This window comes from Triticum aestivum, chromosome 4B, assembly GCF_018294505.1.
Source record: "Triticum aestivum cultivar Chinese Spring chromosome 4B, IWGSC CS RefSeq v2.1, whole genome shotgun sequence".
Classification (NCBI taxonomy): domain Eukaryota; kingdom Viridiplantae; phylum Streptophyta; class Magnoliopsida; order Poales; family Poaceae; genus Triticum; species Triticum aestivum.
This window is the reverse complement of record NC_057804.1, coordinates 418,797,263-418,869,351: the sequence shown is the minus strand read 5'-3', so window position 1 is coordinate 418,869,351 and position 72,089 is coordinate 418,797,263.

Below are 72,089 nucleotides of genomic sequence, written 5' to 3'. Positions count from 1 at the left end.
CCAACAAAGGCATCCACTCTTGCAAATTTGAAACTCTCATGAACATGGGGGAAATAATATTCATTTGCACCAATGTATTTCCAATCCACCCACTTAATGTCACCAACAATATGCTTCTTATCAAGCAAGACAGACTCATAGAAATCCTATTGTTCTCAAGTGTGAAAGCGGTAATCACAAGCGGTCCTCCTTCTGACAGAATAGGGGTCAATCTTCCTCCACTCACGCAGACCCTTATCCTTCCTGAGCATCATGTTTTCAGCTACAGGATGAGTATTATCATGATCTGGGATCTTGGGCTTGAGCTTCCTAAGCACTAGTGGCTCATCATCAACCTCAACTTTTGGCACTGCGGCCTTGTTCTTCTCAGCAGCATAGATATTTCGTGTAAACCTCCTAGGAGCAGCAACTTTGGGCTTGGACTTAGGCTTGGAGGGATCAACTATCTTCATAACATTTGACAACAGTTTCTGTGTCTCTGATGGGGGTGCTTCAGCTTCTAGTTCTTCCACCTCCTCCTCATAATGACCATATTCCCTCATGGAAGCTTTGCCAATGACTACAACAGTAGTCTTTCTAGACCTCTTCTTCTTCTTGCTGACATCAGCCTCTTCATCACTTGGATCCTCAAGTGTGAATGTCATTGTCTCCTTTGGAGCCAAGGCTTTGCTTGCCCTTGACAATGGCACTTTCCTGACAATAGTCCTTTCCTTGGCACTTGGCCCAGTACTAGTAGAAGTACCATATTCCTTCCGCGGAACTGCCTTCTTCTTTGATGTGGCCTCACTAGCCACAAAGTCTTCATCCTCATGACCTGAGGTTCTCTTCTTCTTAGTTCTTGTGGTATCCTTTGGCAAATCTGGAGAACTCCTAATGCCCTCATAGTAGCTTTCATTGGGACTAAAACCCTCACTGAGATCAACATTCTGCTCTGACTGATTCTGACTGTCACTTGCACTTGGAATCTTGCAAACAAACCCTGTGAATAAATTGGTATGGGCAGAATAGATGAGTTTTTCAAAAATTTGAATTCAAACTTTAGCTCTAGGTTTTCACATAATGCATTTCGGAGCTACCGAGTTGGTCATTTTGGTGACACCGAAGCATTCACAGAACCAAAACACTCCATTTCGGTTGGACCAAGATGTGGTTTGATGGCTCTGAGTTGCTCAGGTTCACTCAAACTTTACTTTCGATCTCATTGATTATTACATTTTGGTGGAACCGAGTTGTACTTGTGCAATGGCCATGGCCAAATCAGTGGGACCAAAAATTCCTATTCGGAGGATCCAAGATGCATTTGGCGGAAACCTAAAACTAATTTTTTTTTGCTCAAATCTATTCTAAGGAACTAATCTGGTGGATAGAGGCATTGCAATCGTGGCAAGATACATGGCAAAATCCTTGTGCATTGAATCGGAGAAAAGAAACACAAGGAGATCAAATCTTACCCTAACTCGATGGGGATCCTCTATGGTGGCAACGAAGGGGCAGATTACATTGACGACAGTGGATTCCTGCAGCGAAGGCACATAGGAGACGATGGCGATGATCCGGAGACCAAGGGGGAGGCAGCAACGGGGCGCGGGTTCATGATGTTTGAAGTAATTTTCAACCGTACGGTCTGCTAGATATATATATACCCGTGTGCTATCGGTGGCACGGAACAAATCGGTGGCACCGAGATATGCAACTGCATGTAGTTACAGCAAATCGGTGGGACCGAGTTGGTCTAATCGGTAGCACCGAGATGAAAACCTTGATCAGTCTTTATGATTTCAGTTCGACCGAGTTTGAGTGTGTTGGTCTGACCGAAATGAAGGAATACAGTTTTGGAGGTCAGCCCTTGACAGATCGGTGGCTCCGAGTGCTCCTCACCCGGAGGGTCCAAAAAAGACTTGTTCAATTTTTTGTGATATTGTATGAAAAGAATTTGAGATAAGAAGAGCATTGATATCTAGAGGAGGTTCTTAGGCATTCTTGTACATCCACATGGACAATAAAACCAAGAGAATAAAAGCAACAAATGGATGTCCTCGAATGGAGAAAATATGCAACCAACATGCTCACACAATAAAATAGCAAATTAAATATATGTCATAGCATACACAACCAGTTCTAGCATCTATCAAGCAACTGGCGATGACTAGGTCATCTATATATGAGTATATTGACTTAGGAGTCAAATGAGAACATTTGATCATTGGTCATACTCATCATCTAAGCACAAGTGGGGTTACCACTTTTACATAAAGCATTAATATGTTCACACCATTAGAGTTGCTTTAGCTCATTTTTTAGTGCAAAGCTCCCCTAGATGTGATATCCCCCCAAAGAGGGATGAACTAACCTTGGGTTTTGTCGATGATGACTTCATGTAGATAGTGAAGATGTGGATGCTCATTGTTGATGTAGATCATTTGGAGCAATCCTTTGGAGTGTTGCACTTTCAATACCTACATGTGTTAGTCCCACAAGGAACCAACAAGGCTATCCATAGACATAGAGTGAATTGCACATATGATGATGTCCATGAAAGCATTAGGTTACCTTGTCCCTTGTCTTACAAACAAGAGGGTTTGTGACTCCATGAACTAGTGCAAGATAGGGAAGTTGATTGCACAAGTCCTTAACAAAGTGAATATGAGTGAAGTATGTTGGCGGAGTCACCCTCAAGAACACTCTAGTTCTTCTTTGGGACCCACATCAACTTTATGGGAATCCTTGGAGTTGAAGTTGAACTTGATGAACTAGAGCTTGACATAGTCTTGGGAACCCACTTGACCATGGCCTCAGGAGCTTCTTCAAATGAGTCAATCTCTTCTTGAAGCTTGTCCTTGCCTTTTAGCTTGTAGTCTTGTGGTGGAAGATCATGTTGAGCTTGTGTTCCCTCAAAATAAGTGGGTTCATACTTCTCTTTTTGAGGAACAAATTTCATCTGGGGGTATTGATCTTCTTCCCATTCAACTCCATTGGCAATGAGCTTTCGTTCGAGACCAACACCTTGATTCTTCCGCTGTCTTCCTTGGTTGCGTACAATTTCCTCAAATTGCTTAATCCCGGCAAGACTCTTGTAAACACCTTTCTCTATAATTCCTTTAAATAAGCTATTTCCTTGCTAAAGTGTAACTTAGCCAAGAGAATCATTAGCGGAATCAAGAGAATTACTAGAAGCAACAATATTGGAATTAGCATGGTTATTGTTAATGCTAGAAGAAGACAACATAAACTCACGTATGAATAAACCCCATCTTGTTACCCTCAATAGCAATGATACATGCGAGTCATGTCTCTTTCTGTCACTGAGATTGAGCACCGCAAGATCGAACCCATCACAAAGCACCTCTTCCCATGGCAACAAAAATCAATCTAGTTACCCAAACCAAACCAAAATTTCGGAGAAGAAATACGAGGCTATAAAAATCATGCATAAAAGAGCTCAGCAAGGACTCAAATAATATTCATGGATATAAATGATCATAAACTCACAATTCATTGGATCACAACAAAGACACCACAAAAAAGAGTTACATCAAATAGATCTCCGAGAACATCAAGGAGAACATGGTATTGAGGATCAAAAAGAGAAAAGAAGCCATCTAACTACTAACCATGGACCCGTAGGTCTGTGGTAAACTACTCACGCATCATCGGAGGGGCAACAAGGATGATGAAGAACCACTCCGTGATCGTTGCCCCCTCCGGTAGAGTGCCAGAAAAGGCCTTTAGATTGGACCTCATGGTTTTGGAACTTGCAGCGGCGAAAACTGTATTTCCTCGACTCCCCTAGGGTTTTTGGGTTTTTAGAGTATTTATAGAGGAGGAGGTAGGCCAAGGGGATGCCTGTGGTCTCCACTACCCACCAGGGCGCGCCTAGGGTCCCTGGCATGTCATGGTGCCTACTGGGCCCCACGGTTATCCTCTCGTGTGCTCCTTTGGCTCCTAAGGTGTCTTCTGGCCAGAAAAAATTCTCCAAAACATTTCGTGGCATTTGGAGTTCGTTTGGTATTGATATACTGCAAAGTAAATAAACTAGCAAAAAACAGCAACTGGCACTGGGCACTATGTCAATAAGTTAGTCCCAAAAAATGATATGAAGTTGCTAGTAGATGTATATAAAACATCCAAGATTAATAATATAACAACATGTAACAATAAAAAATTATAGATACATTGGAGACGTACACTAGTGCAGAAAAGCCTAGCTATGGCGTGCCAAAAAGTGCCTTGCTGGCATAGGAGCCCGACGCCACCAATATGGCCCCAGTGTTAAAATATAGCGGTGGCGTTGGTTCGTACGCCAGTAGAGTTTCTGGTATCTATGGCATTGGATAAAGTGTCATGACGGTAATGTCAAATATACTTATGACGTAGGTGTTTCTCCACATGTCGTAGATATGGAGAAACATTAGAGGCGTTGCATATACTTCCAACACCATTACTTAGTTTGAAAGCATAATAGGAAAAACGCTACCACGTCAGCTGAAAAAGGTGCCTGGAAGCGTTTTTTAAGATCAATAATATTTCTAGCCATGTAACATTAATTAAAATACATCCACGATAATTATGTGTAGCACTTAAAATTAAGATAGCTAGGAAAAGTGTACATAGCTGATCGAGTAGTTTACAGAACCACAACATAGCTAGTTGTCACTATCCTATTACATCAATAAAAAGGATCATCAATGTATTTCTTCGTCGGATCGGCAAGAGACACCGGTCCGTCAGCATGGCGACCCTGCTTATTAAGACGAGTTTTTATCTCCTCCGAGCTGGTAGGTGCGCCGCTGTTGAAAACGCCGGCATGGTGGATGACATTCTTGTTGAGGATGGTAGCTAGCAAACTTGAGCCAGATGCGTCTGAACTCATCTCTAGTATCTCCCGGGCTAATTTCCTCCATTTTCTTCCCCCATGCGATGATGTCAGAGTTATTTTTAAGGTGTTGTCCCTGCCGTATGTAGTCCTCCATGTGGTGGACGATGTAGTAACCGTCTGTATAACTGTTTTCCGGCTATTGCATGCAACAAAAGTCAGTTTTGTGGGAATTTGTCGAACTTGCGATACCCACTCTGATCACTCCTCCCCGGCTAGTATAATCGACCAGTACTTCATCAGAACCTTCTTGATGCCTCTGTAGTCTTTCTTCACTTTCCTCGTCGAATCCAAGAAATAAGTTTCGACGAACTTCGGGGAAATAACGATGAGGACACAATGTTCTCTGCGTAAGAAGTAGAGAAATACCAATTATGCTTGAGTATATAGTGTTTTGACGTGGAAGCATAATGAGATTGTACGAAAGAATAGTGTGTACCGAGTACCGAATGACTTACTTCAGATAGTAGGGCACTAGAAGGCAATCTTTTTCCATGGACCCTTGAGAGCTCTGAGGTTCCGCATGCTGCATTGCCAGTTCTTCTTCAAGTTTCCTAGTTTGGTGATCGACGGAAAATTCCCCTGACTTATAATTATAATGGCACCGGCCCTTGACATAGTTATATTCGAGGGGGTCTCTGAATTGCTCGAAGTAGTTTGGGATGCCTTTGCTGCAAGTATAGAGTACTTCTTGTCCCACCCGGGCTTCTTCCCAACAAAACCACGGCTTCCGAGGGTGTGGTTACTTAATGTCTTTGGTCGCATATCCTTCCCCCATGTCGACTGGCTCTACACCATAGGGTTCTGCGTATTTTGCATCTTGAAAATTTTCCAGTCATCTGCACTAATGGTGGGCCACTTCTCCTTGATCATGGAGTAATATTTGTTAACCTATTTTCTTGCGACTAATTTCCAAGAACTCAAATTCTTTGAGAACTTATGGATTGCATGGTTGTTGATCCGATTCTTTGGGTATGATAGGTTGTCCTACTCATCAGGAAACTTAAATCTAGTGTGCACCCTTCTTATGAGGAGTTCTCGCAGATTTTGTTTGCCTGAATCCCTTATATTGGACTCATTCATGGAGCAGACTTCTCGAAGGATGACACCTAGGGCGTTGCTGTAGTGAGACACGACCTTCCGTGGACTAATGGGCTCACTAGTGGAGTTGACTCGAGTGACCACAATCCTGTCGGTACCGATAGCATTTCGGCTCCTAGGTTTCCGCTGCTTCTTGGTTTTTGGAGCATCCTCCTCCTCATCCTCAGCACAATACTCATCCATATCATCTTCATCATTATAAACGTCCTTATCAGGATTACTATCCTCACCAGGAACATCTTTGTAGCCACTGCCTTTGATGTAGCACTCATCTGGATTTATATCCCCTGACCCCTGAAGATCTTCTCCATAGTCATCATCATTTCCCTGCACGTCCGTAAATACATCTTCGCCGTTGGACGAATGTGTCGAAGAAGAAGCCACGTTGGACATCTGCAAACAAATACGACATATAATTAATTCGTATACAAAATTCAAAATTTCGGCATGACCTTTGCTAAAAATATGACATATTGGTTGCCAAAAATTCAACAAAATAGAATTTAATCATTGTTTCGACAAAACATTGGCAACCCTATGAAGTTCCTGCAAACAAATCAACTCCTACAATAAATTATTTCAACCACATTTCCTAAAAAAACGACAAATCCATGTCCATGGACAATTAAATCTTTGTGATTTCAGCCACATTTCCTCAAATCCATGTCCAATACAACTCACAATATTACAAATACAACTAATTTACACTAAAATATACACGTGTACCAATTGTAACAAATATGTCTATGAACTTCAAGAAAATGGAGAGATCTCACTTACTGGCATAATCGTGGTCTTCGCGCCTGGGCAGAGCGATATCGGACACTTTGCAACCCAAAATGATGGAGAGGCGAGGTTGAGGGGGTTGCCGCCGGCCAGGGAGGGGGCGGGGGCGAGCGAGGGATGGGGGAGGGGGCGTGGTGGCCGATCGAGCAATGGGGGAGGGGGCGAGGGCGCGCCTAGGTTGACGGGGCGTCGACGACAGATGATGCGGTGGCGGGCGACGATGAGGGCCGGTGGCGGGGAGTCCCGAGATAACTAGAGTGTTAGCTCGAAACGAAATCTGCCCCAAACGGGCTAAGGGAATGGTGAAAATAGCTATGGCGTTGGTGACATCACCAACGCCATAGATATTTAGCTATGGTATTGGCCACGTCGCCAACGCCATAGCTATGTTTCACCATTCCCTTAGCTGCTTTAAATTGGGCAAATTGATCTTCACCCGCCAAGTTCTATTTAGCGCTATATTTTGCACGTAGCTATATTTATTTTATTAAGATTGAAATACACATACAGTTGATATCCCACAAGTGTAGGGGATCACAATAGTTTTCGATAAGTAAGAGTGTCAAACCCAACGAGGAGCTAAAGGTAGAATAAATATTCCCTCAAGTTCTATCAACCACCGATACAACTCTACGCACGCTTGACGTTCTCTTTACCTAGAACAAGTATGAAACTAGAAGTACTTTATAGGTGTGATAGGATAGGTTTGCAATGTAATAAAGAACACGTAAATAAACTAGGGGCTGTTTAGATAAAGAAGCAATAAATTAAATATAGCGAGTGTGGAAAAGTGGTCGTAGGAGTTGTGAAATTATCCCTAAGAAATTAACTAAGTTACTAGACCGGTAATCACTATTGCAATTCTATTTGAGGGAGAGGCATAAGCTAACATACTTTCTCTTCTTGGATCATATGCACTTATGATTGGAACTCTAGCAAGCATCCGCAACTACTAAAGATCATTAATATAAAACCCAACCATAGCATTAAAGTATCAAGTCCCCTTTATCCCATACGCAAACAACCTACTTACTCGGGTCTGTGCTTCTGTCACTCACGCCACCCACCATAAGCAAATCATGAACATATTGCAAACCCTACAACGGGGATCCCTCACGCTTGCGCGACACGGAGAGCACCATAGGACATCACCAATAATAAAACATGCAACTCAAACCAATCATAGCAATTCATCAATCACCGATAGGACAACGAAAATCTACTCAGACATCATAGGATGGCAACACATCATTGAATAATAATATGAAGCATAAAGCACTATGTTCAAGTAGAGGGTACAGCAGGTTGCGGGAGAGTGGACCGCTGAATATAGATGGGGGAAGGTGATGGAGATGTTGGTGAAGATGATGGAGGTGTTGGTGTAGATCGCGGTGATGATGATGGCCCCCGGCAGCGCTCCGGTAACACCGGAAGCAAGGAGGAGAGAGCCCCCTTCTTCTTCTTCTTCCTTGACCTCCTCCCTAGATGGGAGAAGGGTTTCCCCTCTGGTCCGTGGCTCCCATGGCGTGGGAGGGGTGAGAGCCCCTCCGAGATTGGATCTATCTCTCTGTGTCTCTCTGTTTCTGCGTTCTGGAATTTTGCCCTGGCACCGTTTCTTTTATATCCGGAGATCCGTAACTCCGATTGGATTGAAACCTTCGCCCAGATCTTTTTCCAAAAAATTAGCTTTCTTGCGTCCAAGGAAGGGCATCAACCACCTTACGAGGGGCCCATGAGGGTGGGGGCGTGCCCACCTGGAGTGGACGTGGGACCCTATCTCGTGGCCACCTCGGGCACCGTCTCGCGTTGATTTTACTTCCCAAAAATCACAAATATTCCAAAATAATTCTCTGTCTGTTTTATCCCGTTTGGACTCCATTTGATATGGGGTTTCTGCAAAACATAAAACATGCAACAGACAGGAACTGGCACTGGGCACTGAATCAATATGTTAGTCCCAAAAATAATATAAAAAGTTGACAAAAGTGTATGAAAGTTGAATAATATTAGCATGGAACAATCAAAAATTATAGATATGTTAGAGATGTATCAACAGCCGATACATACTTAGTGCTGCTTAATAATAAAAGATACATATAAAATTAATTAAGTGCAGCGATGTCGTTTCTGAATTCTCTCGACAGAACTTTCTACACTACCCAACAGTGTGTTTCGACTTCTTTTCGTACACTTTGTTTTGAGCTGGACTTCACTTTCTTCTTGATAGATGCCATATTGTTTATCATCATTTGCTGCTCTGTTCTTTCTGTCTTTTGTACAAAAGACTTCTCACTTCCTGAACCTCTGCACGTACTTTGGTTCGTCCGGCTGATTTTTCATGTCTGACCTCTTTCTTCATGCCTCATTCTTCTGGCTTATCATCATGTATTGTCGCCCCTTCTTCAACTCCGGTATCCTCCTTGTCCTCACCAGACTTGTCCATTGTGTAACCAGGCATGAAACTATGTTTCAACAAGTGCATCTTCACACGATAGTGGAAGGGTCAATCAGAACTCCGTTTTCGCACTTCTTACGTGGACATAAATCTCTTTTTTGCCTCTGTGATTCATATCTTCGAACGCCACCTCAAACAACTCATTTATAATTCAATCCATATAAATATATATGTGCGAATATATATACCTTTTGCTAAAAAGTAAAAAACGGAAAATTGAGCATATATTACCTAGATTAGATCGATATAGATGATATCGCGGTCGAGGGCAGCAGATGGTCGGGTGAATTACGTAGGATCTGCAGAGAGAAACAAGCAGGATAATATTCACACAACAGTATGAGCTAGCTAGATACGCACAACAATCAATCTATATAGAGGGAGAGCTGCATATACCTATGGCGTGCTACCATCTAAGATGCTAGCACAATATCTATTAACTGATATTGGTCCCAATTTAAGTACTAATGGTGTGGCCACAAAGTCCCACGACACAAGTATCAGAGACAGTGCTGGTGTAGGTGTTTTCCTAGCGCCAGCAGTACTCCACGAAAGTGGAGGATGACCGGGCCCATAGACTAATGGCGTACACTTGAAATCCTACGCCAGCGCTATGCACCTACTAATGTCGTATCAAATAAGATGACGCCACTACTATTTGAAAAAAATAGTGCTGGCATTGGCTGGAAATGGCGCGCCACCAACGAGAGTTGTGGCTAGCACTTTTTCCACTAGTGATATCAATCTCCAACATATCTAGAAATTTTATTGTTCAATGCTATTATAGTATAAATCTTAGATGTTTTATATGCAATTATATACTATTTTATATCATTTTCTGGGACTAACCTATTAATCCAGTGCCTATTGCCAATTGCTATTTTTTGCCTGTTTTTGTTTTTCTAGGAAATTAGTACCAAACAGAGTCCAAATGCTACGGAACTTTTTGACGATTTTTTCTGGACAAGAGAGACCTTAAAAGCTCTTGGAGGAGATCAGAAGACAAACAAGGAGACGGCAAGGCAACAAGATGCGCCTAGGGGGTAGGCATGCCTTGATGCCTTGTGGGGCCCTTGTGTCTCCGTCTGACCTAATCCCACCTCTATAAATTCTCTAAAACCGGGAAACCAATAGAGAGCCACCCAAAATACTTTCCACCGGCGCAAGTTTCTATTCTTTCGCGATCCCATCTGGAGGCCTTTTCAGGTACTCTACCGGAGGGGGAATCGGTCACAGAGGTCTTCTGTATCATTCTTGCTGCCCAACGATGATGCATGAGTAGTTTACCATAGACCTACGGGTCCATAGCTAGTAGCTAAATGGCTTCTTCTCTCTCTTTGATCTTCAATACAGTGTTCTCCTCGATGTTCTTGGAGTGCTATCTGATATAATCTTCTTTTGCGGTTTGTTTGTTGGAATCCGATGAATTGTGGGTTTATGATAAGATTATTCATGAATATTAAATGTATGTTCTTTGAACTTTATTATGCATGATTGTTATAGCTTTGTATTTCTCTCTGATCTATCCATTCGATTTGCCAACTAGATTGATTTATCTTTAGTGGGAGAGGTGCTTTGTTATGGGTTCAATCTTGCGGTGCTCTATATCCCAGTGACAGAAATGGACTGACACGTATTTGTACTATTGTCATTAAGGGTAAATGATGGGATTATTCATATTGATTGGGTTTGCTTTGTCTACATCATGTAATCTTGCTTAAGGCATTACTCTGTTTTATATTTAATACCATAGATGCATGCTGGATAACGGTCGATTGGTGGAGTAATAGTAGTAGATGCAGGCAGGAGTCGGTCTACTTGTCTCAGACATGATGCATATATATACATGATTATTGGCTTGAATATCGTCATAGCTTTGCTCTTTTCTATCAATTGCCCAACATTAATTTGTTCACCCATTGTATGCTATGTGCTCGATAGAGAAGCCTCTAATAAAAACTATGGCCCCCGGATTTACTTTTATCATATATAAAAACACAAAAATACATTGCTGCAATTTTTTTTGCAATTTACTCTATTATGTACCACTACGAGATTTAAACGTTGCAAGTAACCGCCAAGGGGATTGACAACCCTCTTGTTTGCGTTGGGTGCAAGTATTTGCTTTTGTGTGTGCATGTGTTGTTCACAAGGCTTTGTGTGATTCTCCTACTGGATTGATAACCTTGGTTCTTAACTGAGGGAAATACTTATCTCTACTATACTGCATTATCCTCTCCTCTTCGGGTAAATCCCAACGCAGCTCACAAGTAGAAGGGACCATTGAAGTCCCGAGGCACGCATGCATCACGTAGTGTCGGCCCTAAGCAGGGAGTCCCGATAGTTCATCCAGTGGTACGTATTGTCATCTGAATTGTGGCGGGTGGGGGTTGCACCATAGCCTGAGCAGATGTTGCGCCTGCATTGGGCGCTCCTGCTACTCGCATAGCATGGCGGAATCCACAATTGCTTGTGCATCTGAGTCCGCTACATCTGGCTGATGCGGGGGAGGTTGCTCTCTCCGCTGATGTCGGCTGCTAGAGACTACTGGTGACTTAGCGTGTCGACTCCTAGTGCGGCTCGAATGGGGGAGGGGGTGGAATGAAGCCGGTGCTGGCTATGAGAGTAATTACCTGCTGCGTGATTGCAGTCTTTAGCATCTCGATATCATTCCTGGCCTCGATTTCTATCGGGCTATTTCAGGTAATTGGAATTGCAGCAATATTATGAGTCACCGCCAGCATGTTATCAACCAGGTAGGAATATGACTAGCTGCCGTTTGGAAAGGATGACGCGGATACTGGACAGACGACTATTGCTGAGCCGGCTATGGCTGGTGCTGCTAAGCCAGCGATGGTTGCTAAGCCGCTGTTACTGCTGATCCAGATGCTGCAGTTGCGTTGTGTTTGGATGTATGCTCTGAACCAATTGGGGTATGACGGGTGCTGCACCTAGCGTGCCAGTGCCTGTCTCTAGGACGAGCACATCTTGCGGCATATTGAACAGTCGTGTGGGCTCAAAACTTGCTGGCAGCCGGCTCTAATGCCTCCTCTGGTGTACGACCGATTTCTCATTTTGTCGGAAACTGAGATCAAGCGCTTCTACTTCCATTCGCATAGTTTCACTGAGGATGTGGGTTTGTGTCTCCGCTATGCGTACATTCTCTATGTTATTATCCTCTTGGATCTTGTCCATCTATTCGTGAAGCTTTGTAACCTCCGCATTGCGCTCTGCCATGTCCTCTATGGTTAATGGATCTGTCAAGAGCATGCCCATAATAGTCATCAACTCTGCCAGCGCCTGAGCCGGCGTCTTGCTTGAACCGGCTGTAGTGGAAGCCGCTGCCACGACCCTAGCTGTCGTGGGGTTTTGACCAGGTGCAGTCTCGACCAGGTTCTAATTCCCTGCCATGTAGACACCGCATGGCAGGGCAACGCACAAACCTCTGGATCGATCTCGTCATCAGAGTATCCTCCCATCATGTCGTCAAAAAGATGAAGAAATGGCTCGGTATCCCCAACCGAAGACTCTTCGTCCGAGTTGACCAGCGTATCACCGCCAGATGCACAACCGCCCGACAGGTCGACCCCATGAGTGAAACCAATGAAAGCATAAGTGTCAAAAAACCAATGAAAGCATGAATCCGGCCGGGTTCTTGCCTGGCTAGGTTTGGTGTGGCGAGCCAACTCGACAAGTTCGGAGATGGTGTCCGACTCGGGACTAGACTCACTGATTGTGCCGATGAAGACATGGATCTTGCCAAAGGAGACCTGGTACCCACACTCGATCGAGTTGGCCTCGGGACCCCAGCCTGAGTCGTCGATGTAGAGCTTACCATTGCCGATCGTGTATCCCTTGATCCCTGATAGAGCTCCCTTCAAGAACTCAACACCACCGTGCGGTGGCCCCATGGTGGGCGCTAAGTGTCTTGGTTTTGTCATGGCAAATGTCCTCATGAAAGGACTAAGTCTTGAGGTCATCACAACTAGGTGGTTGATGAACGGAGTTGATTGGGAATGAAGGACATGAGTTTACCCAGGTTTTGCCCCTCACGGTGGAGGTAAAAGCCTACTCCTGCTTGATTGATATTGAAGATGATCTCGATTACAAGGTTGGGGATTAGCTAAACTAGCTTTCGAGAGATTGCAACTTAGTCTTTTTGTCCTAGGGGGTCCGCTTTATATCGCAGACTGAGTCCCTAGATTTACAGAAGATTCCGGGTCGCACTGTTCACCAGTATCCTACTCTAAATCTTATCCTTCTTGTCTTCCAGTTTAGGAAACCTTCCCCTCCCAGGCCTTCTCTATGAGCTGGCCCACGGGGTTTCTCCATGAGCTGGCCTCCTGCTAGGTCTCACTCTGGGCCTTTGGGCCCTTGTCGCTCTTCCATGATCCATAAAGTAAGGTGACCCATGGAGCCTCCATGCTACTGGTTGGGTCATATCTTTGGTCGGTTCTCAATCGTGGGGAACTCCCCAACACAGTCCAATTCAGCTACCACCCCCAAACCTAAAGGGAAGACTACTAGGAACATTTCATATGCTGAGAAGAATAAGGCCTCAGTGACTGAGAGAGCTACAGATGATCATGAGGCCATGGTACTGAAGAAGCTAAGAGTGAAACTGCCAGAGCATGATGACTCACATCCTGCTGCTGAGAACATGAAGGGAAGGATAGATAAAGTACTGATAAAGTGGAGAGAGTCTAATCCATACTTAGTGAGGAGGAGGACTGCTGTTGACTATCGCTTCTACACCAAGGAGCATCAAGACTTCTATGAGACAGTGCTACTTGACAAGAAGCCTATGGTCAGTGCCATGAGATGGGTTGACTGCAAGTTCATTGACAAGAATGAAGACCATTTTCCCCATGTGCATGAGAGTCTCAAGATGGTTGGGTCCGATGAGTTCATAGGGAAGAAGTTGACTGGATGGAACGATGAGATGATCATGCAATTGTACTCAACTGCACACTTCTATCCCAATGGCAGAATTGTATGGATGATTGAGGGAGTCATGTACCAGTCTAGTGTTGTTGAATGGGATGCTTTGCTAGGTGTTCCAGAGGCTGATGGGAGTGACATTGATGTCTATGCCAAGCCCAAGATGGATCACAACTCCATGAAGAACATGTACACTGCCATCCCCAAGAAGTACTTGGAGTCTCACATGTTTGGGTCCACATAACATTTGTTGGCTGGCCTTGCTACTTCCAACACCATCATGAGGCCCACTTTGATGCCGAAATCAAGAGATGAGAAGATGATCAAAGGCCACTCCATCAACATGTTGCATCACATTGATGGACACTAGAAGTTTAAAGTGATGGATCTTATTGTGGAAACAATCAGAGGACTGCCGCGGATCAAAAATGATCATGTGGTTTCACTCCACATATTCAGTTGCTTATCAACTCCAAGGTGGGTAACAAGACTTATATACTTGATCATTTGCATCTACCATTACAACCAAAGTTCGAGGACAACACAGTGATGATAGATCCTTCCCATCCTACCTTGCTATAGCACATGCAGAGATAGATGCAGCTACTGAGGCTGCTAGGACTGCTGCAAAGCCAAGTGCTACCACCACTACCATGCTGAAGACTAAGATAGATCAGATGAACTATCTTCTTTGAGCTACTCAAAGGATCGAGTGAAGTCTGGCCAACATCGTGAAGAACCAAGAGAGTTTTGAGAGGATCATAGAGACTAAATTCCGTAATCTAGATGTCAAGGTTAGAAAGATGCAAGCCACTATTGAGAGTCTAAAGAAGGAAGTGGATGAAGCCAAGCTACATTCCAGCAGTGATGATGAGCACTAGGACATATGAATTCCTAATAGTATTCAGTTCCAAACAATGCCCAGGTCCACAGCTATGCCAGTCACCTCCAGAGCCACAATTTCAACTCTATCTGCTACCACCATAGTTACTCCATCAGTTCCTCTAGCGGTCTCTACACCTCTAGCCCAACAGACATCAGCTAATATTTTCGTAGACACCCTCATCTCTACTCCGACAACATCTACGCACACCGGCGCTGCAAGTCAGAGGACTTCAACACCAGAAGCTATCGGAGAGCGAGCCCCAACCGACATTTAGCTGTATACTTCTTCAATCTTTTTAGTACTTGTTGCCAAAGGGGGAGAATTAGTATAGATCTTTAGAGCTAATAAACAGAGAGAGAGAGAGAGTGCCTTGCTTTTTTGTCGTTTGGGTTTCCTGAGTTTCATGCTACTTTGATACGTGTGTTCGATGCTTGTATGAGACTACTTTACTTTGTGCTTGATCATACCTTATATTGATGCTATGCATGCTTAAAATATTTATCCATATGCTCTTTGTATGATCATTCACTTGTAAGCTTCTTTATGAGTGCTTATTAGATTGCAATCATATCATTTTGAGAACTCCACCAAGATGTATGTGACTGTCTCAATCGGGGCTCCGGGGACCCTAAAGGTTCGAACTCTGGGGTGCGCTCATTCCTACCGCCCTACTCTTTCCTATAGCAAACCACGGCGAGGCTACAATGCATGCGAGCTAGCGGAGGCGGACCGAAGAGAGGACAGTTACCTAGGTTCGGGCCAACTAGAAGTGAAAACCCCTACTCCTGCTTGGTGGTTGGATTGCGCTCGCGGGGGAGAATGAGAGTACAATTATTGCAGGAAAGGATCTCTTGTCCCCTCCTATGGTGGCACCCTGCCCTCTTTTATACTTGCCTTGGTCCTCTTCCCCCAAAAACATTGGTGGGAAGGGTTGCCACGCAACGGCAAGTTTGAAGGGGGACAAGGGCGCAACCTATCCTGATAAAAGGTGGTCTTCTATTTGCAAAGCCAACGCCCATGATGCGTCGGTGGGCTCGGTGATAACCTCCGCCCTGCGCACCCATCATTCTAGTCTTCTTGCACCAATCTGGCAACATTTGGAGCTTGCTTCAGAAACCGGCGTATTAGTCTTGCTCCATTAGCAAAAAAGAGGAAAGCCTCCTCACCTGCGCCTGTTGGCACGACCTCTGGAATCGTTCGTCGTCACGTGCGTCACCCACGTGAACACTTAGGGCCATGCGACCGGGCTGAGCAACCCTTACTTGTCCGCCCGTGAGAAGGGTCCTAGTGAGGCCACCTCGCGAGGCTCCTTGTGATGAGTCCAAATTCGTCTGGGACGCTTGCTGGCATGGGCCTCGCGAGGTGATCGCCCTACGAGGCGTCTTGCTTGCGAAGCTGGTTGGTGGGCCACTTCTTGGGCTTCTTGGTATGCGCCATGCACTGGGCCAAAGTCAAACGGGCCTGGGAACCCCTGGTCCCATGGGCCCGATAGCAGCCCCCGGGCCTGCGGCGTGCACGTCTCTGCCGGTTAGAGGGTGAAACGGCGCGGGCCCCAACCGCCTGCGGGCCAGGCTCGACGCGTGGCACACAATGGAATGTTGGGCTCCCCCACTTCTCCCACACTCCCTCGACAACCATCCCGGCTGACATAAAGCCTATCCTCACGCAGTGCAAGGCCATCATTGCCTTCCTTGTCCCGTTGAAGGTGAAGAGACGCAGGCCGCTCCTCCTCCGGGTGCTATATAGAGACAAGGGGAAGGACCCCCGGCCCATCTTCTTCCTCCAGCTCCTTCCCCCTACTCCACACACCAAGCCAATCTCTACGATGATGGTGAGGAGGAGAGGCCGCGCCCGCATAGCTGCCGTAACACCCAAGGTGCCACCCCGGGGGCGTGGGCGCTCTCCTGCAGCCACCGACATCGACCCAAGCAGGCATGGAAGGGGCGGCGCCCGCGGGCGTGGACGCGGGCGCAGAGGGCAAGGCGCCCACGGCCAAGGTGGCCGGGGCAGTGCGGCCGCCTTACCTCCCCACGTGGGGATCCACTCCACCGAGGCATTCCGCAAGTTCATCGTGGACATGCACCACCGGCCCTGCACCTGGATCCGACTTCCAGACTCCTTCACGACAGAGATGGCGGATTGCATGCTGCTGGGCCTGTGGGTGCAGGCAGACGGCTGCTGCAATGGCCCCTCCTAGGTGGCGATGAATTTCACCCTCGCTGGCTTCATGTTCCTTAAGCGGGGGTGGAAGTCGTTTGCCCTTGCTTGTGGCTTGAAGAGGGGGCATGTCCTCCAGTTTAAGTACGACAGGGCCTCCATGCTCTTCGTGAACATCTTCGAGGTCATCGGCGACCGCCTGAGGTGTTGCATGGAGCACGGATAGCGACACCTACGGCAACAACGACGGCTCGGGCAAAGCGTCCCTCTCCGGCGAAAGCGAGAGCAGCGACGCCCTCCCCCCCCCCCCCACATCAAGAGCAAAGACGAGGACTCCAACTAGGGTGCCTCCTGCACCCGAGCCGGACTCTTGGGAGTGACCGCGTACGCCCTAAGCTTCTTATTTTATTTCTTATTTTATCTGCACTGGATTAATGTAGGCCCCGTGGGGGGTGTGAAAAACAGATATCTTCTGTGTCTTAAGTTAATGGTTTTTATAGTTCAAATCATATGTTCCCTCTTAAAATCTCCTCGCGAGGCTTTCCCCAATCTACATCGTCAGGACCCATCCCCTGGGCGGGCCTCAGCCATTGCTGGTATGCCATGTTGCTATGCGTTGGACAAGCCCACGAGGTGAGGGGCACCATGAGCTAGTGAGGGCTCTTGAGGCGTGATGCTCATGGAGCCCCCCTTTGATGTGCAAGTGACTCGTGCGAAAAAGAGGCGACAACCTCGACTTGGGTAATGAAAGGAGGGAATTCTAGAATCAATAGATAGACCTTGTGAGGCAGTTAGACTTAGCTTTTGCGCGGAGCGGCGTTGGGTTAGCCATGGCTTGCGAGGAGTGGTGCCGCTCGCAAGGCACATCAGCTGGGCCCGGTCCTCAGAGTCTTCACCTAGCGAGGCCTTTCGGGTAGCCGAGTGGGGCACTGTCTGTGGGGTTCCCAAGCTCTCGATCCCTGGGGTAACTGCATATTTGACAAGTGTTGGAACACGGGGGCGGTGCGCATCCGTCAGCTTGCTCATGTCTGTGCCATGAGGAGGTAAGGCACCAATGATCTAGGTGAGATGACTTGCACGGGGGCAGGCCCGCGAGCCAGAGCTCGATCACTTGGATTTATCAGCGCTGCAGGGAAGGACACGAGCACAAATGCCATGCCCAGTCCCCGCTCATGGAACAGTTAGGAGAGAAGTCGCGAGGGTGCGACACTCTCAATGGTGGCGTGGCGCCGAACAAAGGATTAAGGAAGCAACATAAACTCGTTAGGGCCCAACCAGATTTGTTACACGGCCAAATGATGAGGCGTCCGCCGTGTCAAGCACGGGTCAGCCTGAGGTTGATGCAGCCTGCGGGGCACCCTCAATTTGAACAAACAAAAAGTCACCTGGCAGCATGGTGCTGAGGGAACATCGAGGCGCTTGCCGAAGTCCGCCGCAGAATCACATCATTCAGGGGATGAGAGACTCCCGATGTTCTGGGGGCTCGCGGGACACAGAGCTCACGCGGTCAAGGAACATGGATTTCATGGGATCCCATCGTGAGTCATGCCAACCTTTGGAAGGTGGCGCCGGTGTTCTCCAGACCGAAGGGCATGCGAGTGTAGTTGGTGGAGAGGCCCCTTCTCAGGCCGATGCGTGATGGCCAAAGGATGTCCTGGTAGCAGGCCCTATTGAGGCTTGCGAGGTTGACGCACAGTCACACCTTGCCGCCCTCCTCAGGGATGGCAATCGGGTTGGCGGGCCGCGCGGGGCAGCACTCCCCATGGATGGCTCGAGTTTCCCGTACCTTGCAGGTCTCCAGAATGATGAACTCTTGCTTCCTTGGCTCCTGTCAATGTGATCCTTGCTTGATGCGGCCTGCGTCAAGGCACGCCTCCAAGTGGTTCCCAAACACCTCCCTCGGCACACCAATCCGGTCAGACGCCTTCCAGGCGAAAGCCCCCAAGCCCACCCAAAGGGAGGCGCAAGTGTGCCTTCCTATGCGGGAGGAGGGCAGGCGTCGGTGGCAACGACAGGGCCTGGGATGCTACCATCACCACGCCTTCTTTGCCTCGGGGCGGTCTTGGGAGAGCAGCTGCTTCCACTACAAAAAAAGACACATCCATGACATTTTGGGCCGAACGATTTTTTTGTCGTGGTATCATCATAGATATGGTGGGCTCTTACTTCTGTGACAAAAAATCATGACAGAAAATGGGCTTTTGCTCCTGGGCGGGCCGGAGACGTAGCTGTATGACATTATTTGGGCCTTCCATGACTGAAAAACCATGGTAGAAGTGATGGAGAGGAAAATATCAGGCAGTTCCCGATTATGGTGGGTGGTCGGGGCTGAACGATGCACAAAGGGATTGCGTGTTTCTCTCGTACACGTACGCGCGTGGGTGCGAGGCGTTGGGCTCTAACTGAACCCGAGTGAGGCATTCGCCTACTGAACCCAAGAGATTGCACTGGCTACGCGTCACTGAACCCGAGCGATCGATCGATCCCTGGCTGTTAACTGAACCTGATCGAGCGATTCCTTCGCTACTGCTGCTAACTGAAGCTGATCGAACCTGCTGCCTCTTGATGAACAGTGAGCGTTGTTGGGGGTTGGATGAACAGTTCCTGGTGGGAGTTGGATGAACAGGACCCCATGGTATTAGAGAACGTTGCCATTGGATGAACAAGACCCCGATCGAGCCGGTTGGGGTGGATGAACAGGACCCCGTGGAGGGCTGGTTGAACAATAGCCGGTCGAGGGCTAGATGAACAGTAGCCCGTGGAGGGCTGGTTGAACAGTAGCTGGTGGAGGCTGGATGAACAGGAGCCCGTGGATGAACACGAGCTGGTGGAGGTAGGAGGGAGATGCCGTGGATGAATAGTCGTAGGTGGAGGCTGGAGGAGGTCAATGGTTGATGAACAGTAGCCCGTGGAGGCTGGAGTGAGGCAGTAGACGGTGGATGAATGATGACCCACTAGTATAGGGGATCTATCATAGTCCTTTCGATAAGTAAGATTGTCGAACCCAACGAGGAGCAGAAGGAAATGATAAGCGGTTTTCAGCAAGGTATTCTCTGCAAGTACTGAAATAAGTGGTAACAGATAGTTTTGTGATAAGATAAATTGTAACGAGCAACAAGTAACAAAAGTAAATAAAGTGCAGCAAGGTGGCCCAATCCTTTTTGTAGCAAAGGACAAGCCTAGACAAACTTATAATAGGAAAAGCGCTCCCGAGGACACATGGTAATATCGTCAAGCTAGTTTTCATCATGCTCATATGATTCGCGTTCGGTACTTTGATAATTTGATATGTGGGTGGACCGGTGCTTGGGTGTTGTTCTTGCTTGAACAAGCATCCCACTTAAGCATCCGCAACTACAACCAAAGTATTAAGGTAAACCTAACCATAGCATGAAACATATGGATCCAAATCAGCCCCTTACGAAGCAACGCATAAACTAGGGTTTAAGCTTCTGTCACTCTAGCAACCCATCATCTACTTATTACTTCCAATGCCTTCCTCTAGGCCCAAATAATGGTGAAGTGTTATGTAGTCGACGTTCACATAACACCACTAGAGGTTAGACAATATACATCTTATCAAAATATCGAACGAATACCAAATTAACATGACTACTAATAGCAAGACTTCTCCCTTGTCCTCAGGAACAAACGTAATTACTCACAAAGCATATTCATGTTCATAATCAGAGGGGTAATAATGTGCATAAAGGATCTGAACATATGATCTTCCACCAAATAAACCAACTAGCATCAACTACAAGGAGTAATCAACACTACTAGCAATCTACTTGCACCAATCCAGGACCTGGAGACAGGAATTGGATACAAGAGATGAACTAGGGTTTGGAGATGAGATGGTGCTGGTGAAGATGTTGATGGAGATTGCCCTCTCCCGATGAGAGGAGCGTTGGTGATGATGATGGTGATGATTTCCCCCTCCCGGAGGGAAGTGTCCCCGGCAGAACAGCTCTACCGAAGCCCTAGATTGGTTCCGCCAAGGTTCCGCCTCGTGGCGGCGGAGTCTCGTCCCGAAAGGTTGCCTTCTATTTTTTCTTATCGAAAGACTTCATATATGTAAAGATGGGCGTCGGAGAGCCACCAGGGGGCCCACCCCCTGGCCTTCATCTTTGGCGACGATTTTTCTTTATTTATTTTAAGGTATTCCATGGAGTTTCAGGACTTTTGGAGTTGCGCAGAATAGGCCTTCAATATTTGCTCCTTTCCAGCCCAGAATTCCAGCTGCCGACATTCTCCTTCTTCATGTAAACCTTGTAAAATAAGAGAGAATAGCCATAAGTATTGTGACATAACGTGAAATAACAGCCCATAATGCAATAAATATTGTCATAAAAGCATGATGCAAAATGGACGTATCAACTCCCCCAAGCTAAGACCTCACTTGTCCTCAAGCGAAAAGCCGATAACAATAAATATGTCCTCATGTTTAGAGGTAGAGGCGTTGATAAAAATAAAATACGGACATGAAGGCATCATGATTATTTCATACCAGCAACATATAAAGATTTTGTCATATGATTACTCATGTTCAAGTGATGATCTTCTCACATAGCTAAAGTATTAATCGGAAACCTTATTGAGCACCAACAAACTATAACCTCAGTCATTGAAGCAGTTGCAATTTATCATAACATCAGAAAGAGTCTATGTCAGAGCTTAAAAGCAAGTCCACATACTCAACTATCACTTAGTCCTTCATAATTGCTAACACTCACGCAATACTTATGGTTAAGGAGTTTTAATCGGACACAGAGAAAGATAGGGGCTTATAGTTTTGCCCCACAACCTTTTACCTCAAGGGTAATGTCAACAATAACAATTCATGCTCCCCTACATCCAATTAGATATATATATATATCATGTTCTTTCCAACATGCTGAGCTTGCCAAAGGATAAAATGAAAAAGGAAAGGTGAAGATCACCGTGAATCTTGCATAAGGTAGAGGATAATAATAAAAGATAGGCCCTTCGCAGAGGGAAGCAGAGGTTGTCATGCGCGTTTAGGGTTGATGCACAAAATCTTAGTACAAAAGAACGTCACTTTATATTGCCCCTTGTATGTGGACCTTTATTATGCAGTCCGTCGCTTTTATTACCTCCACAACAAGTTCGTACAAAGCTTATTTCTCTGCACTAATAAGTCATGCATATTTAGAGAGCAATTTTGATTGCTTGCACCGATGACAACTTACTTGAAGGATCTTACTCAATCCATAGGTAGATATGGTGGACTCTCATGGCAAAACTGACTTAAGGGTATTTGGAAGCACAAGTAGTATTTCTACTTAGTGCTGAGAATTTGGCTAGCATGAGGGGGAAAGGCAAGCTCAACACGGTAGAGGATCCATGACAACATACTTTATCTCAGATGTAAGAAAACATAACTCATTATGTTGTCTTCCTTGTCCAACGTCAACTCTTTAGCATGTCATATTTTAATGAGTGCTCCCAATCATAAAAGATGTTAATGATAATATATCTATATGTGAAACCTCTCTTCCCTTATTACTTCCTATTAATTGCAACGATGACCAAAGCTATATTTTCCAACTCCCAACAACTTTTAATCATCCTACTCTTTCTATGTGGAGTCATTACTTTCACTAAGATCAATATGAACTCTTTGATTCTTTTTATTCTTTTTCTTCTAATCACCCAAGATCATGGCAAAATACTCAAGCCCTTGACTCAACACTATCTTTATTATATAGCTCACGGACTCGATTACAAAGAAGGATCATAAAGCAAAACTCAAAACTAGATCATGCCATGACTTTATTCTACTAAATCAAGATACTACTAATATGATCGAACTAAGAAAAATGGTAAAGATAGGAGTTGTGATGGTGATACGATACCAGGGCACCTCCCCCAAGCTTGGCAGTTGCCAAGGGGAGTGCCCATACCCTTGTGATTATGTCCTCGTAGGTGATGGAGGTGGTGATGATGACGGTGGATAATCACACATCGAGCGTAAAAGCTCCTCCAACTTGCGGATAATGCCCTTGAGCCCAGCAATATGATCCTTCAACAAAATATTCTCCTATGTGAGATACTTGTTCTGTATGCGGGCTAACTCAATCATCTTGAAAGCTTCAATCTCTGTTGGAGTGAAAAGGTTAGGTAAGGGTTGAGGGATGTCTTCTTCTTTCACCACCGGAGCTTGAACCTCCATGGCCTTCTTGATCCTTTCATCCTTGTTGATCTCTTCTGGTTCCTCTCTTTTCAACTCTATCTTCAATAGCCAAGCATCCTTGTCTTTGTTGTTGGAGGAGGGAGAAGTCATGGTGTTCTAAATCTGCAACGGAAATAGCTCGAAACAAAAACAGGGGAGATTTGCGTGATACGAGAGTCAAAACCTTCGGGAGTATATATAATGAATTTTTACCGACCAAAATACGTATCGTGCAAGGAAATAGAGTCCGGAGGGCGCACGAGGTGCTCGCGAGGTAGGGGGGCGCGCCCAGGGGGTAGGGCATGCCCTCCACCCTCGTGGAGGCCTCGTGTCCTCCCTGGACTGCTACTCATTTTTCTATTTTTCTAAATATTCCAAAACAGAGAAATATTTCCTTAAAATGGTTTTGGAGTCGGTTTACTTACCGTACCACATACCTATTCCTTTTCGGAGTCTGGAACGTTCTGGAAAGTGTCCCTTATGTATTCCTCTGGGGTTACAGTTTCAATAATATTAGTTTCAACATTTATAGGATTACTAGAGATATAGTGTTTGATCCTTTGACCGTTTACCACCTTCGGATTTGTGCCTGCGAAGTTGTTGGTTTTTATGGCACCGAAACGATAGACCTCCTCGATAACGTAGGGACCTTCCCATTTAGAGAGAAGTTTTCCTGCAAAAAATCTTAAACGAGAGTTGTAGAGCAATACATAATCACCTACATTAAACTCACGCTTTTGTATCCTTTTGTCATGCCATCTTTTAACCTTTTCTTTAAACAACTTGGCATTTTCATAAGCTTGGGTTCTCCATTCATCAAGTGAGCTGATATCAAATAACCTCTTCTCAGCGGCAAGTTTGAAATCATAGTTGAGCTCTTTAATAGCCCAATACGCCTTATGTTCTAGTTCGAGAGGTAAGTGACAAGCTTTTCCATAAACCATTTTATACGGAGACATACCCATAGGGTTTTTGTATGCGGTTCTATAGGCCCATAATGCGTCATTCAGTTTCTTGGACCAATTCTTTCTAGACCTATTGACAGTCTTTTGCAAGATTAATTTGAGCTCTCTATTGCTCAATTCTACCTGACCACTAGACTGTGGGTGATATGGAGATGCAATTCTATGATTAACGTCATATTTAGCAAGCATCTTACGGAAAGCGCCATGAATAAAGTGTGAACCACCATCAGTCATTAAATATCTAGGGACTCCAAACCTCGGAAAAAGTAACTTCCTTAAGCATTTTAATAGAAGTGTTATGATCAGAACTACTAGTTGGAATAGCTTCTACCCACTTAGTAACGTATTCAACAACAACTAAAATATGAGTATATCCATTAGAGGCAGGAAAAGGTCCCATATAATCAAAGCCCCAAACATCAAATGGTTCAATAACAAGTGAATAATTCATAGGCATTTCTTGACGTCTACTAATATTACCAATTCTTTGACATTCATCGCCAGACAAAACAAACTTACAGGCATCCTTGAAGAGAGCAGGCCAATAAAAACCGGATTGCAATACCTTATGTGCAGTTCTATCTCCAGTGTGGTGTCCTCCATAAGCTTCAGAGTGCCACTTGCATAGGATCTGTTCCTGTTCATGCTCAGGTACACAACGTCTAATAACACCATCTACTCCTTTATAAAGATGTGGGTCATCCCAAAAGTAATGTCGCAAGTCATAGAAAAACTTTTTCTTTTGTTGGTATGTGAATCTAGGTGGTAAAAATTTAGCAACAATATAATTAGCATAATCAGCATACCATGGAGTGCTACGAGAAGTGCTTATGACATTTAATTGTTCATCCGGAAAGCTATCATCAATAGGTAGTGGGTCATCAAGAACATTCTCTAACCTAGATAAGTTGTCTGCAACGGGGTTCTCAGCTCCTTTTCTATCAACAATATGTAAATCAAATTCTTGCAGCAGGAGAACCCATCTAATAAGTCTAGGTTTTGCATCTTTCTTTTCCATAAGATATTTAATGCAGCATGATCTGTGTGAATAGTGACTTTAGAATCAACAATAGGGTCTGAATTTATCACAAGCAAATACAACTGCTAAAAGTTCCTTTTTGGTAGTAGCATAATTTCTTTGAGCATTGTCTAGAGTCTTACTAGCATAATGGATAACATTCAATTTCTTATCAACTCTTTGCCCTAGAACAGCACCTACAGCATAATCACTAGCATCACACATAATTTCAAAAGGTAAATTCCAATCAGGTGGCTGAACAACAGGTGCAGAGACTAATGCTTTCTTAAGTATTTCAAATTCTTCTACACAATCATCATCAAAGACAAATGGTACATCTTTTTGTAATAAATTAGTCAGAGGCCGAGAGATTTTTGAGAAGTCCTTAATGAACCTCCTATAAAATCCGGCGTGACCAAGGAAACTTCTTATACCTTTGATGTCCTTGGGACATGGCATCTTTTCAATAGCATCAACCTTGGCTTTATCAACTTCAATACCTCTTTCAGAAACTTTGTGCCCCAAGACAATACCTTCATTAACCATAAAGTGGCACTTTTCCCAATTCAGGACAAGATTAGTTTCTTCACATCTCTGCAAAACTCGAGCAAGATTGCTCAAGCAATCATCAAAAGAGAAACCATAGACGAAAAAGTCGTCCATGAAAACCTCACAAATTTTCTCGCAGAAGTCAGAGAATATAGCCATCATGCATCTTTGAAAGGTAGCAGGTGATTACATAAACCGAAAGGCATACGTCTATAAGCAAAAGTACCAAAAGGGCATGTAAAAGTAGTCTTTGATTGATCCTTAGCCGACACAGGTATTTGAGAAAAACCGGAATAACCATCTAGAAAGCAATAATGTGTTTGTTTGCATAATATTTCTAGCATTTGATCAATAAAAGGTAAGGGGTAATGATCTTTCTTAGTAGCCTTATTTAATTTACGGAAATCAATTACCATCCTATAACCTGTGATAATTCTTTGCGGAATCAATTCATCTTTATCGTTGGGGACAACAGTAATACCTCCCTTCTTAGGGACACAATGGACAGGACTTACCCACTAACTATCAGCACCAGGATAAATTATACCTGCCTCCAGAAGCTTGAGTATTTCCTTTCTTACCACTTCTTTCATTTTAGGATTCAAACGTTGTTGAGGATCACAAACTGGTTTGGCATCAGCTTCCAAATTTATTTTATGTTGACATAGAGTGGGGCTGATGCCCTTAAGATCATCCAGAGTATATCCAATAGCGGCACGGTGCTTCTTCAGAGTTTTCAATAATCTTTCTTCTTCATGCTCTGAAAGGTTAGCGCTAATAATGACAGGATATATTTTCTTTTCATCAAGATAAGCATATTTAAATTATCAGGCAATGGTTTAAGCTCAAACACGGGATCACCCTCGGGTGGAGGAGGATCCCCTTGGATTTCAACATGCAAATTATGTTGCAGAATAGGTTCCTGTTTAAAGAATACTTCATCTATTTCCCTTCTTTCATTCATGAACATATCATTTTCATGGTCTAGCAAATAGTGTTCTAAAGGATCACTAGGAGGTACAGCAATAGAAGCAAGACCAATTATTTCATCCTTACTAGGAAATTCTTCCTCATGATGTTGTTTACTAAATTTAGAGAAATTAAACTCATGAACCATATCATCCAAGCCAATAGTAACAACATTCTTTTTGCAGTCTATCTTAGCATTAATAGTATTCAAGAAGGGTCTACCAAATATAATGGGACAAAAGCTATCTTGTGGAGAACCAAGAACAGTAAAATCAGTGGGATATTTGGTTTTCCCGCACAAGACTTCAACATCTCTAACAATTCCCACTGGTGAAATAGTGTCTCTATTAGCAAGCATAATTGTGACATCAATTTCTTCTAACTCAATAGGTGCAATATCATGCATAATTTCTTTGTATAAGTCAATGGGTATAACACTAGCACTAGCACCCATATCACACAAGCCATGATAACAATGATCTCCTATTTTAACAGAAATAACAGGCACGCCTACCACAGGTCTATGTTTATCTCTATCACAAGGTTTAGCAATTGTGGCAGTTTCACCACAGAATTGAATAACATGCCCATCAATATTATCAGACAAGATATCTTTAACAATAGCAATATTAGGTTCTACTTTGACTTGCTCAGGAGGTGTATAAGTCCTAGTATTGCTTTTGCGAACAACATTTGAAGCTTTAGCATGATCCTTCATTCTAACGGGGAAAGGTGGTTTCTCAACATAAGAAGTGGTAACAATAGGATCATTATAAGTGACAATCTTTTCTTCAACTTTAATAGGTGCAACTACTTTTACTTCTATGGGAGGATGATATTTAAACCACTTCTCCTTGGGGAGATCAACATAAGTAGCAAAAGATTCACAGAAAGAAGCTACTATCTCAGAGTCAAGTCCATATTTAGTGCTAAACTTACGGAAAATATCGGTATCCATAAAAGATTTAACACAATCAAACTTAGGTGTCATACCTGACTCCTTACCTTCATCGAGGTCCCAATCTTCAGAGTTGCATTTAATTCTATCCAATAAATTCCATCTAAATTCAATAGTCTTCATCATAAAAGAGCTAGTACAAGAAGTATCGAGCATGGTGCGATTGTTATCAGAAAGCCGAGCATAAAAACTTCTCTTGCGAGCTCATGATTGGGGCATGAATATAACATTGATTTAAGCCTCCCCCAAGCCTGAGCGATTCTTTCTCCTTCGCGAGGCCAATATATATATATATATATAATTGCGATCACGATGAACAAGATGCATAGGGTAATACTTTTGATGAAATTCCAATTTCAATCTTTTATAGTTCCATGATCTCATATCATCACATAGCCTATACCATGTCAATGCGTCTCCCTTCAAAGATAAAGGGAAGGCCTTCTTCTTAACAACATCATCGGGTATACCTGCAAGCTTAAATAGTCCACATACATCATCCACATAGCGTAGATGTTCATCAGGATGTTTTGTTCCATCTCCTATAAAAGTGTTAGCTAGCAGTTTTCCATCAAACCCGAAGGAATCTCAAAATGAGTTTCATTTTCAATAGGTTCAGTAGGTTGAGTAGGTTGAGGAGCAACTCTTTGCTCTACTGGACGGGGTGAAGATACCCCGAACAAGCCCCTCAGACAATTACTTTCCATAGTAACAAGTGACAGAAAATTTCAGCACAATAAATAAATTTTTCCTTACCAAATTCCACCTACCAAAGATGCTTCACTCCCCGGTAATGGCGCCAGAAAAGAGTCTTGATGACCCACAAGTATAGGGGATCTATTGTAGTCCTTTCGATAAGTAAGAGTGTCGAACCCAACGAGGAGCAGAAGGAAATGATAAGCGGTTTTTCAGCAAGGTATTCTCTGCAAGTACTGAAATAAGTGGTAACAGATAGTTTTGTGATAAGATAAATTGTAATGAGCAACAAGTAACAAAAGTAAATAAAGTGCAGCAAGGTGGCCCAATCCTTTTTGTAGCAAAGGACAAGCCTGGACAAACTCTTATAATAGGAAAAGCGCTCCCGAGGACACATGGGAATATCGTCAACCTAGTTTTCATCACGCTCATATGATTCACGTTCGGTACTTTGATAATTTGATATGTGGGTGGACCAGTGCTTGGGTGTTGTTCTTACTTGAACAAGCATCCCACTTATGATTAACCTCTATTCCAAGCATCCGCAACTACAACAAAAGTATTAAGGTAAACCTAACCATACCATGAAACATATGGATCCAAATCAGCCCCTTACGAAGCAACGCATAAACAAGGGTTTAAGCTTCTGTCACTCTAGCAACCCATCATCTACTTATTACTTCCCAATGCCTTCCTCTGGGCCCAAATAATGGTGAAGTGTTATGTAGTCGACGTTCACATAACACCACTAGAGGTTAGACAACATACATCTTATCAAAATATCGAACGAATACCAAATTCACATGACTACTAATAGCAAGACTTCTCCCTTGTCCTCAGGAACAAACGTAATTACTCACAAAGCATATTCATGTTCATAATCAGAGGGGTAATAATGTGCATAAAGGATCTGAACATATGATCTTCCACCAAATAAACCAACTAGCATCAACTACAAGGAGTAATCAACACTACTAGCAACCTACTAGCACCAATCCCGGACTTGGAGACAGGAATTGGATACAAGAGATGAACTAGGGTTTGGAGATGAGATGGTGCTGGTGAAGATGTTGATGGAGATTGCCCTCTCCGGATGAGAGGAGCGTTGGTGATGATGATGGTGATGATTTCCCCCTCCCAGAGGGAAGTGTCCCCGGCAGAACAGCTGTGCCGGAGCCCTAGATTGGTTCCGCCAAGGTTCCGCCTCGTGGCGGCGGAGTCTCGTCCCGAAAGGTTGCCTTCTTTTTTTCTCATCAAAAGACTTCATATAGGAGAAGATGGGCGTCGGAGAGCCACCAGGGGCCCACGAGGTAGGGGGCCCGCCCAGGGGGGCGCCCCCACCCTCGTGAGCAGGGTGTGGGCCCCCTAGCCTTCATCTTTGGTGACGATTTTTCTTTATTTATTTTAAGGTATTCCGTGGAGTTTCAGGACTTTTGGAGTTGCGCAGAATAGGCCTTCAATATTTGCTCCTTTTCCAGCCCAGACTTCCAGCTGCCGGCATTCTCCTTCTTCATGTAAACCTTGTGAAATAAGAGAGAATAGCCATAAGTATTGTGACATAACGTGAAATAACAGCCCATAATGCAATAAATATTGTCATAAAAGCATGATGCAAAATGGACATATCAATGAACACTAGTGTCGGTGTCAAAACCGGCAGATCTCGGGTAGGGGGTCATGAACTGTGCGTCTAAGGCTAATGGTAACAGGAGGCGGGGGACACGATGTTTACCCAGGTTTGGGCCCTCTCGATGGAGGTAATACCCTACTTCCTGCTTGATTGATCTTGATGATATGAGTATTACAAGAGTTGATCTACCACGAGATCGTAGAGGCTAAACCCTAGAAGCTAGCCTATGATTCTGATTATATGTCGTCCTATGGACTAAATCCTCCGGTTTATATAGACACTGGAGGGGGCTAGGGTTATATAGAGTCGGTTATAGAGAAGGAGATCTACACATCTGAATTGCCAAGCTTGCCTTCCATGCAAAGGAGAGTCCCACCCGTACACGGGACGAAGTCTTCAATCTTGTATCTTCGTAATCCAACAGTCCGGCCAAAGTATATAGTCCGGCTGTCCGAGGACCCCCTAATCTAGGACTCCCTTAGTAGCCCCTGAACCAGACTTCAATGACGATGAGTCCGGCGCGCAGATTGTCTTAGGCATTGCAGGGCGGGTTGTTCTCAAAATCCCTGAGTACCTGTTGTAACGAGAAGTGTCCGTCTTCCCATCAATGCTGCACTCCTTGGCTTCTGTGCTTTAATAATGGCTATCTCCACGTGTCGAGAGAATATGAGAAGTCAGGGCATTTTTACATTTGCCACCCTGACCATGTAAGTATATTGTCTATTTAAAGAGACGGGGATCCTCAGATCCAAATCACACCCTCCTCCCCCAGCGAGTATCCATCAGAGCGCGCCCCAAAGAAACCATCCCATCATGGCCGGCCGCCACGGCTCCTCCTCTCGCTCCCGTAGCGCTAAGCCAGACGATTGGGAGAAGTGTTATGTCCCCCATAGCCGATTGGTAGAGTTGCAGACCAAGGGGTTTCTCCCGCCTGCGTACATGGTCCCCGTCCAAGCCAGACTAGCCACTTATAATGGCGGGGAGCAAGCGGAGAGTTTTCCCAACCCATCCAAGGGGGAGAGGGTATGCATTGTCCCTTATTTGCTGAGGGGACTCGGATTTCCAATACATACGTTCCTCCGTGGGCTCCTGGAGTTCTACGGCCTCCAGCTGCATAACTTTACTCTTGCCTCCATACTACACATCGCAGGCTATGTCGCCTTCTGCAAGCTATTTCTGGGCTGCGAAGCTCATTTCGAGCTATGGAAGAGGCTATTCTGCCTCGTACCCCGCACTCAGATGGGGTAGATATATCAAGTGGGCGGAGCCAAAATATGGTGCATCGCCGGGACCGAATACTTGTCCGGTACTCCGAAGAAGATGTCCGAAGAGTGGCCTTCGGAGTGGTTTTATATGGAGGATGTCCCTCTTCCGGACCCTATTCGGATGGGCCTTCCTGAGTTTGTAAATGCCCCATTGAAGAAATGCCACAGCTGGTGTCCTCGGAGCCCCCAGGAGGAAGATAACAGAGTGGTCCTTTTCCTGATGGACAGGATAAAGACGCTGGCTAAATCAGGGCTGACAATCATTGAGGTTATGTCAATTTGTATAATACGGGGGGGGGGGGGTGCAGCCACTTTAGTATCGGGGAAGCCCATGTGGCACTTCAATGGAGAAGACGATGCCACCCGCTGCGGTCATAAAGTTCCTGACTCCGACGCTGCTCTGGCGAAGATACTGTCCAATTTGTACAAAGGAGAAGAAGAGGAGTTCGCCCGTGTTAAGCCACGGGATGGATTCTCCATGTACAACCCCCCAAGCTGGGTGAGCTGCTATCTTTTACTCCAGTCCTTCCCGCATTCTTCATCATAAATATTTACCTTGCTAATTCATAGCAGGAACTGCGAAAAGCTATGAGGGAGGTCCACAGCCCGTCTCCACAGCCATAGGACCCCGACCGGGCCCTCGACCTTGTACTTGAAGAAGATCCGGACATATTTGTGGAACTCATCGATAAGACATTTTATCAGTTAAGCTGTGACAGTTCCTTGGTGGCCATCATAGCTGATTATGCTGGCCTACTCCCTGCATCACAGGTAAGTAAAACCAGGGTCCCAACTTCCAAGAAGGATCCCCTCTTTGCGCCTTACCCACCGCACAAATATTGCGATTTACAGGGAAGGCCATCGGGGCGCCCTGCCGAACCCACGGTGACTCATCAACAAGGGGCACCAAAGCCAAGTAGGCTTAAAAGGAAGGCGGCCAGGACCGAGACACCGTCGAAGAGGTACGATTAAAAACCTGCAATGCAATTATCTACCTTAAAATATAACAATGGCCATGGTTCCGTGGCAGAAAAAGCGCTCGCCGGACTATATCCGGAGAGCCTGCCGGTCACGCCTCCGCTAGCCGGACTCCGAGGCCGGACTCAAGGGCGGAGATCAACGCGGGGATAACGCCGGACGGTCCTCCTACAGAGGATGCGGATAGATTCTCCGCTACAAACTTCAAAGTGGAGAGTGCCAAGAATCATAGGCGTCGACAGGCCACACTACGCGACCCTAATTTCTCCGAAGAGGCGTTCAACGCCTTCAACTCAGGGGACGCGTACGTCCGAGCTGCTCAAGATGGCCTCGCCAGAGCCACAGACCAGTATGTAAAGGATATACGGGTAAGAAAATTTGATAAGTATGTATATCATTAGCCCCTGAGACTTGAAACAGTTTGCACAATTGATTTAAGGATCATTGTAGGCATAGGTTCTTACAGAGAAGAATACCCAGCTGTATAAAGAGCTGGAGGAGTGCAAAGCCCAGTTGCGGGCCGCAGTTGCCGAAATGGAGGAGTCCAAGAAGGCCCCATCTGGTAATACTTGTCTTGATCGAAAAGAGTGTATTGACATATACCAGTTAGTATTCGACATGCATGCAAATCTAACAGTAGATTCTGCAGACAATCCCGGAGGTAATCCGGAGATCGTATCGTAGGATGAGCAAAATGCTCAACGACAGCTAAAGGCTGGCGAGCGCGTGCTTACAAAGGTTATACGGGAGAAAAATGATCTCCAGGACGCGAAGACCCGGTTGGGTTGAACTAAAAGATGTTCTGGCCCACCTTGCTGACTCCGTGTAGGAGAATAAGAGGCTTCGACGCAGCATTTTTAGTAAGTGCTCGAACGAACCTTTATAAAGTTTGGCGAAGAAGCAGGCTAACAAAATTATGTCTGTAGGTATGCTGACGTGTCATCCCGAAGAGGAGATGCCCAGATCTGCAGGCAATCTTCTGCAAGAGCTCTCACAACTGCACGGACAAATTCGGCAGGTGATGCAGGGTATTGCCCAGGCCTTGTGGCTGTCCACCTCCCTGCCCGGAGGCATGGGAGAGCTTGTGGAGATGCTCAAGGGAGCGCGGCAGTGTTCCGACTATGGAAGATATCGGCCTGCTGACAAGGTGCAAGGGAAGCCTGGGCCATGGTGAAGACGTGATACACCAAGGCTGACCCGAATCACATGGCCGAGGTCGGACCTGTAGGGTCAGATGGGAAAGAGATCCCCGTGAGTCTGGTATATGACCAGGTAGCATTAGCCGCAAAGTATTCCCAACAAGATTGTAGACTAGATAGCCTGTTGGATGGTATAAGTGACTGTGTACTTCGAATGACATTTTTTGCCTCTAGCCAGATTGTAAATCATTTTTCATGGCAGACCTTTTCGCTTCAACCTCCGGACCCGACAGTCCGGAGTGTATCCAAATACCCGCTCAGTTATGTAAAAACCAGGGTATGCGTGGAAATCAGGCGTAGGGGTCATAAGTGCTTGAATAGACAAGTACCCAACTAGCTATGTTATATACATGGATAGTAAGAAACATCTTCCAGGGAGAATAGTTCCATTAAGGGTTCCTTTCCCTGGGTACGCATGCATTAATGTGCATGTCCGAACTGCGAAAAGCAACGCAGGATATAAACATCTGGGGGCATGTATTGAAATAAGTAAGAAACATCTTTTGTTCACCGATTGAATATTCCCTTAAGAACGCTAGCTTTTGGCTTCACCCAGTCTGAGGTACACATCCGGCTGACCCAGCAGTAACAATCGCAGAGGTGCTCCCCTTATGCCCTAGCCGAATTAACGGGAACATAGGGCATAAACACAAGAGCCAGGCAACCCATCTTGGCCAAAACTTAAGTCATATCGATGCATATAATGGCGAAAAAAGGCACATACACTACAAGAAATCTGTTGATTCATGACGGATTTCGCATGACGTTTTTGAAATCTGTCATGAATGGCCCGGTACAGCCCCGCAAGCCCTACTAAAGCCTGCCAAAGCCCACCTAACCATTCAGGTATAAAAACCAAACCCTAAGTGCCTCCTCCTCGGCCCCTCCTCTCTCTGTCTCTCCTTTCGTCGCAGCCCCCACCCGATTCCCCATCTTCTGACACACATCGCCGCCACCCACCACCACATCGCCCCCGCCCACTGCTTGTCGCCAGCCCTTTGCCTCCTCTCACCTCGCTGCTTCGGCATCTGCTAGATCCGCCGCAACCCCCACCAATCCATCTCTCGCGCACCCATCTCTGCCTCTCCTGCGAATTGTCGCGCCGCCACCAACATCCGCCGATTCCGGTGACATCCGCCACCATGCAGCATGCTCACGAGCTCGTCTCCGACCCCTCCGCCCTCCAGCGCGGCTGGATCCACCGCTCCCAGCCCCCTGCGCTTGCACACAACCCCTAGCCCATGTCTAGGGTTTCGGCTGCGGCGGCGCGTCCGTCCCTGGCACGTCTCCAGCAGCACCACTCTGTCGTGCATCACGCCCCCTCGCGCCTCTCCGCCTCACCCTAGCTTAGTGCGCTCAACGGCTTTGGGCTGGACAGGGGCGACCCCAACCCCTTCTTCCGCGCCTCCGGCGCACCGGGGCGTCTTGTGGCAACCTCCTCTGTCACGCGAAACGGTGTCTGACCTGCACTGCGACCACTTCATTGCTTACAAAGGTCTCCGGTGAGCACTGCGACCTCTACCTCCCTCTTCTTGATTCAGCTTGATTTTGTATCTTTCCTCTCAAGAATTGATGATTCAATATTTATAAACTTTAATCCCTCTGTTGTAGAATTTACTGTCTAGTAGCAAGTTAGGCTCATAGTTAGTAAACTGTTTGATGCTTTCCTGATTTGATTAAATGGCTTGCAATCAGGTAGTTGTAGTTTTATTTGTGTGTACTTTTTTATCTGTATTCTGTGAAAGTAAACTCCAGAGTGCAAAATTGTATTTGTTGTGCATTTTGTATCTTTGCAAAACCAAAAGAGATGAATTGAACCTCTTCTTACCTCCTAATAAAAGGCAATGTGCAAAACTGTATGTGTTGTACATTTTTGTATCTTTCCAAAACCAAAAGAGATGTAGAATTGAACCTCCTCTTACTGCCTAATAAAAGGGAGTGTAGTACTGGTTCAATCACTTCAGAATGCTTCTTGATATATCAGGAAAAGCGAGTTATCCACTTCATGAATTACTGGATGTTGCTTTACATTCTACACTAGCCTTTTTGTCTTTCTCTATTGTGGAATCAGTGTTCCTTGTCTGACATATTCTCTACTAATGTAAAGTGTATATATTAATGCAGTATTATTATGCTTGTTATGATATCTTAAGCACTGTTCCTGGCTCAGGTCTCCACTTGATCAGTGATGAAGGTTGATGATTACAACTGAACGACTGAATCAGTCCACTGGCAGAATTAAAGATAGCTGAAGAACTATCCTAGAGACAAAAGAACTTGGTGTGTCAATTCTTTAGGACCTTCATCAGCAAGGACAGTCACTACTGCATGCTCACACTATAGTACATAGTCAATCATAACAACTTTATAATAGTTTAGATATACTTCACTGAAATGTTATGTGAACCATCGTGCTCTTCTATTCATCATTACTTCCAGCTTGGTTGTTATTTCTTGTGGTACTGGTAGAGATCAGATTGCCATAGACCATTATATAAGTTCTAGGTTTGATTGATTTCCTCTACCAATTGTAAATATAATAATCAAAATTTGCATTTGTTTAATGCAGGATCTGTTATCAAAATCGAGAGTTAGTGGTACAAGTTTAGTAAATCATGTTAAGTGCAGTGTAACTTTGAAAGTGTCTCCATGTTGAACATTTCATTTATTCTTGTTTTCTCCACCAGTAATAGGTACTATTTATAATCTGCTTCCTCAATTCCGAAATAATTCAATTTGATCTAGTTTATGAGTACTTGGCATTCAAGGAGCAGCCTGTCGATGAGCAGTAAGTTCCAGCATGAAATCTTAGCATTTATAGGTAAATTGTTCATTCTACTTGTAGTGAATAACCTTATGAATTCATTCTCTCTGTCTTGACAAAAGTTCCAGTAGGAAATTTATGCTTGAGCTTCATTGACCCACTACTCCACATTCTGTTTTTGGGTTCAGAGTGTGTTGCTGACTCGCCCGATTGATCACATTTTTTTTAATGGCGGATGTATTTGAGGGAGGCAGCGAGTAATATACGAAGTTACAATCATATTGATGAGTTTTTTTTCCCAATCGCTATATACCAAGTTACAATCTTATTGATCCGGCAATCCCATTTGTTCCTGTATAGATAGTACTTCATGATGCACGTCTATTTTGACAGTCGCTTCACCTCTGTTCCTAGTCCAAACTATTAGTGTCGATTGCCTAGTGTGTCTACTGCCCTCTCTAAGTATACGGGTGTGTTGAGTGTGCGTGCTGACAAGGTGGCGCCAGCTGCTATCGATGCAGCAGCCGGTGTGCTGTGTGTGTGCTTCCTCTCTGAATCTTTAACACTAAATTTTCTCTGAATTTCTTTTGTATCTTGTACACTGTAAGGTACCAAGTAGAGATAAAACTGCAGGGTACCAAGTAGGCACAAAACAGCAGGGTACCAAGTAGAGACAAACTATTGCACTGTGGTATGTGGCCTTCTATCAAGATCTAATTCAATTTAGATTTTCCCCCTAGGTCTCGGTGACATGATTTTTGCTACTTTATTAATATGTCAACATGTTCTATTTAGAGTTTTCCCCAGGCATTTCTTTTTCTATCCTTGTTGTCTCCTACGGCCCGATGAATATGTATTCCAGAAATTTGTTTTATCTGAATCTAAGAAGAAAAATTACATTGTTATGTTGTATCAGTCCTACAGTAAGAATGCAGAGGTTTAAACGTGTTTATTTGTGTACTACGCACATGTATTAGTGAGTCAATTTAGAGTAGTAGTACTACCATTGGTCCTCCACATACTAGTACTAGTACCAAGGCCACGTGTTCGCTCACTCTATATCAACCTGGAGGCACAAAACGAGCTAGCACTTGCCAACACAGTGACACAATGCATTTTTTCTTCAACTCCTTTGCTCTATCACTAGGCCGCCCTCCTCAATAGTGCTCCTGACAAGTGATCCTAAATCTTCTTTCTTGATTTTATTCCTCTTTTTTTTATGATAACTTAACACTCTAATTTTTTTACTATGATCTCTTGCTTCCGGTATGCAGGTCTAGGTAGCTTCATAACATCCATGACACACAATAGAGCTTCAGAGGGCGATCGCGATGGCCGTTGTGGAACTGAACCGCGATCAACCAAGGGTTAGTTCTCTACTGAGCGATTCGGCATATTTTGATTCCACTACTATGACTTCTCCGTTATTTCCATTCGCCGACTCAATTGCTATTGAAATGCACCTATTTAGTTGATCTAGTTTAGATTTACGCATTTTCACCAGGGTGTGATTCTGAACTAATTTGTTTGTGCCCCATCGATCTTGGTGGTTAATTTTATCATCTCACGCACTCAAATCAAAGTAAACCTATACATTCTAACCACCATCTCAGTACCTCTTAACAGAACCATTTGCCTCTTATTTCTATAGATCTATTAGTGGCCATGGCTCTTAGTTATTTTGCATGCCATTTGGGGTTAACTTGGCAAGTAAGTGTTGTTCACTATTGTCAGTGCCTTGATAAATATTTAGTTTCATGTGTAAACTTGTTGAGGTATTAACATTAGAATCTTACACCAGCTAGGTCAACGAGCGGCGGCTCCGCGATATGGATATAGTTTGTTGGTGATGCCATTTTTTGTTGGATTTATATGGCCCCAAATGTTGCTGCTATAATACTTGAGTTCTAGAATGTATGTTCTATTATGTTGTCACTTATAGGTAAACTTGATTAGACTTTCATTTGACACATTTCTATTTGGATTAATTTGTAGCAACCTCATGTTTATTGTTGTTTTATACTAGATACTTTGTTATTCTCATTTGTAAGCACAATATATTTAAGGATTTTGGAAAGCATGTAATTTGTTTTTTAAGTTTCTTCTACTATCTATTCATATCTACAAATGTCTAATGTTGTTGTGAATATGATAGGTATGTTCGGGTAGCAGGCTAGTTGGTGATGTCCATCAGAATCCGCCATGACATCAGGAGTCAATATATGTAGTTGCCATCAGGAGTCGACGATAAGAACATGAGTGGCAACCTTAGTAGTTTACATGTTTTGTTGATGGAAATTGGATTGAACCAGTTCCTAATCCTTGATGTGTGATATATTGTGTCAATATATGTTGTATATTATCATTTCATGGAGGATATGATAAATTGCTTTGGAAATATTGTACTTTGGAAATATTTTTGTAACATATGGTACTTTGGAAATATTGTTCTGGTCCAAAATTTGCTTTATGATTTACAGGACACATTATGCTGAAGGTGTATTTGATCAAAACTGGGCTGAAAGAAATGGATGGGACCAAATTTAAATTTATCCTAAATCCATGACGGTTTCTGTGATGAAAAATAGTGTCCATGTAGGTTGCCACGTCATTCCACGTGGCATTGGTCCATGACGGTCTGTTCCGTCACAGCCTAGTTTGGGCTTGGGCGGGCCTGAGGCAGTTCCATGACGGCCAAGAACCGTCATGGAAGCTATGATGTCAAATTATGACGCGATATACATGACGGATTTCAAGTCTGTCATGGATGGGCACGCATGACGGATTTTGGCTGATCTGTGACAGCTAAGGACTGTCACGTATTAACAGATTTCTTGTAGTGATATGAAGAAGTGACGCATATGTGGTGGGCATAAAGCCCAGAAGATAATTATATTAAGCTTATGTATAAGAAGCCCCCAGGTATATTGAGCATGCATAGCGCGGCCGGAGTGTGCGATCGGAGCGCACTTAAAGCTTTTAAGGCTATATATAAAAAGGAAAGAAAGAAAGAAAGAAGACATAACTTAAAAAAGGCGGAGGTAGGGAGACGAACATAGAGTTCGGCTCTAGGCGTAGAATCTTCGGAGTCTGGCCGCGTTCCATGGGTTCGGCTCGAGTCGGTTATCTGATGCATCACGCAAACGGTACACTCCTCCGTTGAGAACTTTATCAATGATGAACGGACCCTCCCACTTGGGCTTGAGCTTGTCCTTTTTCTTCTCCGGTAGGCGTAGAACGAGTTCGCCAACGTTGTAAGTTTTGGCACGTACTTCTCTGCTTTGATACCTTCGAGCCTGCTGCTGATAGAATGCGGAACGGGCCTTTGCAACGTCACTCTCATCCTGTAGGGCATCTAAACTGTCCTGCTGATCTAGCTCGGCTTGTTTCTCTTCGTACATGTGCACTCGAGGTGAGTCATGAATGATATCGCACGGTAGTACTGCCTCTGCGCTGTACACCATAAAAAATGGTGTGTATCCGGTGGTTCGATTTGGCGTCTATAGCCCCCATAGTACGGAGTCGAGCTCCTCGACCCAGTGCGTATATGATTCCTTCAAGGATCGCACTAATCTAGGTTTGATGCCACTCATAATAAGACCATTTGCTCGTTCGACTTGACCGTTTGTTTGGGGGCGATAGACAAAGGCATAATCGAGCTTAATGCCCATTTTTCCGCACCAAGTTTTCACCTCATCGGCTGTGAAGTTGGAGCCATTATCAATGACGATGTTGTAGGGGACACCGTAACGGTGTACGACCCTGGATATAAAGTCTATCACTGGTCCGGATTCGGCCGTTTTAACTGGTTTGGCCTCTATCCATTTGGTGAATTTATCTACCATGACCAACAAGTATTTTTTCTTATGGCTTCCTCCTTTAAGGGGTCCAACCATATCGAGCCCCTAGACCGCGAAGGGCCAAGTTATGGGGATTGTTTGGAGAGCGGTAGGCGGCATATGGCTTTGATCTGCAAAAAGCTGGCAACCAACGCAATGTTGGACGAGGTCCTGTGCGTCTGCTCGGGCTGCGGCGTGGTGACCACCGAGTCCGGCATGAATTTCTGCCAAAAGCTGACGTCCTTCCTCTTCGGAGATGCACCTTTGAAGCACTCTAGTCGCGCTTTTCTTATAAAGCTCTCCCTCGTGGACCTTGTAGGCTTTAGAACGCCGCACAATGCAATGTGCCTCATTTTGGTCCTCAGGGAGTTCTTGCCTATTTAGGTAGGCTAAGAAGGGTTCTGTCCACAGGGCGATGATAGCCATAATCATGTGGGCCGAAGGTGTTATTTCGGTGGCGGAGCCACCGATTACGTCAGTGTTCGGGATCTAGGGCTGTGTTCGGATCCGGGCTGGTATTGCCGGTCTTCCCTTCCCACACCACGGATGGCTTGAACAGTCTTTCCAAGAAGATATTGGGTGGGACGGGGTCGCGCTTAGCGCTGATGCGGGCGAGGATATCCGCCGCTTGATTGTTTTCTCGGACCACATGGTGGAATTCGAGCCCCTTGAATCAAGCTGACATTTTGAGGACAGTGTTACGGTAGGATGCCATTTTTGGGTCCTTGGCGTCAAAGTCTCCATTTACTTGAGATATAGCAAGGTTCGAATCCCCACGCACTTCTAGGCGTTGAATGCCCATGGAGATCGCCATCCGAAGACCATGCAACATAGCCTCATATTCGGCTGCATTGTTGGAATCTGTGTATAGTATTTGGAGTACGTATTGGACTGTATCTCCGGTGAGGGATGTCAGGACCACGCCTGCCCCCAGACCAGCCAGCATCTTAGAGCCGTCAAAGTGCATGATCCAATTGGAGTACGCGCCGTACTCTTTAGGGAGTTTGGCTTCTGTCCATTTGGCGACGAAGTCAGCCAGTACTTGCGACTTAATGGCTCGCCGTGGTTTGTATGTTATGTCGAACAGGAGGAGCTCGATGGCCCATTTAGCAATCCGGCCCATGGCATCGCGGTTATTTATTATATCATTGAGTGGTACTTCATAGGCCACCATGATTGAACAGTCTTGAAAGTAGTGTCATAGTTTTCGGGATGCCATGAAGACCGCGCATGCTATCTTTTGATAATGTGGGTACCGTGTTTAGCATGGAGTGAGGACAGTGGATACATAGTATACTGGCTTTTGAAGCGGGAACTTATGTCCATTCGTCTCTCGTTCGACAACGAGCACTGCGCTTACAACCTGGTGTGTTGCAGCTATATATAACAGCATGGGTTCACTGATATTTGGCGCGGCTAGGATTGGATTGCTGGCCAAGAGGGCCTTTATTTATTCCAGTCCGGCCGTAGCCGCAACCGTCCACTCGAAGTGTTCGGTGCGTCGAAGAAGGCGATAGAGAGGTAGTGCCTTTTCTCCTAATCGGGAGATAAAATGGCTTAGGGCAGCCACGCATCGAGTTAATTTCTGGATTTGCTCTAGGTCTATTGGGGTAGCCAACCGTGACAGAGCTCGGATTTTAGCTGAATTTGCTTCAATCCCTCGATTGGGAACAATGAAGCCCAAGAGTTTTCTGGCAGGTACGCCAAAGACGCATTTTTCCGGATTGAGCTTGATGTCATATGTTCGGAGATTGTCGAACGTAAGCCTCAAGTCGTCTATTAAGGATTTGACGTGTCTGGTTTTGATGACCACGTCGTCTACGTATGCCTCCACTGTTTTGCCGATTTGTGTTTCCAGGCATGTCTGAATCATGCGTTGATAGGTTGCACCGACGTTTTTGAGCCCGAAAGGCATGGTGTTAAAACAGAAGGGGGCGTATGGAGTGATGAATGCCGTTGCGGCTTGGTCGGGCTCTGCCATCTTGATTTGATGGTATCTGGAGTATGCGTCGAGGAAAGACAATGAGTCGTGTCCTGTGGTAGCATTGATGATTTGATCGATGCAGAGGAGGGGGAAGGGATCCTTAGGGCAAGCCTTGTTGAGGTCCTTGAAATCGACACATAGGCGCCAGGATTTGTCCTTCTTTGGTACCATCACTAGGTTTGCTAGCCAGTCCGGATATTTTATTTCTTTGATGAATCCGACCTCGAGTAGCTTGGCTAGCTCTTCTCCCATGGCTTGTCGCTTATGTTCTAAAAAGCACCGAAGGGTCTGCTTGACTGGCTTGTATCCCTTTAGTATGTTTAGGCTATGCTCGGCCAGCCTGCATGGGATACCTGGCATGTCTGAAGCATGTCAGGCGAAGATGTCCCAATTCTCGCGCAAGAACTCTCGCAGTGCGACATCTATTGTGGGGTTCAACTGTGCCCAATGGATGCTGTTTTTGTAGGGTCGGTTGGGTGGACCTGGAATTTGACTATTTCGTCTGCTAGTTTAAAAGAGGTGGACTTGGGTTGTTTGTCGAGTATCACGTCATCCCTGTCCACTATGGAGCGCAGCACGGTTAATTTTTCGGCCGCGAGAGCTTCAGATAATGCCTCCAGGTCTAGTGCGGTGGTTTTATTTCCGGCGCGGAGTGCTATGTCCGGATCACTAGCTAGAGTGATGATTCCATTGGTCCCAGGCATCTTGAGCTTCATGTACCCGTAATGGGGTATAGCTTGGAAGCTCGTGAATGCATCCCGCCCTAAAAGGGCATGGTATCCACTACTGAACGGGGCCCCTTTGAATGTGATTTCTTAGGACCTATATTTCTCCGACGTGCCGAATACAACATACAGTGTGATTTTTCCTGCACATCGTGCCTCCCGACTAGGGATGATTCCTCTGAAGGTCATGCTGCTTTGTGCAATGCGGCTCTTGTCTATCTCCATTTTGTTGAGAGTTTCCTTGTAGATGAGGTTTAATCCGCTGCCACCGTCTATGAGCACTTTAGTAAGCCGGAAGCCATCCACAATTGGACTAATGACCAAAGCGGCTGGTGCTCCGACTGTTTGGAATTGAGGTTCGTCACTGGCGTTGAAGGTTATGGCCGTGTCTTCCATGGATTTATTGCTGCAACGTGGCAGACTTCGGCGAGGCTGCGGAGTGGTCGCTTGCGCCTATTGTTTGAGGCGAAAGTCTTGAAGACTGTCAGTACTGTATTGTTATTCTCCACGGGATGGTGCTCTGCGGTATTGTTGATGAGGAGATCCTCGCCGCTCTTGGCCACCTGCCGGAGTATCCAACATGCTCTAAGGCTATGTTTTGGTATGATATCCGGTGTGCTGTGAGTTTTGCATGGCCCATTGAGCCATCCCTCCAGTATGGTTCCACGCCTTGTAGAGGGCTTTGGTTTCTTTGTGATTGGATTGGCTGACTTGCGAGAGCGCACCCTTTTAGTTCGGACGAGGGGTTTAGTGAGAGCCAGAGGATCCCAGAATTTTGTTTGGGTTTTCCAAGCGCTTTCCATCGCACAGTACTTCTGTACTATGGCCGCCAAGTCAGCAAAGTGCGCTATGTCACGGCGACTTATGGCGTTGAGGATTCCCTTATCCATGCAGTTTTTGGAAAAGAATGAAATAGTGTCTTCCTCGCGACAGTCCTTGACCTTGTATTACAAGGAGGAATCTGGCCCAGAAGTGACGTACTGTCTCTTGGGGCTCTTGTCTAATGTGGGAAAGATCACTTGTGTCTGGGTGGGTGGGTAGATTTATGTCCAGACCCTGACCCGATCTGAGACCCAGGGGCAGAGGAGCTCCCGAGCTTGGCAGCTCGGACTCCGGGATGTTGCCCAATTTTTCTGGCCCGCTGCCAGATTCTAGGTTCGGAGCCTGGGCCATGTCCTCCCGTAGACAGGTATCCGGCTCGGAGAGCTCGGGAATCCGGACATAGTCCATCCTCAGAATAGAGGAAGAATCGCCACATTGCTCCTCCACCACCGCTATCTGATGGGTGACCGATGGAGAGTTAATCTCCCTTTGGTCAGGTTTAAGCCCGATCCGATCATAGTCCGTAGCGACTCCCAGGGCGGCGATGCGATCCAAGAGCTCGTTCAGGGAGGAGAGCTCCATTGGACCCATCTGCTTGGTGAATTCCGGGCTGACGTGGAGGCTGTTTTGATGATCTGAGAAGTCATCGTCGGTGCGGCGGCACAAAGGGCGGTCATGACAAAGCCGCCCAGCCGGAGAGTCTGGCCTACAGCCAGGGCTCCCCCAGAGGTGATGTTGTTTGTGACAACAAGACGAGCCATCAAGCCTTACCGTGATGGCATAGTGGAACTCTCAATGAAAGCACCAATATCGATGTCAAAACCGGCGGATCTCGGGTAGGGGGTCCTGAACTGTCTATCTAAGGCTAATGGTAATAGGAGGTGGGGGACACGATGTTTACCCAGGTTCGGGCCCTCTCGATGGAGGTAATACCCTACTTCTTGCTTGATTGATCTTCATGACATGAGTATTACAAGAGTTGATCTACCACGAGATCGTAGAGGCTAAACCCTAGAAGCTAGCCTATGATTCTGACTGTATGTCGTCCTACGGACTAAACCCTCCGGTTTATATAGACACCGGAGGGGGCTAGGGTTACACAGAGTCAGTACAGAGAAGGAGATCTACACATCCGAATTGCCAACTTGCCTTCCACGAAAAGGAGAGTCCCACGCGGACACGGGACAAAGTCTTCAATCTTGTATCTTCGTAATCCAACAGTCCGGCCAAAGTATATAGTCCGGCTGTCCGAGGACCCCCTAATCCAGGACTCCCTCAACTAGCCCGTGGAGTCCCGTTTTGCGGTACGCCACACCCCTCCCAATGAACAGGACCCGCGCCGTTCATCTTGCCCGCAGCCCGCTCGATGCCAACACACTGGTGAGGGAGTCCTGGATTAGGGGGTATCCGGACAGCCGGACTGTGTACAACGTTTGGACTATTAAAGCGTGAAGATACAAGACTCAAGACTTCGGCCCGTGTCCGGATGGGACTCTCCTTTGCGTGGAAGGCAAGCTTGGCGATCCGGATATTGTGTTTCCTTTCTTGTAACCGACTCCATGTAAACCCTAGCCTTCTCCGGTGTCTATATAAACTAGAGAGGTTGGTCCTTAGAAGGCCGATCACAATTACAATCATACCATCATAGGCTAGCTCTTAGGGTTTAGCCTCTATGATCTCGTGGTAGATCTACTCTTGTACTACCCATATCATCAATATTAATCAAGCAGGAAGTAGGGTTTTACCTCCATCAAGAGGGCCCGAACCTGGGTAAACATCTGTGTCCCTTGCTTCCTGTTACCATCAGCCTTGACGCACAGATTGGAACCCCTACCCGAGATCCGCCGGTTTTGACACCAACATTGGTGCTTTCATTGAGAGTTCCTCTGTGTCGTCACTGTCAGGATCGATGGCTCCTTCAATCATCATCAACGACGCTGTCCAGGGCGAGACTTTTTTCCCCGGACAGATCTTCGTGTTCGGCAGCTTCGCACTACGGGCCAATTCGCTTGGCCACCTGGAGCAGATGGATAGTTATGCCCCCGGCCACCAGGTCAGGTTCGGAAACTTGAACTACACAGCAGATATCCGCGGAGACTTGATCTTCGATGGATTCGGGCTAGCACCAGGAGCGCCGAACAGGCACGATGAGCATGGCTTAGACCTGCTGTCAGACGATGCTCGGGATATCACCCCGGCAGAAGCCCCAGATCTAAACCCGGGGCAGGTTGCGTTGCCTAAGGACGGAGGGCTGGACCCCGCCCCGCAGGCCGTACCCTCATCGGCGATGGAGCCGAGCACAGGCCTCACTTCCGAGGGAGCCTGTGACTCCGGACCCCCGGATTCATATCCGGTTGTAGGTTCCAGTCTGCGCGTCCTTGAGCCCGCCGAACCTATTTGGGCTCTGGTGATGGAGTTCACCGTGGCGGACGTCTTTCAGCACTCGCCCTTTGGCGACACGTTGAACTTATTGAAGTCTCTCTCTTTGTCAGGAGACTCTGGGCTGAACTATGTTCGGCTTCAGTGAGAAGCAGACGATGATGGAATTCATTGCCCACCCACCACCCACTTCATTGCCACGATCGATGATCTAACCGACGTGCTTGACTTTGACTCCGAAGACTTCGATGGTATGGACGACGATGTAGGAGAATTACAGGAGCCACCGCCCACAGGGCGGTGGACGGCCACCTCCTCATACGATATATATATGGTGGACACTCCGAAGGAAACCAAGGGCGATGAGGCAACGGAGAAACAAAGCATGGGCGCCGTCCGCGCCGCTCCAAGCCCCGCCACAGCAATACCGGCCCCGGAGACGAAAATAATCCGGATGGCGCCGAAGAAGAATATGACCCTGACCAGCCCGCCTTCGAGCAGGCCAGGAAGATGAGCAGACCAGCCCAGAAGAATAGGCGACAGACGTATACCCAGAGGAGGACAACTACATGCCCCCCTCCGAAGACGAGATTAGCCTCGGCGATGACGAATTCGGCGTGACTGAGGATCCCGTGGAGCAGGAGAGCTTCAAGCATAGGCTCATAGCCACTGCGAGGAGCCTGAAGAAGAAGCAGCAGCAATTCCAAGATGATTAAGATCTGCTCACAGATAGATGGACTGAAGTCCTGGCAGCCGAGGAATACGGACTCGAACGCCAAACGGCTGACCGGCCACCCCGTGGCCGGGATAAAACGGGATATCAGCCCGGATACCAGCCCGCACCCCCACGCCGATACACTACGGCTCAGGGCAACAGGCAATACCTGCAAGATGTTCTGGAAAACAAAGCAGGACAGCCAAGATCGATCTACGGATCGCGGGGGCGCGCCCCAGCGCGCGACGATGACCGTCGCGCCGGATAGATCATTAACAAGTCCGGCCGGGCCGAACACAGCAACCCAGACCAATCCGACCTGCATAGCCACATAGCCCGGCATAGAGGCGCCACACACCCCCTCTGCTTCACTGACGAAGTGATGGATCATGAATTCCCAGAAGGGTTCAAACCCGTAAACATCAAATCATATGATGGCACAACAGACCCCGCAGTATGGATCGAAGATTTTCTTCTCCACATTCACATGGCCCACGGAGATGATCTGCACGCCATCAAGTATCTCTCCCTTAAGCTCAAAGGACCAGCCCGACACTGGTTAAACAGCCTACCAGCAAATTCCATTGGCAGTTGGGAAAACCTTGAAGACGCATTCCCCGATAACTTCCAAGGCACATGTGTGCGACCACCAGATGCCGATGACCTGAGCCACATTACTCAACAGCCCGGAGAGTCAGCTCGGAAATTCTGGACTCGGTTCCTTACCAAAAAGAACCAAATAGTCGACTGTCCGGACACCGAAGCCCTGGCGGCTTTTAAGCATAATATCCGTGACAATAGGCTCGCTCGACACCTCGGCCAGGAAAAACCCAAGTCTATGGCAGCTCTCACAACCCTAATGACCCGCTTTTGTGCGGGTGAGGATAGCTGGTTGGCTCGCAGCGGCACCACGCCACACTCCGGCACTTTGGACGGCCGCGATGCTAACGGCAAGCCACGGTGTAACAGACATAAGAGATGGAACAACAGCGACAGCACTGAAGACACGGCGGTCAACGCCGGATTCAGCGGACCTAAATCCGGTCAGCGGAAAAAGCCGTTCAAAAGAAATAATCAGGGACCGTCCAGCCTGGACCGCATACTGGAGCGCTCGTGCCAAATTCATGGCACCCCGGACAAGCCAGCCAACCACACCAATAGAGACTTCTGGGTGTTCAAACAGGCCGGCAAGATAAATGCCGAAAACAAGGACAAGGGGCTGCACATCGACGATGACAAAGAGCCCCGGCGTCCGAATACGGGGGGACAAAACAAATTTCCCCCCAGGTGAAAACGGTAAACATGATCTACGCCACCCATATCCCCAAGCGGGAACGGAAGCGGGCACTAGGGACGTCTATGCGATGGAGCCAGACGCCCCCAAGTTCAACCCATGGTCAGCTTGTCCGATCACCTTTGACCGTAGGGATCACCCTACTAGCATCCGTCATGGTGGTTCAGCCGCATTGGTCTTAGACCCAATCATCGACGGATTCCACCTCACACGTGTCCTCATGGACGGCGGCAGTAGCCTGAATCTGCTTTATCAGGACACAGTGTGCAAGATGGGCATTGATCCTTCAAGGATCAAGCCCACCAAAACTACCTTTAAAGGTGTAATTCCCGGAGTAGAGGCCCGTTGTACGGGCTCTATAACACTTGAAGTGGTCTTCGGATCCCCGGATATCTTCCGGAGCAAAGAGTTAATCTTTGATATCGTCCCTTTTCGTAGTGGTTACCACGCACTGCTCGGACGAACTGCATTTGCTAGATTCAATGTGGTACCACATTACGCATACCTCAAGCTCAAGATGCGAGGACCACGCGGGGTCATCACTGTCAATGGAAATATGGACCGCTCCCTTCGAACAGAAGAGCATACGGCAGCCCTCGCGGCAGAAGTACAATGCGGCCTACTCCGACAAACCAATCCGGCGACAACTTCGAGCACAGTCAAGCGAGTCTGGAGCACCCCGCAACAGGATCATCAAGAGCGTGATTAGCAGTCTGGCCTCCGCTCATGCCCCTTCAAAGCAGCATTCGTGCCATGCGTACACAATTACGCACTAAAGATACCATGGGCATAGGCGGAGGCACATCAACGACTTAGTCAATAGTGCGGGTAACCGCCAAATACCTTCATACTCTTTTTCTCTTACATTTCGGGACACCGCATTAGTGCAGCATCCTCAGAAGAGCCGAATTGCCGGACTCATATGGGAGAGACATACAAGGAGGCAACAGACGTTGTGCACAGAAGGAAATACCCAGGTGGAATCTATTTACGATCATTATACCTGCTTTATCTATTTGTACACAGCCTGCCCCTAGATAGGACATGTCAAATAGTCCTATTTTTATCTCTGCTTAATGCATCCATTGTAAACATACGCTTAAACGTATTTTTCGTCAATGGGAGATTATATATAGCGTCAGCTTATTATCCTTATTTGAGCATTTTCTTCTCTTATAAATGTTTATTTGGTATTGCATCCGTACACCTTGGTACGATCAGTTTGCCAGGGGCTTCTCATGGCGCCCTGTAATATGGCAAATAAAGTCCGAACACTTTCAACAGTGCGGCACCCCGAACTTATAGCACTATATGCATCAGCTCCGAATCATGTCTTGGGTCTACAGTTGGGGTAGCCCGGCTCCCTTTTTTTGGTGCCTTACATTCCGTTATATCGGCTAAGGTAGCGCAGGGAGAACTACTGCGATTGTGTCCCGTTTCTTCCGAACGAGCACCTCAGTAGAGAAAGCCGAAAACTGACCGGCATGATGTGGCGAGAGCTGGTCGCTATTCGAGAGGTACTAAAATCCTTACAGATTTTCCACTTTAGGCGATAATTCGGCTTCGTTCGATCTAGGCGTATATAGCGCCCCAATTCGGCCTTCCGGATTCTAGGGGCTTCGCTGAAATTCAAAATTGTAGACTTCTATGGCTAAGTGAAAGTTATAAATCCGCATAGTCCGATTGCCTCGTTCGCTGCGCCGGACACCTCCTTAAGGGACCAAACATTTGGATAAAGAGTGTCCAGGTTTTCCATGAACACCCCAGTGCTAGTCACGTGGGGGCGGAAGCCGACGACTAGCCTACTTTCAGGATTTTATAAACAGCCGCACAGAAGGTAATATTTTGAATAACAAAAGCACTACATAGCGCAAGTAACTTCGTCCTTAATTACAAACATGACAGAAGTGAATTCATTCAAAAACGGTGTCCTTGGTACATTCATCAGCCACGAGACGAGCACCCTTTATAACACCATCATAGTACAGCTCGGGATGGCGATGCGCCTTGCCCTCCGGCGCCCGTCCTTGACCAGCTTCTCCGCATCCAGCTTGCCCCAATGCACCTTGACGCGGGCAAAGGCCCGGCGGGCACCCTCGATGCACACAGATCGCTTGATCACCTCAAGCCGCTGGCAGACATCCACCATCCGCTTGATCAGGCCAAAGTAGCTACTGGGCATGAGCTCACCAGGACACATCCGGACTATGAAACCTATCATATCCAGTTCGGCCGCCCTGTGGAGTTCGACCAACTGCTTCAGTTGGTCACTTAGAGGCATCGGGTGTTCGGCCCCAGCATACTGGGATCAGAACAACTTCTCTGTTGAGTTCCCCTCCTGGGTACAGTAGAACTCTGCAGCGTCTGATACACTGCGTGGAAGATCTGCGAATGCCCCTGGAGAGCTCCGAATTCGAGTAAGTAAAAGAAATGCCTCCTCCACATGTTTGCTTTGCATAAAGAACTTCTTACCCGCTGCTATCTTCTTGGCCTCCTGGATCTCCTGCTGTGCTTTCTCGGCTTCGGCCTTGGCGTCTTTTAAATTCACAAGGGCCTTCGCAAGCTCGGCCTCTTTCGCCTTCAGATCATGCTCCACGGACTCGCATTTCTTGTCGAGGTCCTGGAGCTCTTGCTGTACCTCACCTACCCTAGCACTTTGCTTTTCCCGCTCCTTACACTCTGAGGCCACCTTGTCTTCGGCCTCGGACATTGCCTTCTTCAGGGACGCCACTTCGGTAGTGGCCCCTGTTACACAGTCACGACACTTAGGTGTTAGACTCACCAATTCTGCCTATCCTTAAATGCATAAGAGCGGGAATCACTTACCCTTGTTCTCTTCGAGCTGCCTCTTCCTAAGGTCGAGCTCTCCCTGCGCCTGCTCTAGGCCCCGCTTTAGTTCGGCAACCTCGGCAGTACGGGCAGCAGCAGCAAGCAGCACAGCCTGCTTATTCACAATAATACTTATTATTAGACTCATGTGGATTATAATTGACCCTCCGTTTGGCTTTTCTTTCCGAACACCAAACAGAGTATCAGGAGCTACTACCTATCGGGTGGTAATTTTGCACATATTTATTACTTACCTCAAAGCCTGTCAGGAGGCTGATGCAAGCTTCGGTTAGTCCGCCTTTGGTAGACAAAACCTTCCGAATCACCGTACTCATAAGAGTACGGTGCTCTTCATCCATGGAAGCATCGCGAAGCACTTCCAGCAGACAGTCCGGCGCCTCATGCGTAACGGAAGTCCTTGATACAGACGGCTCGCCCTCCCTAATGAGGGGTCGCCCGCCTGAGTCCGGAACCATCAAAGGTTCCGGAATGGTGTTCGGCTGAGAGCCCGGCTGGCCATGGCTCTCGTCGACACGATCCGCGGGGATCTTAAACCCCGCGTGTCCGACGTTTGGGACCCCGCCTCGGGACGTCTCCAGAGTCACCTCCCCCCGCTCTGGGAGCCTTTGGGACAACACCTCTGTGTCATCCACGGGTTGAGGAGTAGTGGCTGTCGGAAGCGAATTCATCTCCGAATCGCTCAGGGACCCGGAGGAAGATACCTCGGGGCGATCCCTGGCCGGACTGCATATATGTTCGGCATTATAAGTATGAAAACTACGAAAGTGAAACGATGATAGAATGCGGACACTTACGATCGCACTAGGGACTTCCCCTGGGCAGCCACCCCTCCTCACTATGAGCAGCTGTGGCGGAGTAGTCTGGAAGGGGCACCTTCCCCTTCTTGGACGCCCCAGCCTCCCCCTCCGGGGCGGCTTTTTTCTTCTTCCACTCCCCAGTGCGGGGAGGTGGAATTTATTCTTGATTGCCCCCGCCTCCACAGGAGGAATCTGTCTCGTCGTCATCTGACGATAGGGGTATGACGGCCTTGCGCTGGGGGCCTTTTCCGGCCCCCTCGTCCGCCTCCCCGGACCCCTCATCCTTTCCGGATGGGGCGTCTTCTTCTTCTTCCTCCTCCCCTTCATGGGAGGAGTCCGCCTCGTCATCTTCGGACGAGGCTTCTGGCACAACCTTATGCCGGAGACCCTTTCGGGGTCCCCGGAGCCTTCTTCTCGGCCTTCTTCTCTGGTATTTTGTACGGTACCGGGACCAGCAACTCCGTCAGGAGAGCATCCGCTGGGCCTTCTGGCAGCGGAGCCGGACAGTAGACCTGCTCCGCTGTCTCCACATAGTCCTGAAGCAAATATGCACAACTACTTAAGGCACTCCCATGAATATATTGGGAAGAACTGGGTCCATTGTCAGTCTGAGAACTCACTGGCCTAGGAGCCCGCGCGGCGTGAAGCCCGCGGTCCTCGGATGTGGGAGGAGGTACTTCGGAGGCCTTGAACAACACCTTCCATGCGCCTTTGTGCGTCATGTCGTAGAGCTTCTGGAGCGTCTGGTGTTCGGTTGGGATGAACTCCCACAGATTGACTGCCCGCCTCTGGCAGGGCAGGATCCGGCGAACGAGCATGACCTGGATCACGTTGACAAGCTTGATGTTCTTGTCCTTCATGCTTTTGATGCATGTTTGGAGTCCGGCTAGATCCATAGAATCGCCCCAGGACAGGCCCTTCTTCTCCCAGGAGGTGAGCCGCATGGGGGCTCCGGATCAGAACTCAGGGGCCGCTGCCCAGTTGGCGCCGCGCGGCTCGGTGATGTAGAACCACCCCGATTGCCATCCTTTTATGGTCTCCGCAAAGGCGTCGTCGAGCCATGTGACGTTAGGCATTCTGCCCACCATGGCCCCTCCGTACTCCGCTTGTTGGCCGCTTACAACCTTCGGCTTCACGCAGAAGGTTTGCAGCCATAGGCTGAAGTGAGGCCGGATGCGGAGGAAGGCCTCGCATACGGCGATGAATGTCGAGATGTTGAGGACGAAGTTCGGGGCTAGATCATGGAAATCTAGCCCGTAGTAGAACATGAGCCCGCGGACGAAGGGATGGAGTGGAAATCCCAGTCCATGGATGAAGTGGGCGATGAATACGACCCTCTCGTGGGGTCCTGGGGTCGGAATGACCTGCCTGGCGTCCGGTAGCCGGTGCGCTATGTCTGCGGCCAAGTATCCGGCCGCCCGAAGATTTGTGATGTGCTTCTCCTTGATGGTGGAAGCCACCCACTTGCCTCCTGCTCTGGACATGTTTAGCTGTGCGGAGAAGACTTGGGCTTGGGCGCTGGAGCTCGAGGGGGCAAGAGTGGGCAAAGGAGGAAGAAGGCGTGGGTAAAAATGAGGAAATCTTATCCCTTTATAGAGGTGCCGAGAGCGGTGCGCCTCCCCACTGCCCATTGAGAATCGCTTGTTTCCCAAGCGCCACGATTAATGGCGTGGTGAGATTACCCATACCCGTATTGATGAGAATCCCATGATAAGGGGACACGATCTCTGCTTTGACAAGACGTGTCACAGAAACCGCCTCGTAATATGCGTTGTAGCTGGTTGTGGGAAAACGGTTCGAATAATGATCCGACCGTAATAACATGTCACGTCGTCAGAAAAAGTTGTCAGCAGGTTGCATTTGTGAAATATCATTCTCTCTATAGCGGTGTGTAAAGATCATCTTGTGAATCCGGACATGATTTGAGTGTTCGATAATTGCTTTGGAGTATTCGGAGAAGGAACCCGCCTTGCAATGCCGAAGACAATACTGTGCGCCGGACTCATCGTCATTGAAGCCTGGTTGAGGGGCTACTGAGGGAGTCCTGGATTAGGGGGTATCCAGACAGCCGGACTGTGTACAATGTCCAGACTATTGAAGCGTGAAGATACAAGACTCAAGACTTCGGCCCGTGTCCGGATAGGACTCTCCTTTGCGTGGAAGGCAAGCTTGGCGATCTGGATATTGTGTTTACTTTCTTGTAACCGACTCCATGTAAACCCTAGCCCTCTCCGGTGTCTATATAAATCGGAGAGGTTGGTCCTTAGAAGGCCGATCACAATTACAATCATACCATCATAGGCTAGCTCTTAGGGTTTAGCCTCTACGATCTCGTGGTAGATCTACTCTTGTACTACCCATATCATCAATATTAATCAAGCAGGAAGTAGGGTTTTACCTCCATCGAGAGGGCCCGAACCTGGGTAAACATCTGTGTCCCTTGCTTCTTGTTACCATCAGCCTTGACGCACAAATCGGGACCCCCTACCCGAGATCCGCCGGTTTTGACACCGACAGCTGGTCCGTAGGCTCGACCGCCTCCTTGGCCCAGGTGTCCACATGGGCGCAGTAGAGGAACATGACCGTCACATCCTCGAGGTGGTGATCTCAGATGAAATAGCCAACTTGGAGCTCGAGATCGCGCTCCAGATGTACCGCTAGCATGTCGACCGCTTGGATGAACGCCTGCATGAGTTCAGGCAGAGCTAAGAGCTGCCTTAGGGAAGGGCTGTTGGTCATGGTCTCATGGATGCATTTTATTTTGTTGAGTCGTTTCGACATGGATAGCTATGTATTCACATCAATCATACTATTGCTCTGTTTATTGCTCTGTTTCAATGTGTACTCTGTTTTCCATTCTTATATGTTCTGTTTCAATGTGTGTTTATATGCTTTCCATTCTGTACATGTGGATGATAACAGATAGATTCAAATTAGTATAGGAAAACAGATAGAAAATGGAATTCATAATATATATAATATTAATTGTTCATTAGTTCATCACAGAATATATATAATATCATCACATATATGTGATGATACTTAACTACTAGGTACAATGCATAAAATTGAAAACAAACAATACTAAAAGTAATAATCCCTCCTAGGGCCAGTATTCCGGCAGCCCCTCGCCAACATCTCCCTAGTGCGTGGCATCTTCCCAGAGCGGAGGCAGTACTCCGCCTCCTCCGCCTCACAGCGCTTGATGTGTCGATCTGCCTCTTGCAGGTAGACGCGCGCGAATGATCTTGCCATTTCGTTGGGCGCCCACCGGAGCTCCTCGTCGGTGGCACGCTGTAGCTTATCGGCCCAGCTCCACGCAGCGACGAGGCGCCTAGCAACTCTGGCCTTCCTCGCGAAGTACCCGTCTTCATACATCTCCTCCATATGACGTCGCGCCCGCCACCAAAGCTCCACCACCTCCTTTTTCCAGGCGGCATCATGGGCTTCATAGGCCGCCTGGTACCTAGCATCCTCCTCCGCCATCTCCTTCTTGAAAGCCACTTGCCTGGCTTTCTCAGCCGGCGGCAGCGACTTCCAAAGACAAAGATCGTACTAGCCCCAAAGACAATCCAAAGTTGGGGGGTCCGACACAACTTCGTCCGGCGGTGTGTAGGTGTCCTCGTCGCTGCTCTTCGAGTGAGCCTCCTCAGGGGGTGGCGACTCCTCGTCGGCGCATGGGCAGACCGGCGGTGCCATGGCTGATATTTGAGAGAGATAGAGAGAGATAGGGCAAGCAAGGGGAGGATCTAGATGAGAATGCAGGTGGGACGATGTGATCAAGGTAGTATTTATTGGTGGCTAGAATCTAGATCGCCGGGACCAGTACACGCGCCAGTCGTCGGAATTTACGAGTACTGTAGTGTGAATTACACACGATTCCTGCAGCAAAATCTGTGTGTGAACATAATAGCTGACAGTTCCCAATGCAGAACCATGTCTGATTAATATAGCCTGCCACTCACCTTCGAAAACTCGAGGCGCGAAATAGAGTGCTAATCGTGTGGAGCCGGTTGTCTTTCCAGATTTTACATTTTCTTTATTGAACACCAGACATTTACATCGTCTGATGATTTTTTAACTCACACACAAATACACAAATATGATTTTTCAAACCGTTATGGTTAGCCGTTGAATGTAGATGTAGTTCAAATTTGAATTACGATCATTAAATGGCTAGAAAATCGCTTAAATGTCTTCAAAAGGTCAAATGACCCATGAAATTTTCAAAATTTTCACATGTCTGTTGTATTACTGCACGTTACACGTAGACAAAAATTGAAGGCTATAAGAGGAAGCTATCTGTCGTTCGTCATCACGAGGGGTGTGTGTCCAAACTTTCGTCAAACAGACCAATTTTTGTACCACATCATCTTGGTGGCATGACATTTCATCAAGCAAGGTTTCATGTTTTTCTGATCATTTTTTAATTTTTTGGAATAAAAATGCCATGGCACTCCATCATGTACATGTGTCCATGTCGTGAGACCAATATGTTTGAAAATTCCTTCTACTTTACTGCACATGGAATTAACTCACACACAAGTACACAAATATGATTTTTCAAACCGTTATGGTTAGCCATTGCATGTACATCTAGTTAAAATTTGAATTACGGTCATTGCATGGCTAGGAAATCACTTAAATGTCTTCAAAAGGTCAAATGACCCCTGAAAACTTCCAAATTTTCACATGACAGTTTGTAACAGTGCACATTACGCATAGAAATTTTTTGAAGGCCGTAAGAGGAAGCTATCTGCTGTTCGTCATCAAACATGCATTGTTCCCTCTCGGAACCACGAGCCTTCTAGTGAGTTGCTCCGGTTAGTAAGGGGTGTGTGTCCAAACTTTCATCAAGCAGGCCAATTTCTGTACCACATCATCTTTGTGGCATGACATTACATCAAGCAAGGTTTCATGTTTTTATGATCATTTTTTAATTTTTTGAAATAAAAATGCCATGGCACTCCATGCATCTGTCCATGCCGTGAGACTAATATGTTTGAAAATTCCTTCTACTTTATTGCACATGGAATTAACTCGCACACAAGTACACAAATATGATTTTTCAAACCATTATGGTTAGCCGTTGCATGTACATCTAGTTCAAATTAGAATTAAGATCATTAAATGGCTAGGAAATCACTTAAAAGTCTTTAAAAGGTCAAATGACCCCTGAAATTTTCCAAATTTTCACATGACAGTTTGTATCAATGCACATTACACGTAGAAAATTTTTGAAGGCCGTAAGAGGAAGCTATCTTCCATTCGTCATCAAACATGCATTGTTCCCTCTCGGAACCACGAGCCTTCTAGTGAGTTGCTCCGTTTTGTGAGGGGTTTGTGTCCAAACTTTCGTCAAACAGGCCAATTTTTGTACCACATCATTTCGATGGCATGACATTACATCAAGCAAGGTTTCATGTTTTCCTGATCATTTTTTTAATTTTTTGGAATTAAAATGGCATGGCACTCCATGCATGTACATGTGTCCATGCCGTGAGACCAATATGTTTGAAAATTCCTTCTAATTTACTACACATGGAATTAACTCACACACAAGTACACAAATATGATTTTTCAAACCGTTATGGTTAGCCGTTGCATGTACATCTAGTTTAAATTAGAATTACGGTCATTAACTGGCTAGGAAATCACTTAAATGTCTGCAGATGGTCAAATAACCCCTAAAATTTTCCAAAGTTTCACATGACAGTTTCTATCAGTGCACATTACACGTAGAAAAAAATTGAAGGCCATAAGAGGAAGCTATCTGCCGTTCGTCATCAAACATTCATTTTTCCCTCTCGGAACCACTAGCCTTCTAGTAAGTTGCTCCGGTTTGTGAGGGGTGTGTGTCCAAACTTTCGTCAGGCATGCCAATTTTTGTACCACATCATCTGGGTGGCATGACATCACATCAAGCAAAGTTTCATGTTTTTCTGATCATTTTTTAATATTTTGGAATTAAAATGTCATGGCACTCCATGCATGTGTCCATGCCGTGAGACCAATATGTTTGAAAATTCCTTCTAATTTACTGCACATGGAATTAACTCGCACACAAGTACACAAACATGATTTTTCAATCCGTTAGGGTTAGCCGTTGCATGTACGTATAGTTCAAATTTGAATTATGGTCATTAAATGGCTAGAAAATTACTTAAATGTCTTCAAAAGGTCTAATCACCCCTGAAATTTCCAAATTTTCAAATGATAGTTAGTATCAGTGCACATTACACGTAGAAAAATTTTGAAGGCCGTAAGAGGAAGCTATCTGTCGTTCGTCAGCAAACATGCATTGTTCTCTCTCGGAACCATGAGCCTTCTAGTGAGTTGCCCCGGTTTGCGAGGGGTGTGTGTCCAAACTTTCGTCAAACAGGCAAATTTTTGTACCACATCATCTTGGTGGTATGACATTACCTCAAGAAAGGCTTCTTTTTTTTATTTCTTGGAATTTAAATGCCATGTCACTCCATGCTTAATTGTGTCATAGCCGTTAGACCAATATGTTTGAAAACTTCTTCCAATTTACTGCACGTGTAATTAAATCGCACACAAGTACACAAAATATGACTTTTCAAACCGTTTTGGTTAGCTACTACATGTACATGTAGTTCAAATTTCAACTATGGTCATTAAATGACTAGAAAATCACTTAAATGTCTTAAAAGGTCAAATGACCCCTGAAAGTTTCAAAAATTTGACATGACAGTTGTATTAGTACTACAAATTTTCTCATACGTTTAAAACACCGTCCATTGCCATTTTACTCCAAATTCGTCTTTCACGGCTAATAAAAAATATCTACAACATCACACACAGTTGTTTTGTAGGAATTGTTTGCAATGAAAAATTCTGGGTCTATTTAAGTCTTCCTCCTTAAGCTTCACCGACTCGTCTGCTCCAGTGCCGGCAACCCCTGAATCAACAAATCCCGATCCCCATTCTTGCACCCCCTTCTTGCAAAGATGACGCCGTGGAAACGCTTTGTGAAGGCCCGTACGATGGTCGCGTCCCCCCCGACTGCGCCGAGAGCGCGGCCGCCTACACCGAGGGTGCCGCCGCATCCGCATTGAGCGTGGCTGCTTCTGCCGAGAGGGCATCTGCGGCAGCCGAACAGGGCAGCTACAGCAACCGAGACGGCTGCAGCTGCTGCTGCGATGGCGGTTGCAAATGCCGAGAGCGCTCAAGCTGCCGTCCGTGCCGCTCATGTCACCCTGGCCCGGGTCGAGGCCATCCACGCCAAGATATTCCAGGCCACCTCGGAATCCAGCATGCAACCCACGTCCAAAAAGGCGGTGGTGTCCATGGAGCACCTGCTTCCTCATGAGATCGTCGAGCAGGAGCTGGAGATGTAGGAGGCGGTGGAGATCGAGGAGCGCCGGGAGGAGGAGTTGTGTGTGGCCCAGGTCGAGGTAGAGAAGAGTCTGTCCATCGAGGAATCGGCGATGGAGTACCAATGCGAGCTCTAGCGCAGCCACTACTATGAGTACTACAACCTTGAGGGCGGCGCCGAGGACGAGGACGAGGACGAGGACGCGGTCGACTTCAGCAGGGGGACATGGAGTCCACCAATGGCGGCATGTCGCCAGGAAAAGTCATCGAGATCTCATCTCACACCGGAGATGCATAGGCCGGCGCGGCGACGGATTTGTTAAAATTATTCGCACTTAGGCTTTGTTTTTAATGCTGGTCTTTTGTAGAGCAATGTTTAGGTGAACTGTCTCTGTTTAATTTCTAAATTGCCCGATTCAGTAAGTCTGGTCTGTGTGCTGTACGCTCTTTTGTGTGCCCAAATTATCAAGCGATGTTAAATTATGCAATGACGTACGCGGGGAAATTTCCAAGAAAATTTCAATTATCAAACTCATCCCATGTGTGTTAAGTAGAATAATCGTTTGCGATACACACTATCGTTCAAAATGAATGGTGTCCGGCGGCACCGCGCGAAGTTTCCGTCCACATTTCAAAAATGTTGGCCTACCACCGAAATATCTACCCTCCCCCCTCCCCATCCCCTTTTCTCCCTGACCACAAGTCAGATTTCCCCTGTTTCCCCCTTCCTTCCTTCCTAAGCTATAGCCGCTTCCTCGCTTGCTTCCTTGCTCTCGCCATCTCGCATCCTACGGCCGGGGTCGCCATGGTCATCTTCAAAGACGTCTCCAGCGGTTCCTCCTCCGACGATGACTCCTTCACCACCCGGGTATGCCTCTCTTCTCTCTCTTGGGCTATGACTTTGAATGAAGGATTTTTACCCGGCGGTCGATTTGAGTCATTTCTTCCTCTTGTAGTTCCCTAGACCATCAGTTACAATGAATCGAGCGGGGTGGCTGAAGATCTGTCTGCTCGTTGTCACCATCAATCTCCATGCGTGGACCTAGTTACGTTTGAATCTGTGGACAGTGGGAGGAAGTTTCTGGCATGTGCAAAGAAGGTTAGACCCTCTTTCATTGTTATAGATCATTTGTTAGATGTGATTCAGACACTGTCACAGTCCCAACCCATTCATACCACACCTTCAACCAAAAACATCCTAAGACAGTGTCACAGTTTGTACCTAGTATCTAAAAATGTTGCCATCTCATCAGCGGTGCCATTATAAAATTATTTGGCACCGCTTCAGTAGTTTGTGGAGCCAACTTGTCCACACATCCGAGCAGCCAAGCAATAAAATACTAAATCTTATGGCATGAAGGAACTGGGTATCGGAGCAACTAGGTTCTCCAGAGTCCGGGTCCCTGATTTTTTTCTGCTGCACCGACTCGGTAGTGCAGGGCACCGGTGCGAGATGTAGCAACAGTTGTCTTTACACTGGTTTTGGCATACATAGTGGACGCCTTAGTGCTATTAATTCTATGTTACTAAATTTGTGCATGTACAAACCTGTTAGTATCAATTTGCTGTCATCCAAACACTGTCGCTATGCTATTGCAGTTATATTTACCTTCCTCTTAAAATGTTCAATTTGTTATTTATAGTACATGAGTAAGAACTTGTAGCGTTGTTGTAGTTAATTATAGCTTTTGATGTTTCGGAATTTGGTTGTTGTGTCAGTAGCAATTAATTCATTTGCACATTGATTTTTTTAGAAGATATGTCATAATTAACCTGTTTCTTCATTTTTCAAAATAAGTATTGGTGATTTTCTATGTTTCTATAAACCCATTTTCCCTACAATTGTTACTGATCTAGTTTTAAATATTATAGGATGAACGGAAGTGTTCTTACTTGGAGTGGGTTGATCAAGAGTGGCCACGGTCTTTGAACATGTGCCTAGCAAAGCTCAGGAGCATGTATCAGTAGGCTTGGAGATAGTGTTGTCAACACTGAAGAATATTTGAAGATGCGGGATAAAAAGAGGAAAGTGGAGGAGCTCAGATTTTTAAAATCAGACTTTGCTAAGATGGTGTTGGCGAAGGAGGAGGCACTTTCCCAGTTGGCCAGTGCAAAACAGGTTCTTATTGAATTGAAAGCAGAGGTCGATAAGGCGAGCCTGGATGATCTCGATTAGGGAAATGAATATATTGTTCGAATATTGTTCTTATGAAGTTGAACTATCTATATGATGTATTGTGTTGTTTTCCAGTAGCTATCATACTGTGATGTTAAAATGTATCTTTGTGCCGATATGAAATTGGCAAACATTTGTTCGATATGAATTGTGAATTCTGTAATACTGGAATTATTAATTGTAAACTAATAAATCTGCGAAATGGGTCATGGAACTTTGCAAACGGTTCTAGAAGTAAAAGAGCTTGTGATTGATAGCCCAATGCCACACAGTTTTCTTCAGCAAATCGTGTGTGATGTACTTGATAAAAGCAAACGGTTAACCAAGGAAGAGTGTGTATAATAGCACGTATCACAGACGAGCCTATACATAAACCTGTGTGGGATGTACATACGAACGGAAACATTTTCCCTGGATTGACTATGTGGGATGTACATAAGAACGGAAACATATTCCTTGGATTGACTGTGTGTGATATACATACCTATGGAAATACTTTTCTGTGATTCACCATGTGGGATGTACATACCTACGAAAATTATTTCTGGGATTCACCGTGTGGGATGTACATACGTACGGAAATGATTGGGTTTCCGTGGGTTACCCGATCGCACACGAACTCATTTGGTGTCCCAGGAGGGCCTATCCCTGACGATTTTTGGGTCGTGTGGGAAGGACACCCTATCACCCACACTCACTTGGCGACGGTTCCAAATGTCGTCGCGAAAAGGGGTTTAAAACCGTTTGTATAGCACTGACCCGTACCAGTGTCCTCACATGATTCTCAAGAAACAGTAAGCCTAAATGAAGATATTGAACGTAGCTCTGTACTTGAAGACCACATCCCCCCTACACCGCCATCGCAGGTGCTTGCCCTAACTTCGCAGTATGATATGTGGGTGCATGTTGCATACGGTGTCTAGCTTGTAATGCTTCTAATTAGGCTAAATTGCATCTGCTTAGTTTACACATTATACCTGTGAATATGACATACCTTCCTATTGTTGGTACATACTACATCTATCTGTTAACCATGTTCTTACATGAAACTACCTCTCTTTTGTATCCTGCATCAATCACTTACGATGAGACACCTTTATTCGTTGCATATTGCATATTATTTCTAGCCTGTTGCCATGTATTGCTTCTAATTTGGTCAAATACATTTATGAGGCCACCCTTTTAATTTGGCAGAGTGATATTGTTTTCATCTTTCATATGGTTTCTAGCTTGCATTGCTTCTAACTAGTTCACTTGTGCTTAGTTTACACTTTATACATCATACATGTCAATATGTCATGCCGTCCTGTTTTTCATACATATTCCATCCTCCTATCATGCGGCTGCCTTGCATGAAAGTAGTGTTCGTCAGTATCATGCCTCAATGAGTTCTGAAGAGCAAATTCTATTCCTTTTTCTTGTGGGTTTGACTTGACAAGGCAAAATCAAAAAAGAGGAAGGAAAAGAGTAAGGAAGGCGATGATTGTGGTCCTCTGCAGCAACGTAAATGAAGCATCTGTATGGATTCTCCTTGTACTGCTAGTGCATTACAAGTTCCAAGTCTCTGCTCCCCTACTCCACCATCCAAAGTGCTTGCTCTAACTTGGCAGTGTGATATCTGGTTGCATGTTGCATATGGTGTCTAGCTTGTATTGCTTCTAATTAGTGTAATCTGCATCTTCTTAGCTTACACATGATACGTGTGAATATGACACACCTTCCTGTTTTTGGTACATACTATATCTGTCTATCACACCATGTTATTACATGAAACTACACTTCTTGTGTATCCTGCATCAGTCACTTATGATGGGACACCTTTAAGTTGGCAGTGTGATATTCGTTTGCGTCTTGAATATGATTTCTAGCATGTAGTGCTTCTAGTTTGATGAACACCACCTAGGACGAGACAGTTTTAACTTGGCGGAGTGATATTGATTGCACCTTCCATATGGTGTCTAGCTTGCAGTGCTTCTAATTTATTGAAGTGTCTTATGCTTAGCTACCACATCATAGTTGTGAATATGTCAAGCCGTCTAGTTTCTCGTACATATTCCATCCTCATATCATGACTTTGCCTTTCATCAGAGTAGTGTTCGTCAGTATCATGCATTAATGAGTTCTGATGAGCGAATTTTATTCCTTCTTCTTGTCGGTTTGACCTCACAATGCAAAATCAACAAAGTAGAAGGAAATTGGTAAGGCATTGGATGATGGCGGTCCTTCCGAGCAACTAAAACGGAGGGTCTCTACAGATTCTACTCCGCCGTCCTCCCAACAAGATTCACAAGACAACACAAGGCTAGACAGTCAACATAGTTGTGTAGATGATGAGCACATCTCCCCTACTCCACCATAACATGTGTTTGCTCTAACTTGGCACTATTATATGTGGTTTCATGTTGCGTATTATGTCTAGCTTGTATTGCTTCTAACTTTGTTGAATTGCATCTGCTTACTTTACAGATAATGCCTGTGAATATGACACGTGTTCCTGTTTCTAGAACATACTATATCTGATCACACCATGTTCTTACATCAGACTAGTGTTCTTGCATATCCTGCATCAATCACTTATGATAAGGCACCTCTAAGTCGCCACTATGATATTTGTTGCTTTGCTCATCCACTTGGTTACTTCTCCATTGGAGTCCACGGCCTCTTCGAAAAAGATCCCTCAAGCGGATTCAAGATCCCATCATGGGAAGGCCCCTCAAGACCTCCTCACGAAGAAGAACTACCGCCACTTGTATCGTACTTTGTTGGATTTGGATCGTGTATCTCTTTGTGCTTCGAGGATCTAGCACATGTGTAACCGAAATTTGTTGGTTTGAGTGTTTTCCCTCGTGTTCTTGGTACGATCCACTCCAATTGTGAAATATTGGGCATCTAGGGTACTACCCTACATCATATGTGTATCAGAGCTAGGTTGATCACAAATTTGGAGCCCCTACCCCTCTTTTTCTAGCCTAATGTTGTTGTGTTCTTCCCCAATTTCAAAAATACCCACCAAAAATAGCCCCAATTTTTTTTGTGATTTGTTGGTTTGATGACGTTTTGAAGATTTTGATCCATGGATTTGATTGGTTTCAAGTGGATCTAGCATCTCCCAAAGTTTCCCCATCTTTCATCTACGAAATCTCATCAATTTTGACCCTGAAATCTCCATTTTCCGCCCAAAATTGTGTCCCAAAATTCGGATCCCGAGTTGATCCTGACCCACCGAACGACCAATGTTTGCTCGGACGTCCGATGCCCCTGGATCCATCAGACGACCGACACTTACCGGACGTCCGACCCCCCCAATCCAGAATGAAAACATCGGATTTGTGGTCTTTTCTTGACGTCCGTTCTATGCTCCAGCCCTCGGAAGTCCGACGATCACCGGTCGTCCGACCCTTATCGGACGTTCGACGCGTGTAGATTCTAACTTCAGCTGATTTCTATTTTGGCCATAACTAATTCATCTGGACTCCAATTTTGACGTTCTTTAGCTCGTTTTGAAGCTCTTGATATTTCCCATCCCACAAAAATACCACCAACATCATTTGACTCCATCAATTTTTAGAACTTTGGCATCTTTGCCTAGGGCCTTCACCACATCATACACATTACCACCATAGACTTCCGCAACCTTAGCCATTTTGATCCCATTGCATTAGTGGTTTCTTGGGTAGTGATTCGAGTCTCCTAAGGTGTTTCGTCTACTGAGGGACGGTTACTTCTTCATCAACCACCACTATAACTTTCGCATACCCATTGCCCACCATACACTTCTGCCACCCCCAACTTAACCCAATAATGTTTGTGTTGTGAGTTGTGTCTCCTAAGGTGTTTCAGCTACTTAGGGACGGCAACTACAACTTCGAATCGCATAACCCATCATTCCACTTCCGCATTGCCAAGTGCAAACCACCACCGCTTTCCGCTACCACCATTTGACATTTGCCTTTGAGATTTTTAGTTTGCGGTTTTTCCATTTCCTATGGTGTTTCGGCTAACTAGGAATGGTTCGACATGGACAACATCACCGCTCAACCTCGTCAAGGATTCAACATCGACCACTTCACCATTTTGACACTCTAACCTTACGCAAGAACGATAACCTCTATATCAACTTGGTATCATGGTATCCCATCATTATACATTTCTTCTTGCCATTGTATTGATAACCCCTAGCCCATTTTGGGTCACTTACCTATTGAGACTAGCCTTTGAGTATTGCCGGCAATGTTACTTGTGCACGTTAGTGATCTTCGATCTAGACCTCCCATTGCATACATACCATATCATATTGGAATCATCATATCATCTCTTGTGTCACAAGATTGTTCCCACATATACACAATTGCTATCTTGGTTTGTGCATTGTGCAAAAGTGGCCATACAAAAAAAAGAATAATTAAGCTTTTAAGCAAAAGAGTGAACAAAGAGCTTGTAAGCAGGTGCCATAGCATCATACCACATTGCATATAAGTTTGTCATATCCGATCATCTTTGATCATCTTGAGAGGAACACCGGGAACCATACATACATAGCATACTTGGGATAGAAAGTTTATCTATTTTACATCTTATAGGTTGTGCACAAGTGTCGTATCTGCCTATTGAGCAATTGTGCTAGCATCTCTCTTGAGTTGTGCAACACGAGCGTTTTCCGTGGATTCCACATTTTGAGCTCATTCCTTGGTTGCACGACCCCATTTATCTATCCGTGTGTGTGTTTCCGTGTGCCACATATTGCTATTTGTCTACTTGTTGCACTTGCGAATTTGTGAATCTCTTTCAACATTATTGACTCTCGCTAAGATTTCGCATCAATTTTTTGTGCCACTATCCTCACCGAGCTCCACCATAAGCCTTATTTGTGTAGGTGTGAGAAATTGACGAGATCCGTACCAATTGTGTTATTTCCTTGTTACATCATTGAGTGATCATTGATCCATTCTCAACATCGGTCAAGGTACATTTGGTATAGTTCTCTCCTTTCTGCCATTCATATTTGCTTGAGTCTTGTGATGGATAGGAAAGGCATTTCATCTCTGGTCTTCCATGACAACAACGGCACGAACAACTACATCACCAAAGCGTCCATCTTCAGTCTACAACAACAAATGCAAGGTGCACATTCTACTTGCGAGAGTGCATAGAGAACCTCTATATCGACATTCGTCACTCCGAAGCAAGGAAAAGGGACTACATCGACAACAAGCTTTCCGCACAAAAGGAGGAGGAATATGCAAGGATGGAGGATATTCGAGCCTTGTTGGTCAACCATTCTTCCCCTTCATCATCCTCAAGGCGGCGGCGACCAAATCGATCATCCTCGAAGTGCAAAAAAGTTGCAAGCGCAAGTCGTCCACGTCCACATCTCCATGGCGATCATCATGATCAACATCGTCATGAAGGACAAGTCACCTCCAAGCATCATGTGCACGACAACGATGAACAACATCTACTACAAGCTTAAGCACGACAACGACGCCATCAAGATGAAGATTCTCCACAAGCGCAAACGTACAAGTCCCAACAAGTTCTACTCCATGCCAAGGCCAAGATTCAAGAGCACAAGAGAAGACTGCGAGACAAGCACCACCAAGAGCAAGCTACGGCTACCACCACCACTTTGGCATATTCACAAAGTGCTATCAAGGCATCTTTGCCTTTTGACGCACGGCTTCTTCACCTACTTCCCACGAGTTCGCCTACATCGACATCTTCAACAACAAGGTGACCACCTACAAGCGAGGGCGACACTTCCGACTTCGGAAGCCCCTCAAGAAAGTTGGCCGAGCATGGGAAATTTCCTTCGGTCATGGAGATGAGCGACGAGGTGCCACATCGTATGGGCCTCCAACGACAAGAAGGTGACAAGAAGGTCGAGCCAGGGCCATCCCCTTCGACTACGGCGACGCACAAACCTCTTCAACAACATGAAAATGGCGCCCATATTGGACTCATACTCCGAGTCAAGCTACACGAGCGCACATGAGACCTCCTCTTTAATCTCGGAGGAGAGTGGTGATTTGCCAACTCCTACGACATTCATCTTTGGAGGTGTGAGGAGGTTGAGCATGGGACTATCCCTTTAACCAAGGCGGCAATAGGAGTTCAGCATGGAGACATTTGCACCTACATCTCTCCGACACCCACATTGACGAGATGCCCAAATTGCCATGCGAGGAGAGCCACCACCACATGAGTGACATGAGTGACTCCACCATATGTTACATTGAGATCATTTCCTATGAGAGGATGAGTGTGACCACCACTAGCCCCACACATGAGATCATGCCACACATCCTATGTGAGGTTGGGAGCCATTTGAGTGACTCTACCAACCATATGAGTGAGAGCATCTTACCGGGAGTGAGTGAGCCACAACACTTAGTGAGTGAGGTAGTTGAGACGTCATGTGAGGCCACTATGATTTCTAACAACTTACCCTCTACTCCTAGTGTGTTTTCTTCTTTGGTGATAGATCTCGAACAAAATGAAGTGCCAATCCTCGACAAGTCCATACCTCCAATTGGCAAACCCATGGCCATGATGGAAGAAGATGCACCCCCCACATGGTACCATCAAGTTGCAACCTCACCTACAACACATGAGCGATGCTCCAAAGGTAACATAGGTGATGGTACTTCTCTTGTCCCACTAGTGGACTATCTTGACATCAATTTCTCCCATGATGTTGATCACCCTATGGATTCATCACATACTCTGTCTTATTTTGATATGCCACCAATTTATGATGAATATGATGATGATCATGTTGAGTTGCCTAGTTGTGATGCTATGCTCCATAGGATATCATGTGAAAATTCTTTTGGTCATATCATGTTCGACAAACCTTTAAACTTGTCATATGCTATGAGTGAGATCTCCCATATTGCATCATTTCAATCTCAACATAGTACTTGCATGCCCCATTAAAGTAAACCCCATTTGCACTTATGGCATAGTTGACGAGATGATGGTCATTGGCTTGTGTTTCTCTTGTGATGATATTGCCATGCTTCCTTTACATGATTTACGCAATTCATCTATTATGCCATGCCATGGTCACATTGTTCCAAATATGCTTCATTTTGGATGTTTTCAATATTCTCCTTGTGATGTTTCCACTAATGCTCATGAGGAGACCCCCATAGTTTTCTCATACATATTAGGAGATTTTTATGCATTCCATACATTGCATGATTCTCATAATTGCTTGCACCATATGCATTCCATGAATAACAATGCTCTACATATTTCTCGTGGTGCATTACACAATTTGAGTCTCCATTATGCTATACATAACAACAAACCTATCATGATGGATGACATGTTTCTATATCACGCATCTCATTTATTTGAGCATTGGCTATTTTGTGCTAACCAACACATACACATGCGCATCGTGATGGATGATGTGTACATATACCATGCACACACAATTTTCCCTTTGTCTTTGTTTTGTGTAGGTACTCACGTATACTCGTCAACCTCTCAATCCCAAGAGTTGACGAAACGAGCTCTTGAGAGCAATGATGATTTGGGATCCTGTGGACTATCCTTACCACCATTCCCTTCGCGCAAGACCTTCACACATCTCTTTTACTTGGCTCTCACACGACTGTGGTCTATTTACCACTTGTCACCTTATGCCCATTCTATCGTGTTCACTTTGCATGTTATGCTTGCTTCTATGCATTTGCCATGAAATTGTGACCCTTGCTTGCATCTACCCATGATTCACCATTATACTACTACTATGTGTATTTGCATGATTGGTGGAGATCCATGTTGCTATTGCCATGTTTTCCTTGAGCCACATGCTATTGTTGATTCTTGTGTTGGGAGAGTCATGATGTTCCATTGCTATTTACATAGGACTTCTTGCCAACACCATGAACCTACTTTGCTCAAATTTTATTTTCATGCTTGCGCTATGTCATGTTAATTATTAGTGCCCACTATTTGAACACATGACATGATTTCCATGATTACCTCTAGTACGCTGCATCTTTGCACTACTAGCTTGCATCACTTGATCGCTATAATTTCTTGTTTGCGGCATCACCCATGTTCCATTCTTACACGCTTTCTTGGGTTGATGACATATATGTTCATGCCTCACATGATATATCTTGTTCATTGTCGCTTGCCTCCAATAGTTGCATCTATGCTTATTGATCTCAGAGACTTTGACACCTTACTTTGTTGCGTTCTTGTTTGATTGAGCCTATTTTATTTGGTTGTTCTCGCATCATATGTCCCCATACTATGAAATGCTCCCTTGTCCTTTCTTATGATGAGCATGATGCATACACTTGTTGGGTATCTTACCACACGAATGATAGGTTTTGCACTTCCACTAACCTTGTTTGTTTTTTCGAGTGTTTGTCATGTTCTTTCATTTTGAGGGATTCACAAGGCGGTGTTGTCATGCGACAACTTGGTCATTTGAAGGCGTACACGATGCGCAACACCAACATTTTCGACATCCTCATAAAGGTGAATTCCTTCCCTTTGAGTCCTCTTCAAGTATGCATATTGGATGGGTCATTCTTTCATTGTTGCTTCCTTCTTGTTGCCTACATGATACATCTCACGAACAGAGGAGCGACATTGGAGATGGACCCTATGGACCTCCAAGTTGAGGAGTGCTTGGACTTTTTGGAAGCATCAACGGACTGCCACTTCTACCACGACATCGAGCTTTGCAACAACACGGCCCATAACAAATTTGCCTCTTATGCATGGATTGACCCACATTATGATTGCCTTGTTGCATCTTGCATTACCATGTTATCCATGATATATGATCTTGTGCATTTCCTTAGCAACTTTGTTGTGATCTTTCTTGATGGCATATTCATACATAATGATCACTTTGCCCACCTTCAATTGCATGATCACATAGTCATACTGAGCACCAATTACCATGTTCATGCTTTTGGTACACCGTCACACTATGACATCATTTTGCATAATGGTAGAATTTGTAGCTTTGTGCACCATGCAACTTATTATACCTTTGTGTGCATAACAAATAAATTTTCTCCCATGAATGAATTACATATCATTCTACATCTTTTGGATAATCATCATGTGTCTTGCCATGCACAATCTTGCCGAACAGACTCATACTTACTTGATGGACACTTTGTGTAGGCTAACCATTGTATTTCCGAGAGTCGTTTGTGGTTGCTCTTCTTGCATGTATACCACTCTAGCGACACCTTGGAGTACTTGGATTGCACAATGTCTTCAACTACGTCCAACTACAAGTCCGTCCATGACAACCGTTTCCATGGTGATGAGGATTGAGGGAGTCCTGGATAAGGGGGTATCCGGACAGCCGGACTATATACTTTGGCCGGACTGTTGGACCGTGAAGATACAAGACTCAAGACTTTGTCCCGTGTCCGGATGGGACTCTCCTTTGCATGAAAGACAAGCTTGGCGATCCGGATGTTAGATCTCCTTCTTTGTAACCGACTCTGTGTAACCCTAGCCCCCTCCGGTGTCTATATAAACCGGAGGGTTTAGTCCGTAGGACAACAACAATCAGAATCATAGGCTAGCTTCTAGGGTTTAGCCTCTACGATCTCGTGGTAGATCTACTCTTGTAATACTCATATCATCAAGATCAATCAAGCAGGAAGTAGGGTATTACCTCCATCGAGAGGGCCCGAACCTGGGTAAAACATCGTGTCCCCTGCCTCCTGTTACCATTAGCCTTAGACGCATAGTTCGGGACCCCCTACCCGAGATCCGCCGGTTTTGACACCGACATTGGTGCTTTCATTGAGAGTTCCTCTGTGTCATTGCTGCAAGGCTCGATGGCTCCTTCAATCATCAACAACAACGCGGTCCAGGGTGAGACTTTTCTCCCCGGATAGATCTTCATGTTCGGCGGCTTCGCACTGTGGGCCAATTCGTTTGGACATCTAGAGCAGATCGACAGCTACGCCATTGGCTATCAGGTCAGGTTCGGAAACTTGAACTACACGGCCGATATCCGCGAAGACTTGATCTTCGACGGATTCGGGCCTCTGCCAGGAGCGTCGAACAGTCACGATGAGCACGGCCTAGACCTACTGTCAGACAATACTCGGGATATCGCACTTGCAAGAGCTCCGGACCTAAATCCGGGGCAGATCGCGTCGTCCGAGGACGGGTGGATGGACCCCGCCCTGGAGGCCACGTAGTCATTGGTGGTAGAGCCAAACACGGACTCCATCCCCAAAGAAGTCTGTGTCACCGGACCCCCGGACTTGTGTCCGGCTGTTGGTTCTGAACCGCACGCACCCGAGCTCACCAAATCCGGTTGGGCTCCAGTAATGGAGTTCACCGCTGCGGATATCCTTCAACACTCGCCCCTCAGCGACATGCTGGATTCATTAAGGTCTCTCTCTTTGTCAGGAGACTCTTGGCCGAACTATGTCCGGCTCGATCGGGAAGTAGGTGACGAGGAAATTCGTTGCCCACCCACCACCCACTTCATTGCCACTGTCGATGATTTGACCGACGTGCTTGACTTCGACTCCGAAGAGATCGACGGTATGGATGACGATGCAGGAGAAGAACAGGAACCACCGCCCACGGGGCGCTGGACAACCACCTCCTCGTATGATATATATATATGGTGGACACTCCCAAAGAAACCAATGACGATGAGGCAATAGAGGATAACACCTCAAGGAAAAAATCAAAGCATGGGCGTCATCGGCGCCGCTCTAAGCCCCGCCACAGCAGTACCGGCACAGGAGACGAAAACAATCCGGATGGTG